Source organism: Physella acuta, unplaced genomic scaffold (genome assembly GCF_028476545.2).
Source record: "Physella acuta isolate Inbredline_101_S28 unplaced genomic scaffold, ASM2847654v3 ptg000205l, whole genome shotgun sequence".
NCBI classification, from domain to species: Eukaryota; Metazoa; Mollusca; class Gastropoda; family Physidae; genus Physella; species Physella acuta.
This window is the reverse complement of record NW_026731724.1, coordinates 559038-631126: the sequence shown is the minus strand read 5'-3', so window position 1 is coordinate 631126 and position 72089 is coordinate 559038. Positions and strand designations below refer to the sequence as shown.

The 72089-nt window shown below is 39.9% G+C and overlaps 1 protein-coding gene across 1 annotated transcript; it reads left to right on the top strand.

Moving 5' to 3' along the window:
* Positions 1 to 26892: 26892 nt before the first annotated feature.
* Positions 26893 to 53408, top strand: LOC131937265 (uncharacterized). Its single transcript, XM_059294552.1, has 30 exons — positions 26893 to 27135; positions 28709 to 28836; positions 29089 to 29186; positions 30622 to 30700; positions 31154 to 31342; positions 32758 to 32856; positions 33017 to 33167; positions 33869 to 34017; positions 35502 to 35690; positions 35866 to 35964; positions 36470 to 36620; positions 36790 to 36914; positions 37949 to 38137; positions 39634 to 39784; positions 40046 to 40176; positions 40378 to 40566; positions 42268 to 42363; positions 42720 to 42870; positions 43433 to 43557; positions 43874 to 44107; positions 45011 to 45106; positions 45282 to 45435; positions 45911 to 46033; positions 47181 to 47296; positions 49610 to 49696; positions 49869 to 49940; positions 50114 to 50213; positions 50454 to 50663; positions 51673 to 51755; positions 52993 to 53408. Exons 1-30 carry the CDS (start codon positions 26913 to 26915, stop codon positions 53098 to 53100), a joined length of 4095 nt encoding a protein of 1364 aa, XP_059150535.1. The 5' UTR covers positions 26893 to 26912; the 3' UTR covers positions 53101 to 53408.
* The last annotated feature ends 18681 nt before the right edge of the window (positions 53409 to 72089 follow it).

Genomic DNA, 72089 nt, shown 5'->3' with positions numbered 1-72089 from the left:
CCCCAGCACTAGTCCACCCCCAGCACTAGTCCACCCCCAGCACTAGTCCACCCCAGCACTAGTCCACCCCCAGCACTAGTCCACCCCCAGCACTAGTCCACCCCAGCACTCCCCCCAGCACTAGTCCACCCCACCACTAGTCCACCCCACCACTAGTCCACCCCAGCACTAGTCCACCCCCAACAAAATTCCACCCCCAGCACTAGTCCACCCCCAACAAAATTCCACCCCCCCCAGCACTAGTCCTCCCCCACCACTAGTCCAAACCAGCACTAGTCCACCCCCAACAAAATTCCACCCCCCAGCACTAGTCCAGCCCCAACAAAATTCCACCACCCAGCACTAGTCCTCCCCCAGCACTAGTCCACCCCCAGCACTCCCCCCAGCACTAGTCCACCCCAGCACTAGTCCACCCTAGCACTAGTCCACCCCAGCACTAGTCCACCCCCAGCACTAGTCCACCCCCAGCACTAGTCCACCCCCAGAACTAGTCCACCCCCAGCACTAGTCCACCCCCCAGCACTAGTCCACCCCACCACTAGTCCACCCCACCACTAGTCCACCCCCAGCACTAGTCCACCCCAGCACTAGTCCACCCCCAGCACTAGTCCACCCTAGCACTAGTCCACCCCAGCACTAGTCCACCCCCAGCACTAGTCCACCCCCAGAACTAGTCCACCCCCAGCACTAGTCCACCCCAGCACTAGTCCACCCCAGCACTAGTCCACCCCCAGCACTAGTCCACCCCCCAGCACTAGTCCACCCCACCACTAGTCCACCCCACCACTAGTCCACCCCAGCACTAGTCCACCCCCAGCACTAGTCCACCCTAGCACTAGTCCACCCCCAGCACTAGTCCACCCCAGCACTAGTCCACCCCCAGCACTATTCCCCCCCCCCCCAGCACTAGTCCACCCCAGCACTCCCCCCAGCACTAGTCCACCCCCAGCACTAGTCCACCCCAGCACTCCCCCCAGCACTAGTCCACCCCCAGTACTAGTCCACCCCAGCACTAGTCCACCCTAGCACTAGTCCACCCCCAGCACTAGTCCACCCCCAGCACTAGTCCACCCCCAGCACTAGTCCACCCCAGCACTAGTCCACCCCCAGCACTAGTCACCCCTATCAAAATTTCACCCCCCCAGCACTAGTCCACCCCCAGCACTAGTCACCCCTATCAAAATTTCACCCCCCAGCACTAGTCCACCCCCATCACTAGTCCACCCCAGCACTAGTCCACCCCCAGCACTAGTCACCCCTATCAAAATTTCACCCCCCCCCAGCACTAGTCCACCCCCAGCATTTGTCCACCCCAGCACTAGTCCACCCCCAGCATTTGTCCACCCTAGCACTAGTCCACCCGCAGCACTAGTCCACCCGCAGCACTAGTCCACCCTAGCACTAGACCACCCCAGCACTAGTCCACCCCCAGCACTAGTCCACCCCAGCACTAGTCCACCCCCAGCACTAGTCCACCCCAGCACTAGTCCACCCCCAGCACTATTCCCCCCCCCCCCCAGCACTAGTCCACCCCAGCACTAGTCCACCCCCAGCACTAGTCCACCCCCAGCACTATTCCCCCCCCCCCAGCACTAGTCCACCCCCAGCACTAGTCCACCCCCAGCACTAGTCCACCCCCAGAACTAGTCCACCCTAGCACTAGTCCACCCCCAGCATTTGTCCACCCCAGCACTAGTCCACCCCCAGCATTTGTCCAACCCAGCACTAGTCCACCCCAGCACTAGTCCACCCCCAGCACTAGTCCACCCCAGCAATAGTCTAACCCCAGCACTAGTCCACCCCCAGTACTAGTCCACCCCCAGCACTAGTCCACCCCAGCACTATTCCCCCCCCCCCCCAGCATTTGTCCACCCCCAGCACTAGTCCACTCCCAGCACTAGTCCACCCCCAGCACTAGTCCACCCCCAGCACTAGTCCACCCCAGCACTCCCCCCAGCACTAGTCCACCCCAGCACTAGTCCACCCCCAGCACTAGTCCACCCCCAGCACTAGTCCACCCCCAGCACTAGTCCACCCCCAGCACTAGTCCACCCCCAACAAAATTCCACCCCCCAGAACTAGTCCACCCCCAGCACTAGTCCACCCCCAGCACTAGTCCACCCCAGCACTATTCCCCCCCCCCAGCATTTGTCCACCCCCAGCACTAGTCCACCCCCAGCACTAGTCCACCCCCAGCACTAGTCCACCCCCAGCACTAGTCCACCCCAGCACTCCCCCCAGCACTAGTCCACCCCAGCACTAGTCCCCCCAGCACTAGTCCACCCCAGCACTAGTCCACCCCAGCACTAGTCCACCCCCAGCACTAGTCCACCCCCAACAAAATTCCACCCCCCAGAACTAGTCCACCCCAGCATTTGTCCACCCCAGCACTAGTCCACCCCAGCACTAGTCCACCCCCAACAAAATTCCACCCCCCAGAACTAGTCCACCTCAGCATTAGTCCACCCCAGCACTAGTCCACCCGAGCCTTTGTCCACCCCAGCATTTGTCCACCCCAGCACTAGTACACCCCATCACTAGTCCACCCCAGCACTAGTCCACCCCCAGCACTATTCCCCCCCCCCCAGCATTTGTCCACCCCAGCACTATTCCCCCCCCAGCATTTGTCCACCCCAGCACTAGTCCACCCCCAGCACTAGTCCATCCCAGCACTATTCCCCCCCCAGCACTAGTCCACCCCCAGCACTAGTCCACCCCAGCACTATTCTCCCCCCCCCCCGGCATTTGTCCACCCCAGCATTTGTCCACCCCAGCACTAGTCCACCCCCAGCACTATTCCCCCCCCCCCAGCATTTGTCCACCCCAGCACTAGTCCCCCCCCAGCACTAGTCCACCCCAGCATTTGTCCACCCCAGCACTAGTCCACCCCCAGCATTTGTCCACCCCAGCACTAGTCCACCCCCAGCACTAGTCCACCCCCAGCACTAGTCCACCCCCAGCACTAGTCCACCCCCAGCACTAGTCCACCCCAGCACTAGTCCACCCCCAACAAAATTCCACCCCCCAGAACTAGTCCACCCCCAGCACTAGTCCACCCCAGCACTAGTCCACCCCAGCACTAGTCCACCCCCAACAAAATTCCACCCCCCAGAACTAGTCCACCCCAGCACTAGTCCACCCCCAGCACTAGTCCACCCCAGCACTAGTCCACCCCCAGCACTAGTCCACCCCAGCACTCCCCCCAGCACTAGTCCACCCCAGCACTAGTCCACCCCCAGCACTAGTCACCCCTATCAAAATTTCACCCCCCCCCCCCAGCACTAGTCCACCCCAGCACTAGTCCACCCCCAGCACTAGTCACCCCTATCAAAATTTCACCCCCCCAGCACTAGTCCACCCCCAGCACTAGTCCACCCCCAGCACTAGTCCACCCCCAGCACTAGTCCACCCCCAGCATTAGTCCACCCTAGCACTAGACCACCCCAGCACTAGTCCACTCCCAGCACTAGTCCACCCCAGCACTAGTCCACCCCCAGCACTAGTCCACCCCAGCACTAGTCCACCCCCAGCACTATTCCCCCCCAGCACTAGTCCACCCCAGCACTAGTCCACCCCCAGCACTAGTTCAACCCCAGCACTATTCCCCCCCCCCAGCACTAGTCCACCCCCAGCACTAGTCCACCCCCAGCACTAGTCCACCCCCAGCACTAGTCCACCCTAGCACTAGTCCACCCCCAGCATTTGTCCACCCCAGCACTAGTCCACCCCCAGCATTTGTCCAACCCAGCACTAGTCCACCCCAGCACTAGTCCACCCCCAGCACTAGTCCACCCCAGCACTGGTCTAACCCCAGCACTAGTCCACCCCCAGTACTAGTCCACCCCCAGCACTAGTCCACCCCAGCACTATTCCCCCCCCCCCCCCCCAGCATTTGTCCACCCCCAGCACTAGTCCACTCCCAGCACTAGTCCACCCCCAGCACTAGTCCACCCCCAGCACTAGTCCACCCCAGCACTCCCCCCAGCACTAGTCCACCCCAGCACTAGTCCACCCCCAGCACTAGTCCACCCCCAGCACTAGTCCACCCCCAGCACTAGTCCACCCCCAGCACTAGTCCACCCCCAACAAAATTCCACCCCCCAGAACTAGTCCACCCCCAGCACTAGTCCACCCCCAGCACTAGTCCACCCCAGCACTATTCCCCCCCCCCCAGCATTTGTCCACCCCCAGCACTAGTCCACCCCCAGCACTAGTCCACCCCCAGCACTAGTCCACCCCCAGCACTAGTCCACCCCAGCACTCCCCCCAGCACTAGTCCACCCCAGCACTCCCCCCAGCACTAGTCCACCCCAGCACTAGTCCACCCCAGCACTAGTCCACCCCCAGAACTAGTCCACCCCCAGCACTAGTCCACCCCCAACAAAATTCCACCCCCCAGAACTAGTCCACCTCAGCATTAGTCCACCCCAGCACTAGTCCACCCCCAACAAAATTCCACCCCCCAGAACTAGTCCACCTCAGCATTAGTCCACCCCAGCACTAGTCCACCCCAGCCTTTGTCCACCCCAGCATTTGTCCACCCCAGCACTAGTCCACCCCAGCACTAGTCCACCCCCAACAAAATTCCACCCCCCAGAACTAGTCCACCTCAGCATTAGTCCACCCCAGCACTAGTCCACCCCAGCCTTTGTCCACCCCAGCATTTGTCCACCCCAGCACTAGTCCACCCCAGCACTAGTCCACCCCAGCACTAGTCCACCCCCAGCACTATTCCCCCCCCCCCAGCATTTGTCCACCCCAGCACTATTCCCCCCCCCCAGCATTTGTCCACCCCAGCACTAGTCCACCCCCAGCACTAGTCCACCCCAGCACTAGTCCACCCCCAGCACTAGTCCACCCCAGCACTATTCTCCCCCCCCCCAGCACTAGTCCACCCCCAGCACTAGTCCACCCCAGCACTATTCTCCCCCCCCCCAGCATTTGTCCACCCCAGCATTTGTCCACCCCAGCACTAGTCCACCCCCAGCACTATTCCCCCCCCCACCCAGCATTTGTCCACCCCAGCACTAGTCCACCCCCAGCACTAGTCCACCCCAGCATTTGTCCACCCCAGCACTAGTCCACCCCCAGCACTAGTCCACCCCAGCACTAGTCCACCCCCAGCACTAGTCCACCCCAGCACTAGTCCACCCCAGCACTAGTCCACCCCCAACAAAATTCCACCCCCCAGAACTAGTCCACCCCAGCACTAGTCCACCCCCAGCACTAGTCCACCCCAGCACTAGTCCACCCCCAGCACTAGTCCACCCCAGCACTAGTCCACCCCCAGCACTAGTCCACCCCAGCACTCCCCCCAGCACTAGTCCACCCCAGCACTAGTCCACCCCCAGCACTAGTCACCCCTATCAAAATTTCACCCCCCCAGCACTAGTCCACCCCAGCACTAGTCCACCCCCAGCACTAGTCACCCCTATCAAAATTTCACCCCCCCAGCACTAGTCCACCCCCAGCACTAGTCCACCCCCAGCACTAGTCCACCCCCAGCACTAGTCCACCCCCAGCATTAGTCCACCCCCAGCACTAGTCCACCCCCAGCACTAGTCCACCCCCAGCACTAGTCCACCCCCAGCACTAGTCCACCCCCAGCACTAGTCCACCCCCAGCACTAGTCCACCCCCAGCACTAGTCCACCCTCAGTCCACCCCCTGTACTAGTCCACCCCCCAGCACTAGTCTAACCCCACTCCCCACCCCCTCACACCCCCCAGAAATCCATGGGAGTGGTTGGCGACATGTCATACACCCCATTGTTTGCCTATGTAAGCCTTACCTCCCCCCCCCCATAATGTTTGTCTGTGTCTCACACCTAGCTGTTTTCCCATAGTCACACATGTACAGATCTAACCTGCCGAGTAAACTATTGTCAAATGTAATTTTTTACAAACACCGTCAACATTAATTGAATTCTAATCAAGTGCAATTTGTGTTCTAGAATTAAGAACACCAGACACTTCCTGTTTGAAATGTCCAGGAACAAGGTCTGTCCCATGCATATACGTGCACCGAATGCTCAACGTGTGTCTGTGTGACGGTGTGGCGAGCAGAGCTATCCAAACACTAGGTAAGGGGTCTATAACCAGGACTCAGTCTATAACCAGGACAGTCAGTCTATAACAATGACAGTCAGTCTATAACAAGGACAGTCAGTCTATAACCAGGACAGTCTATTACCAGGACAGTCAGTCTATATCCAGGACACTCAGTCTATAACAATGACAGTCAGCCTATAACCAGGACAGTCTATTACCAGGACAGTCAGTCTATAATCAGGACAGTCAGTCTATAACCAGGACAGTCTATTACCAGGACAGTCAGTCTATAACCAGGACAGTCAGTCTATAACCAGGACAGTCAGTCTATAATCAGGACAGTTTATAACCAGGACAGTCAGTCTATAACCAGGACAGTCAGTCTATAACCAGGACAGTCAGTCTATAACCAGGGCAGTTTATAACCAGGACAGTTTATAACCAGGACAGTCAGTCTATAACAATGACAGTCAGTCTCTAACCAGGACAGTCAGTCTAATACCAGGACAGTCTATAACCAGGACAGTCGGTCTATAACTAGGACAGTCAGTCAATAACAATGACAGCCGGTCTAAAACAATGACAGCCAGTCTATAACCAGGACAGTCTATAACCAGGACAGTCTATAACCAGGACAGTCAGTCTATAACCAGGACAGTCAGTCTATAACTAGGACAGCTCTATAACAATGAGAGTCAGTCTATAACCAGGACAGTTTTATAACCAGGACAGTCAGTCTATAACCAGGACAGTCGGTCTATAACCAGGACAGTCAGTCTATAACCAGGACAGTCAGTCTATAACCAGGACAGTCTATAACCAGGACAGTCTATAACCAGGACAGCCAGTCTATAACCAGGACAGTCAGTCTATAACCAGGACAGTCAGTCTATAACCAGGACAGTCAGTCTATAACAATGACAGTCAGTCTATAACAATGACAGCCAGTCTATAACTAGGACAGCTCTATAACAATGAGAGTCAGTCTATAACCAGGACAGTTTTATAACCAGGACAGTCAGTCTATAACCAGGACAGTCAGTCTATAACCAGGACAGTCAGTCTATAACCAGGACAATTCTATAACAATGACAGTCTGTCTATAACCAAGACACCAAAAGACGTGGCAAGAGAGATGAATATTAATACTAGAGTTAAAAGGAGACGTAGAATCACGCAAAGACGAAAGGGTTAATTATGTAATTAAATGTCTTGAGATTTTAATAGTACATCATTCCATAATCCCATTAATTTACTTTAGAAATAGAAAACATGTAACATTTAGCAAGATTAATTAAACTCAGTGAAATGGGGGAAATATTAATTAACTCATTTCATTTCTATAAGCTACTAAATGTGCTAATAATTCATTGGTCTATGCTTCCTGTTCCCATATTAAGGCCGACATTCTCCAACCCTTGGCTTTTGTTATTCTGTCCACCCAACTTTAATGGACGCTTGACAAAGTTCATGGGGGCTAGTGGGCATCTGGTGACATTCAGAGAATGGACATGACATCTGGTGACATTCAGAGAATGGACATGACATCTGGTGACATTCAGAGAATGGACATGACATCTGATGACATTCAGAGAATGGACAAGACATCTGATGACATTCAGAGAATGGACATGACATCTGGTGACATTCAGAGAATGGACATGACATCTGGTGACATTCAGAGAATGGACATGACATCTGATGACATTCAGAGAATGGACATGACATCTGATGACATTCAGAGAATGGACATGACATCTGGTAACATTCAGAAAATGGACATGACATCTGGTGACATTCAGAGAATTGACATGACATCTAGGGACATTCAGAGAATGAACATGACATCTAGGGACATTCAGAAAAAGTACACTGTCTTAGGAACATTCAATCTTTCTTAAAATGAAATAAAAAGGTACCAACTTTTGTGCCAGTAGACTGTGTCTGTACCACAGGAATGCTTCATGCAATCGCTTCATTGATACACACTTGTTAAAAACACGAAATATTCCAGTCTATTGCCAGAAACATAGGACCTCGTCAATAGTTCAGTTACATCAACTCAACGTTGCAATATATATGCCTGAGGAAAACGGTTTTGGTTGAGAATCGTAATAAGCTATATGTTAATCCATGTATGGAGTGGGGGGGGGGGGGGGGGAAATTATATACATCCAGCAGAAAAAAATATTTGAATACATATATACTTGTATATACACATACTTAAGTGTATATATATATATATATATATATATATATATATATATATATATATATATATGTATATATATATATGTACATATATTTTTACGGGGGGGGGGGGGTTGGCACCAAACCGGGTGACACCCGCCCTCGCTACGCCACTGCATATAGGACCTCATTAGATAATGTCTTCACCTTAGTATTTTAATTGTTACAACATGCTATACGTATTGAAGAGATTGTCATGGTCTCACCTTAAAGCACTAAGTTTAGAATGTCGATTTAGTGTACCTTTAGGCTCCATTTTTTTCTCGTTTTGATTTTCATAAATCTTTCCATTTGATCAGCTAATGTTTTCTAACTAGCCTCATGTTTTATGGATTAATAAAATCTATTAATCTATCTGTCTGTCCGTCTGACGTTGTCCATCTGTCCGTTGTCCGTCTGTCCGTTGTCCGTCTGTCCGTCCGTCCGTCCATCTGTCTGCCTGCCTGTCTGGTTTGCGGTCAAATCTTGTATCTCAAATTGACCTTTTCTTAATGCATTGATTTATTTTCACACTTTCCAGATAAGCTTATGACAACGCAAATTTATATGATTTATACTATCTAATTAGACATTTAATTAGTCATTCAAAACTACTTTTAAAGATTACTAGAATACCCGTCATCCGTTGGATAACTGTGGGTTTCGGGGGTCATCCATCAAAAAACATCACGTCTGTCACTCAGAGGCATAGCGACCCTTCCCGGCGCCCGGGGACAAAGTTTTCGATTTGAACCCCCCTCAAACTTTTGATGTGCACCCCCCCCCCCACTCAAACTTTCGATTTGAACCCCCCTCAACCTATCAATTTATTTTTCCAAACCATTTTGGCGCCCCAACATATGTCCCCCCCCCTTCCCCCCTCCGCCTCCCCACCCCCCCTTCCCCCCCCCCGCCTCCCCTCCCCACCCCCCGCCTCCCCACCCCCCGCCTCCCCTCCCCACCCCCCGCCTCCCCTCCCCACCCCCCGCCTCCCCTCCCCTACCGTCCCCCCCCCCCTCCTCGGTACGCTACTGCAGTGTCACTTATCGTCACAAAAAACAGACCCCACATTCAAATATATGTTTTTTATCTTTTAAAAACACCGAAAACACCGATTTCGGACTATCCCTTCATAAACTGACGTCACAGGTGACCTACTCAACTCTACTTCACCTGCCCAGTGTCCTGCCAAGTCTCAGACAACATGTTTTTATCGTTTAAAAAACAATTCCAGCCGAGCATGTATCTGACCACACTATCCTTTCATATGCTTAGGACAAAGAAACAGATGAACTCTACTTCACCTGCCCTGTATCTTGCCAAGTTCAGATAGGCAACGTTATCATTCACATCTAAAAAAAAAAATTGAAAAAAAAAATTTCATTGACATATTGGTCTAGAACCCGTGCCTCCTGCATGAGAGCTGACTACGCTACCATTTTAGCTATTTACTCGTGACGTCACAAGTGAATTTTTATACTATACTATGTGTCTCCTTATGCAACTTGATTTACGCGTATAGATTCTAGATCTAGATCTAAAAATAAGTCTAGTAGTACTAACTTTCAAATTAAATTTTATCTTAAATAAGCCAAACAAAGATTTATATAAAATAATTAAGGCCTGAAATAGATTCTAGATGTAGAATTTACATTGAATCTAGTGACCTACATCTAGGCTAGATCTAGATCTAGGCTAGATTCATAAATTTCCTTCGATAGCTGATCTTTAGATCTAGAGAAATTTATCGTAAAACTAAATGAAAAAGACAGTTGAAAATTGATATAAGTGTTGGAACGTAATAAATACAGCAAACGAACGTATTGTTAAAGTTATGACCGACAGAAAATTAGATTTAGAACGCGTTAAACTTTTGAATGGGAACACAATTTTCTTCAATAGACGCCGCCATTTTATTGTACTAAAGAGTAAACAAAAACCTGTGACGTCACTATTCCCACAAAGTTTAGTCAAGGTTTTAACATTTTAAAAAAAAATGGGTTATTCTGCGTAGGAATAAATCAATAAATTAATTAACGTCTTTAAATAAATTTGTGATCAACAGTCTGTCTGCATTAAAAAATTATTCTCTACCTGCATACCATTTTACAGCTTTCCAGATAGAGTCGAACATATCACAATTTTCGATCAGGCAAACAAATAAATATTCAAACATGTAAACAAACTTGACTTTTAGTAGTATACTAGAATACCCGTCATCCGTTGGATAACTGTGGGTTTCGGGGGTCATCCATCAAAAAACATCACGTCTGTCACTCAGAGGCATAGCGACCCTTCCTGGCGCCCGGGGACAAACTTTTCGATTTTAACCCCCCCTCCCAAGATTTCAATTTTCAACCCCCCCCCCCTCAAACTTTTGATGTGCACCCCCCCCCCCCACTCAAACTTTCGATTTGAACCCCCCCTCAACCTTTCAATTTATTTTTCCAAACCATTTTGGCGCCCCAACATATGTCCCCCCGCCCCCCCTTCCCCCCTCCACCTCCCTCCACCTCCCCTTCCCCCCCCCGCCTCCCCTCCCGCCCCCCCCCCCCCTCCTCGCTACGCTACTGCAGTGTCACTTATCGTCAAAAAAAAAAGACCCCACTTTCAAAAAATTGTTTTTTATCTTTTAAAAACACCGAAAACACCGATTTCGGACTATCCCTTCATATACTGACTTCATAGGTGACCTACTCAACTCTACTTCACCTGCCCAGTGTCCCGCCAAGTCTCAGACAACATGTTTTTATCGTTTAAAAAACGATTCCAGCCGAGCATGTCTCTGACCACACTATCCTTTCATATGCTTAGGACAAAGAAACAGACAAACTCTACTTCACCAGCCCTGTATCCTGCCAAGTTCAGATAGGCAACTTTATTATTCACATCTAAAAAAACAAATTGAAAAAAAAAAATCATTGACGAATTGGTCTAGAACCTGTGCCACCCACATGAGAGCCGACCTCACTACCAAGTTAGCTATTTACTCGTGACATTACAAGTGAAGTTTTATACTATACTTTGAGTCTCCTTACGCGCATAGATCTACATCTAACTCTAGTAGTAGTAACTTTCAAATTAAATTTTATCTTAAATTAGCCAAACAAAGATTTATATAAAATAAAGAAGGTCTGAAATTATCTAGATCTAGATAGAATTATCTAGATCTAGTCTAGATTCTACGACTCTTTTGCTTAAGTCTTCTTATGTTTAGTTTTTCTTGCTAGACCTAGAGTCTAGATCTAATCATTAGCTACGCTTATAGGCCCGGAGCGAGCATTTCAAAATTACCATATTCCAAACAAAGATTTATATAAAATAATAAAGGTCTAAAATAGTTTAGTATATAGAAAATCATTATTATCTAAATCTAGATAGAAAATTATCTATATTTTAGATCTACGACTGAGCTATATCTAGAGTTTACGTCTATAATTTTGCACACTTAGCGGTATAGAAGCCGCGTATGAATCTTAAGTTATGCAAATAGGCCCCGCATCCAGCATTTCCTAATTAGCATATTTCATAGCTATACAAAAAAAAGATTTATATAAAATAATAAAGGTCTAAAATAGTTTAGTATATAGAAACTCATTATTATCTAAATCTAGATAGAATTATCTATATTCTAGATCTACGACTGGTTTGCTAAAGTTTCGTTTTTTTTATTGTATTTATAACTAATAAATCTTGGATTTGACCTAGATTTTTAGATTCTAGATTCTAGATCTAGATCTATAAATAACTTTCCTTCGACAGCTGATCTTTAGACCTAGAGAAATTTATTGTAAAACTAAATGAAAAAGACAGTTGAAAATTGATATAAGTGTTGGAACGTAATAAATACAGCAAACGGACGTATTGTTAAAGTTAAAGCCGACAGAAAATTAGCTTTAGAACGCGTTAAACATTGGAATGGGAACACAATCTTCTTCGATAGGCCGCCATTATCGATGTAAAAAAAATAAACACATCATGTGACGTCACTGTTTCCGTCGAGTCTAGTGGCTTTTCAAATCTTTTTTAAAAAAATGGGTTCCTCTGCGTATGAATAAATCAATTAATTAATTAACGTCTTTAAATAAATTTGTGATCAACAGTCTGTCTGCATTAAAAAATTATTCTCTACCTGCATACTATTTTACAGCTTTCCAGATAGAGTCGAATATATCACAATTTTCGATCGGACAAACAAATAAATATTCAAACATGTAAACAAAGTTGAGTTTTAGTAGTATTAAGATAGATAGATTCTACTGAACACCAATAAGGGAGATAACACGATGCACTAATACGATTAGCCAGTCAATAGCGCTGATGTTCACGAATGTGTACACACAAAATGGAGCCGACTGTGTACATTGATAAGTTACAGTTCACTTTTGTCTAGAGTTCAAATTGCAGGCCAATGATTGGGTTTTAAAGCAAACTTTTTTTGTCGTGTGATATATCAAATCAAGAACACACTAATTGTTTTTTAATTCTTAAAATTCATAATTATTTAGACAAAATAACAATAGGCAATCTACTCTTCCTATTAATGTTGACCTACCATTCGAATGACGAATGACTATATTTTGAATATTTGCAAATAAAAGTATTAAAAAAAAATTGAAATTAAAAAAAAATAAATAAAAAAAATAAATAAAAAAAAGAAGGACTATATTTTGAATACAGTAAAAATAAGAAAATGAAACAAACTTTATTTTTTAAAGTAAAAACGTTAATAACAAATTACACAATTTACGATCAACAACTTTCATTATGGAAGAAACTGTTGTATTTTCTTATTACGACTGTCTTTAAAAGCTTGTTGTCATAAAGGTAAATTTTGAAAGTAAATTTTACGATTTGTCACCCCCCCCCCCTAAATTGTGTCTTCCGTTTTTTACCGCCCCCCCCCTCCGCCCCCCCGCACTCGCTTTGTGCCGCCACTGCTAATTGTATATATATTTAAGCTATCTTCTGCACACAACAGGGCTCCAGAAGGCACGATTTTCCCTATAATCTAATGGTGTCATTCCATAACGGTGTCACCTAGTCCACACACCACACCTTCCACTATCAACAACCTGTTAGACCTGTCTCCTCACAACCCCCAACACACCCAGCATGTACACAGATTCTCACCTTTGACCTTCATTCGACAAATGTACTGATTTTTTTTTTTTTAGATTCCACAGCTTTTCTCTATTTCCCTGTTGATTCTATCGTATGTTCCTTCCGTGTATTGAACAATGTCCCCTGTAATCAGCAGTAATGCTCCCCCAATTATAGACTCGTGTTTTCCTCATTACAATATTAATCAAGGCTAATTACACCAAGGTTTTGTTTTACCTAATGGCATGCTGTAATGTAGGAAGTGAATAACAGCCTTTAATTAAACAGATGACAATAGCAGAGGCAGTAGAGGAAGCTTTTTGCTTGATGAGGCTGATAGCATGCACTAAAACAAGCATTGTTTCAAATTGGTGATCATAACATCGTTAGAAACATTATAGCTTTATCATACAACATACACTTGAACTAAAACAAGCATTGTTTCAAATTGGTGATCATAACATCGTTAGAAACATTATATCTTTATCAGACAACATACACTTGAACTAAAACAAGCATTGTTTCAAATTGGTGATCATAACATCGTTAGAAACATTACAGCTTTATCAGACAACATATACTTGAACTAAAACAAACAATGTTTCAAATAGATTATCATAACATCGTTAGAAACATTATATCTTTATCAGACAACATACACTTGAACTAAAACAAGCATTGTTTCAAATTGGTGATCATAACATCGTTAGAAACATTACAGCTTTATCAGACAACATATACTTGAACTAAAACAAACAATGTTTCAAATAGATTATCATAACATCGTTAGAAACATTATATCTTTATCAGACAACATACACTTCAACTAAAACAAGCATTGTTTCAAATTGGTGATTATAACATCGTTAGAAACATTATAGCTTTATCAGACAACATACACTTTAACTAAAACAAGCGTTGTTTCAAATTGGTGATTATAACATCGTTAGAAACATTATAGCTTTATCAGACAACATACACTTCAACTAAAACAAGCAATGTTTCAAATTGGTGATTATAACATCATTAGAAACATTACATCTTTATCAGACAACATATACTTGAACTAAAGCAAGCATTGTTTCAAATAGATGATCATAACATCATTAGAAACATTATATCTTTATCAGACAACATACACTTTAACTAAAACAAGCGTTGTTTCAAATAGATGATCATAACATCATTAGAAACATGTTAGCTTTATCAGACAACATACACTTCAACTAAAACAAGCAATGTTTCAAATTGGTGATTATAGCATCGTTAGAAACATTTTAGATTCACCAGACAACATCTGCAAGTTTGGGTCAATGCAACTGGTATTGGCCTAATTAGTCAACTGTAAATAGTTTTGGTGGCATTTTACGAAAACACATTTTAAGACATAATAGACTATTATTTTTTATCATAATAGACTGTTTGAGACAGAATAGACTGTTTTCAGACAGACTTTTTGCATTCAAGATAAATGTATGTTAAATTCAAGTTTTTGGTAGATAAAAGCTGGGGTAACAGAGTTTAAGTCCCGATTGAGCTTTTGAATTCAGGGATTAATAGACTCCATTATTTGCTTCAATCTTCGTGTGGGCTGTTCTATTCAGGGATTAATAGACTCCATTATTGGCTCCAATCTACGTGTGGGCTGTTCTATTCGGGGATTTATAGACTCCGTTACTTGCTCCAATTTTCGTGTGGGCTGTTCTATTCAGTGATTTATAGTTTCCATTTTTTTTTAATTCAATCTTCGTGTGGGCTGTTCTATTCAGGGATTTATAGACTTCATAATTTTAGTCAATCTTCGGTAATCAGGTTTGTGCACTGGTAAAGATGTATTTACAACACATTTGTAAAAGATGTATTCGCTTGTGTGTATGTATGCGTGTGCTTGTTCGTGTGTGTGTGTGTGTGCATGTGCTTGTGTGTATGTGTGTGTGTGTGTGCGTGTGCGTGTGTGTTGACTAAAAACATCTGGGTTAGGCTGATATCAAATCTGGAACATTTGAATATTTTAGGGAAATATCATTTTGTAAGCGTCGTATTTCATAAGAGAAAACAAAATTGTGACTATATATATATATATATATATATATATATATATATATATATATATATATATATATATATATATATATATATATATATATATATATATATATTGTCACAAACGAGAATATCAAGAACAATTTAAAAAAAAGAAATTTGCTTTTTGGTTTATTAATGAACAAATGCAATGTGTAATTATGATATTTGTATTAGGTTGTGTCCAGAAATTACGTCACACAACATAGTGAGCTGTAATAGTAGAGAAAAAACGTTGGATGTACAATGTATCGAAAAGATTTCTATAGCTACCAATGCTTTTACCTTTTTTTTTTTGTAACTTATAAACTCCATTTGAAGTGAATTAAAATTAAACTAGTAAATCATTCATATTTTTCATTAAGCACATAGTAAAAGCGTATGTCTCTACGAACGTAGTTACTAAAGGTCTTTAGTAAAAGAAAATAATTATTTTAACAATGTATTTATTTTTACTTTCTAAATGCACGCATTGTTTGCTATTTGTTCCTTTGACATTATTTAAAAAGAAAATTTAAAAGTTTAAGTTTTAATGCAATTTTGATAGATGAAGACTCTACAAAAATATAATTCGATTTCATTTTAAAAAGAAACGAAACAATATCTTGAAAAACGTTATTTTTTAACACCGAGCGGTAAAGTCATTTCACTCTGACAACCATTACCAGACTTATCCCCCTTGTGCGCAGTTCTTAAATACTTCAACCCGTGGTTATTTTAACCAGTGACAAAGGCTGTTGATGAGTTGTTGTTTTTTTATTTCACCACTCTAAAATCCCTAACGCATGGCGTTAAATTAAATTGTAATTGAAATTTTTTTTACGTCTTTAAAATCCCAGCAACTTTAGGAATTAGCCGACATTTTCCTAGCAGTTTCATTGGAGGAGCGCCAGTTGACATCTAAGCTCATGAGATGACAAGTGACATATGAAAACTGGAGGACGAGAACTGACATCTTAAGCTGAAGAATGACAAACTGACTCTAGAAAACTAAAAAAGCCACAATTGAGATCTAAAACTGAAGAGCGACAATTGAGCTCAGAAGAGAGACAATCCATTCAAGATATTGATTATCGATTTGCCGCCTCATAACTACTGGTATGTCAAGCAGTTAACCGAATTAGGAATTAGATTGCGTTGAACGCGATTTAAAATTCAAAACGCCGCACAAATCGAAATCATTGAGTGTATTTAAAGGAAGAAAAAATATAATGGTATCTTTAGTCCTCAGTTGGTTGAGACTGTTTTTCATTTCAAGCAGAAAAGTTGTCGGTTCTACGATTTGTCATCTTTCGCGCCTGAAATAAGTCCCAAGACAGTTGAGCAAATCGATTCATACACAACAAGACGATTGTGGTCAAGGTATTTTAGATGTTCGCTAAGATTTCCCAAAGAGAGGTATTTCTCAGTTTTATATCTCTAAAATACGTGCGAATGGAATATAGTGGAATATATTAAGCCAGGGGTTCCCAACCCTGTGCCCGCGGGCGCCATGGCGCCCGCTGAACGATTCGTATGTGCCCGCCTCTTAATATTCGACAGAGACAGAATTTTTTTCATAAACATTATTTTAAAATATGATTTATTTTTATTCATTTGTTACAGTTTTAATTGTTTTTGACTGCCTAGGTTTATTAAATATGTTCGATACTTGTCCCAACTTGTCTAGCCAGACTGCACTATTTACGTTTTGTAAATACATTTCTCTGTGTCTATGCAATTGGAAAAAAAAAATGCCAAATAATTTTATTATTTTGAAACATTTTTGTTTATTATTTATTAATACATTATGACTATAAGAAAATAAATTATGGGAAAACGACAAGTTATGGAAGGAGTTTGTTGATTTAAAATATGTGGTGCCCGCCACCCTACCGATATTTTAGAATGTGCTCTAGAGTAAAAAAAAAAAAAAGGTTGGGAACCCCTGTATTAAGCCGAGACCAAAAAGGAGTTACTTGGATGTTTTTAAAAAGAGCTGACTATCAAATGTGATACCCATATGTATATCAGCAGATAGGCCAACTATATGTAAATTAACAGACATACTACCCATATGTAATCTAACTGCCAGACATACTACCCATATGTAATCTAACTGCCAGACATGCTACCCATATGTAATCTAACTGCCAGCCATGCTACCTATATGTCATCTAACTGCCAGACATGCTACCCATATGTAATCTAACTGCCAGACATGCTGCCCATATGTAATCTAACTGCCAACCATGTTACCCATATGTAATCTAACTACCAGACATGCTACCCATATGTAATCTAACTGCCAGCAAGGCTACCCATATGTAATCTAACTGCTAGCCATGCTACCCATATGTAATCTAACTGCCAGCAAGGCTACCCATATGTAATCTAACTGCTAGCCATGCTACCCATATGTAATCTAACTGCCAGCCATTCTACCCATATGTAATCTAACTGCCAGCCATTCTACCCATATGTAATCTAACTGTCAGCCATGCTACCCATATGTAATCTAACTGCCAACCATGCTACCCATATGTAATCTAACTGCCAGCCATGCTACCCATATGTAATCTAACTGCCAGACATGCTACCCATATGTAATCTAACTGCCAGCCATGCTAACCATATGTAATCTAACTGCCAGACATGCTACCCATATGTAATCTAACTGCCAGCCATGCTACCCATATGTAATCTAACTTCCAGACATGCTACCCATATGTAATCTAACTTCCAGACATGCTACCCATATTGCCAGACATACAAAACAAATCCGGCACGTCAAATGCCCCACACAATGGTGCCCTACGTTCCATGCCCCACACAATGGTGCCCTACGTTCCATGCCCCACACAATGGTGCCCTACTTCACGTCCCATGCCCCACACAATGGTGCCCTACTTCACGTTCCATGCCCCACACAATGGTGCCCTACTTCACGTTCCATGCCCCACACAATGGTGCCCTACTTCACGTTCCATGCCCCACACAATGGTGCCCTACGTTCCATGCCCCACACAATGGTGCCCTACTTCACGTCCCATGCCCCACACAATGGTGCCCTACTTCACGTTCCATGCCCCACACAATGGTGCCCTACGTCCCATGCCCCACACAATGGTGCCCTACTTCACGTTCCATGCCCCACACAATGGTGCCCTACGTCCCATGCCCCACACAATGGTGCCCTACGTTCCATGCCCCACACAATGGTGCCCTACGTCCCATGCCCCACACAATGGTGCCCTACGTCCCATGCCCCACACAATGGTGCCCTACGTTCCATGCCCCACACAATGGTGCCCTACTTCACGTTCCATGCCCCACACAATGGTGCCCTACGTCCCATGCCCCATACAATGGTGCCCTACGTTCCATGCCCCACACAATGGTGCCCTACGTTCCATGCCCCACACAATGGTGCCCTACGTCCCATGCCCCACACAATGGTGCCCTACGTTCCATGCCCCACACAATGGTGCCCTACGTCCCATGCCCCACACAATGGTGCCCTACGTCCCATGCCCCACACAATGGTGCCCTACGTTCCATGCCCCACACAATGGTGCCCTACTTCACGTTCCATGCCCCACACAATGGTGCCCTACGTCCCATGCCCCATACAATGGTGCCCTACGTTCCATGCCCCACACAATGGTGCCCTACGTTCCATGCCCCACACAATGGTGCCCTACGTCCCATGCCCCACACAATTGTGCCCTACGTTCCATGCCCCACACAATGGTGCCCTACGTTCCATGCCCCACACAATGGTGCCCTACTTCACGTTCCATGCCCCACACAATGGTGCCCTACGTCCCATCCCCCACACAATGGTGCCCTACGTTCCATGCCCCACACAATTGTGCCCTACGTTCCATGCCCCACACAATGGTGCCCTACTTCACGTCCCATGCCCCACACAATGGTGCCCTACGTCCCATGCCCCACACAATGGTGCCCTACTTCACGTTCCATGCCCCACACAATGGTGCCCTACGTTCCATGCCCCACACAATGGTGCCCTACGTTCCATGCCCCACACAATGGTGCCCTACGTTCCATGCCCCACACAATGGTGCCCTACTTCACGTCCCATGCCCCACACAATGGTGCCCTACTTCACGTTCCATGCCCCACACAATGGTGCCCTACGTTCCATGCCCCACACAATGGTGCCCTACTTCACGTCCCATGCCCCACACAATGGTGCCCTACGTTCCATGCCCCACACAATGGTGCCCTACGTTCCATGCCCCACACAATGGTGCACTACGTTCCATGCCCCACACAATGGTGCCCTACGTCCCATGCCCGACACAATGGTGCCCTATTTAAAATCTAGACCTCGATACGAGGGAGTTATCTCTTACATAACCGTGCTGCACTCCCTAGTGCGTCAATCAAACCTTAATGACATTCGATCTTTAATTAGAGCTTTCTTCTAATTAGTTGGCCTCTATATGTAGATGCCGATGTAAAGGAAGATAGGATTCTTTGCAAATGTTATTCTTTTAAAACCATATTCTAATAAAAATATATCAATGACAACAAACCAAAATTTGCCATGTCATCGTAGCCCCGCCTTCCTCGTGCCGACTGATAAAAAGTAAAAAAAAATGGGTCTGGTTATTTGAGATAAAAGTTTTTATTTATATTTAAAGTTAGCAAGTTGTGACGTCAAGGGACAAACGTCTGTGTTATCAGATAACTTGCCATTTATCATTCACCTGGCCAGTGGTTTATGAACATAGGTGGGCTAAGTGACTTCTCTAGGTAGGCTAGAGTACGGGGACGAACTAGGTCCAGTACTTGGTGGCGCTAGATATTTCACAGGACTGTTCCAGTGTATTTTCTCCATACTCATTTAGAGTGCAGTTGATAATTCGTTAGCCACAGAAAGTTTGATTAGGCGAAAGTGTCGTTGATAGTAGTGATAGCTAGATTTTATTTTTGTTTTAGCGTCGAATATTTCTGCGGTAAATGTTGGTGGGGTGTTTATAAAGGTTGGGTTAAATATGGCGTAAAAAGTACAACCTGGGGTAAGACGCCTACACTACAAATGTTAAGCTGAATATAAGGTGACATTTTCAGTTGCAAAACCATCGCAACAAATAAGAAAAAAACTGAGCAACTAAAATTATCTCTTGCTTTCATTCATTCGGGTATTGCTTATAACGGTACACGGAAGACGAAAAATAAATTGCGTTCTTATGTCGGTCAATGAAGATCTCGATATGTGTATGTATTAAAACAACATATCAATAAAAACAATAAAAGGGAAAAGATAATCTGAATGTATGAATTCTGAAGACGTTACATGATAGAATTGTTCGACTACCCTCACAAAATGCTTTAATTTAAATCAACAGGCTACTACTACTTCTGACCATTGAATGTTCTGTTTCATAAAACTTTTCAGGACGGTAAAACAAATGGCCCCTGGCTCCTAACCTCATGGAGCCCAGTAAGAATTTCATATGTATTCATGGTAATAAATCAGCCGTTTCGCTGCAAGGTCTTCGCAACAATACAAACACGTTTAAAGTACGAAGTATACTGATGATAGTGTACTTTTAGAGAGATATAACTCACCGCCGGATCTAACCGCGTTAATTGAACCAAGACTTAATGAATCCTTTTTAATTACCGCTTGCACTTTTGTTTAACCACAACGATACATTCATTCATCTAATTAACTGTCTTCGCTGTCTAAATCATTCAACCGACAGTATTGAATCGGCAATCAATTATTCTTTTATACCTTAATTTTTTTTTTTTTTTTTTTTTTTTTTTTTTTGTTGTTTTCTTTTTTTGGCTTACACTGAGTTAAATTCTCAATGACAAAAAGAGAAACCTGTCTCAATGGGAATTTAAGAAAGATGAAAAGGACAACAATGTCATTTCAACAATGGCTTTAGAACAGAAACGAATTGATACACACACACACACACATGCACACTCTAACACGCACATAAATATACATATATAAATTATATATATATATATATATATATATATATATATATATATATAACCTGGACATATCACACACAAACGCACAGACCAACAAACCAAAAAACAAACCTTTAGTACCAATAATAAATATGCACCCCTCTACGCTTTATCAATCTACTGATATGAAATGACAGACTAGATCTAGTTTCTAGTATTTAAACAGTTAGGTTTCCCCCACTTATACGAGCAGATACAAGATTATTTGCATCCATTGTGTTACAGAGAAATTAATACCATTAATTGTTTTCCTGACCAAACCTAAACCTCACGGCCTTGACTGTAGTGGCGAAAGGGTGCTTTTTCTCCAAAATCATAGTAGACAATATAATATCGGCAATATTAAATAGACATATATAATATTATATAGATAATATTTTGAAATAGCACCATAAGTACGACAATAAAAATGGACCAAACTAATTTTTACCAATCCATCAGTCGTATTATTGCACTTGTAATAAAAAGAGAGTTTGATCTTGAGAAAACATTCTTGATATCCCCCTTGTGTCCATATGATGTTTACAATTTCCTCCAACTATCCGCCAACCTCCCTGTGTAGTCTGTTATCATAGCAGACATCTTGTAGGACATGGTCGCCTGCTCACTTTCAATACAGTTTAGGTGAGAGCATCGCCCAGCCCATCTAGATGTAAATACATTACATCACTACCAATGACAGTTACAAACTGACCTGTTGACCTCATTTGACTGCGCATGCATGGGCCATCTCTCGCCCGAGTGCCACTACACATAACAGATCATATTTCGCCAAGTGAAACATTGGTTCATTATCGTATTTCAGTCACTTGCTTTCGTTTAAACCCGATTCCATCACGTGCCGGTTGATGACCCGTGAAACCGGCGTATGACTGCACGAGCGGCCACTAGATTGCCAGTCATCGCCGGCCGTACCTGGGTCCGCAATGGATAGCTAACCGGCGCGTAGGGAGCAGACGAGACTCCACTGTCGTAAAACAACGCTTTCTACTGCACCTGTGGGACCAAGTGTTGTAACATTAGCAGACAGGTTGTTCAGACAGGAAACTCGTGTGTACATGTGCAACTCTTAGGGGACGTCTTAAGCTCAACCTGGACTCAAGTTTATCACGATTACACTCAGAGGAACACTATGTAAGCTACGTGGATATACAAGTAAAATAAGTAATATCACTGTAAAAAGGCGCAATCGATATATATATATATATATATATATATATATATATATATATATATATATATATATATATATATATATATATATATATATATAAAATTTGTGTGAAACTGTCTAGCAATAATCATGTGCATGCGTTGATCAAACATTCAAATTTCTTAACCATTTTATGATTAAGTTCGATTTCATATCCGACAGGTGAGTTTTTAGTTTTTGGAGGCAGATAATTGTTTGGTTTTGGTTTTTATAGTAACATTGGACAGATTTTCCTCCAATTTAATTAAATATTACATGCTCAATGTGGCACGTTGACACCCTGCTCTATAGCATGCTTTTCTCTCTGGGCAGTGTTTCTTCCAGACTTTTTTCTCCGGGGGGGGGGGGGGGGGGGCACTTGACATTTTCGGGGGGGGGGGCGGTAGACTTTCTTCGGGGGGCGGACACTGTTAAAAGCATATATTTTCTATATAAATTATATAAATTTCATTTCGTTCGGGGGGGGGGGGCTTTGCCCCACCGAAGAGATGCCTGGAAGAAACTCTGTCTCTGGGTGTGCTTGCTTTAAAAAACTTTTATGTTCAATCAGGAAAATAAGCAAGGCAGCGGTTGTTTTATTTTCGTAGTTATCTCCCCTAGGTGGGTTGCTGTTCCTATCTATTTGGTCCTAGAACCGAATTCCCGTCGGATGATTGGTTTCAGCGCAACGTTGTATTTCTATTTTCAAGTATAAAGGCATGCGGCATAAATTAGGCCTTCTTTCAGTGTATTGATTGCTCGTGACATGTATTCATTCTTATCCCCCCCCCCCCCCCCGCCTCGCGTTGTTATCTACATTGTCTAAATGTATTAGATTTTTTTAATTAGAGAATGTTTTTGTGCATTGGGTCAGAAGACCAACATAAAAAGTAAATTGGTCAGCAGACCGAATTTTAAAAATAATTTTAAAATTACAATGACCCGTTACTTCTCATTTCAAATGTAAAAGTGCGGAAACCATTTTTTGTGTAGTAAAATAATTGCAGACTTTGTTTACAGCTATAATTTTATTGACAACTGAACGTGCTTGCCTGTAGTAGTAGTAGTTCTCTCTCCCCCCCCCCCCCCACACACACGTACTTCGATATGCCTATAGTTGTAAAGTCGTAGGGGCCTACGTCTTCATTTTTTTGTTGCATGCTAATTGTGTTATTTTTTTTTTTCGTTTAATAGCGGCCTTTTGGTCTGAATTTTAGAACCTCTGTTTGATAATTTCACATTACATGCGAGTGTTTTCATTGTGTTCCCAGCCAGAATATACTAACATTCATGGGCAGTGAGTGAGATAGCGATACATTGGGTAGTGAGTGAGATAGCAAAACTTTGGGCAGTGAGTGAGATAGCAAAACTTTGGGCAGTGAGTGAGATAGCAAAACTTTGGGTAGTGAGTGAGATAGCAAAACTTTGGGCAGTGAGTGAGATAGCAAAACTTTGGGCAGTGAGTGAGATAGCAAAACTTTGGGCAGTGAGTGAGATAGCAAAACTTTGGGTAGTGAGTGAGATAGCAAAACTTTGGGCAGTGAGTGAGATAGCAAAACTTTGGGTAGTGAGTGAGATAGCAAAACTTTGGGCAGTGAGTGAGATAGCAAAACTTTGGGTAGTGAGTGAGATAGCAAAACTTTGGGTAGTGAGTGAGATAGCAAAACTTTGGGCACTGAGTGAGAAAGCAAAACTTTGGGCACTGAGTGAGATAGCAAAACTTTGGGCAGTGAGTGAGATAGCAAAACTTTGGGCACTGGATAGCAAAACTTTGGGTAGTGAGTGAGATAGCAAAACTTTGGGCACTGAGTGAGAAAGCAAAACTTTGGGCACTGAGTGAGATAGCAAAACTTTGGGCAGTGAGTGAGATAGCAAAACTTTGGGCACTGGATAGCAAAACTTTGGGCAGTGAGTGAGATACCAAAACTTTGGGCACTGAGTGAGATAGCAAAACTTTGGGCAGTGAGTGAGATAGCAAAACTTTGGGTAGTGAGTGAGATAGCAAAACTTTGGGTAGTGAGTGAGATAGCAAAACTTTGGGCAGTGAGTGAGATAGCAAAACTTTGGGTAGTGAGTGAGATAGCAAAACTTTGGGCACTGAGTGAGAAAGCAAAACTTTGGGCACTGAGTGAGATAGCAAAACTTTGGGCAGTGAGTGAGATAGCAAAACTTTGGGCACTGAGTGAGATAGCAAAACTTTGGGCAGTGAGTGAGATAGCAAAACTTTGGGCACTGAGTGAGATAGCAAAACTTTGGGCAGTGAGTGAGATAGCAAAACTTTGGGCACTGAGTGAGATAGCAAAACTTTGGGCACTGAGTGAGATAGCAAAACTTTGGGCACTGAGTGAGATACCAAAACTTTGGGCACTGAATGAGATAGCAAAACTTTGGGCACTGAGAGAGATAGCAAAACTTTGGGCACTGAGTGAGATAGTAAAACAGTAGACAGTTTGAATGTCAAATAAATGTGTTTGTTGTAGACAGTTTGAATGTCAAATGTGTTTGTTGAAGATGGTTTGATTGCCAAATGTGTTCGTTGAAGATGGTTTGAGTATCAAACGTGTTTGTTGAAGATAGTTTGCTTGTTAAATGTGTTTGTTGATAAACAGGTAAAGGATAGCGGAGATTTGATTTTTTTAAGTGATGTAACACGTCTCTATATTACCAAACCTCATAAACCACAATAGAACGCCCTACAAACTTCGCGTTAAATAAAATGCCTTATAAAACGCCCTTATAATAGCTATTAATATCTAACAAACAGAAGCAACATGCTTATTATCTTTCATTATATCTATTGATATCCAGCAAACAGAAATAACATACTAATTATCTTTCATGATATCTACTGATATCCAACAAACAGAAGCAACATGCTAATTATCTATCATTATATCTATTGATATCCAGCACACAGAAGCAACATGCTAATTATCTATCATGGATCATAAGTTGTGCGACACGCGAGTCAAACATTAACACAAGCGCTGGGATGTTGAGCGCAATTTACTTCACATATTTACATAATTTATACAGGTGGAGTTTTAATATTTATATCCTGTAATAGCCGTTTGTGATGTTCGAATGTAAATGTCAGACTGTTACCCGTGAACTGCTTTTACTTATATTAAGATGGATTTTATATGGTTTATCTTGCGTAGTCCCGATGTTTGGCTTGTTTAGTCTCGATGTTTGGCTTGTTTGGATTGTTTTAGATGTTTGGATTGTTTAGTCTCAATGTTTGGATTGTTTAGTCTCAATGTTTGGATTGTTTAGTCCTGATGTTTGGATTGTTTAGTCTCGATGTTTGGATTGTTTAGTCCCGATGTTTGGATTGTTTAGTCCCGATGTTTGGTTTGTTTAGTCTCAATGTTTGGATTGTTTAGTCCCGATGTTTGGTTTGTTTAGTCTCAATGTTTGGATTGTTTAGTCCCGATGTTTGGTTTGTTTAGTCTCAATGTTTGGATTATTTAGTCCCGGTGTTTGGATTGTTTAGTCTCGGTGTTTAGATTGTTTGGTCGCGATGTTTGGTTGTTTAGTCCTGATGTTTGGATTGTTTAGTCTCGATGTTTAGCTTGTTTAGTCTCGATGTTTGGTTACTTTAGTCCCAATGTTTAGCTTGTTAAATCTCGATGTTTAGCTTGTATAGTCCCGATGTTTGGCTAGTTTAGTCTCGATGTTTGGTTACTTAGTCTCGATGTTTGTCTTGTTTAGTCGCGATGTTTGATTGCTTAGTTGTTTCATTTTTTATTATAAAAATATAAACATTCCACTCATGGCGGTGAGTCATGTGCCATGACATAGAGCAATTACAAATTAAGCCTATATTGTATTTGTCTTATCTCTTTATGCATGCTATTGTGTTTCGATGAATTCACCCATTTGCTAGTTAATGATGCGTGACTTGATTCATGTTGCAATTTCGTAGTTCACCCGTAACAGTCAAATACGACACATAAAATCTATCACAAGAGACCATTTGTGGATTTTAAAATTATATTATGAGTCGACCTCGAATGTATATTCATAACTCATTTACCTGAATATTCAGGTAGTAAAGACAGTTTTTATTCGTTAGTGCCAGTGACGTCACAAGAGTGAGGGTCGCTTGATGTGGTGACCTGAGGCGTCACCTGCATCTTGGTCTATACATTTTTTTAAAATTATGTAGCAAGCATAAACATACTAACATACAACCTTAAAATGTTGTATTTTATTTTGTCTACAGATATGTGCACCAGACGACCATTTCAAATGACGCCCTACAGGACAGCACGTGTTCCCGCGAGGGTTTCTTTCATTGTCGTCATCTGTGCTGTTTTAACCAACACCGCTTTTGGATATAGCGGTGGCGCCCCTGGTACTGCATGCAACTCTATGCTCCCCAACCACCATGGCTCCACACCAGCGTCAGGCCCTGCTCCCTTCCAGCTGATTTTAAGTAAATCAACGTACTCGCCTGGGGAAGTGATCGAAGGTTAAACAAAAAACTTTGCTACACATTCTATTTCTTTAGACACATACACACATAAACTCGCCCGTATACATACGAAATAACCGGTCAAAATATTTGCCTGGTAAAAATGTATAGGCCTACACTGTAAGCCTATAATAGAGATCACGAACAACAAAGGCACACAGTAATTACATATATTAAACATATATTTTCTGTAGACCTATTTGTTTAGTTTGTCCAATTAGTATTTTTAGGACTATTTTCTTTTTTTAGTTCAATGTGTTACAGTAACTTACTGAAAAATGTTTACGCGCAATGAAAAGAAAAGAGAATGCTAATTTTTGTGACACAATAACGATAACTATTTGGGTTTCAAAACTTTATACGAGTAATAAGACTTATTATGGATCTCTACAATACCAGGTCAAATAAATGTAATGAATGTTTGGTGTTTCAAGCCGATGAAGATTTCGATGATGAACAATTTAGATTGTGTATGTGTACATACAAATGAAGTTCCACAATATCTAAGTAATGTTCTAGATCTAGACCTAGGCATAAATAAAAAACGATAACTATAAATTATAGTACAATTAATAGAACCGTAAGTATTAGATCTAGTAAGTAAACAATAACAAAGTAGGCCAACTCTGCTAAATTATCTCAGCCGCGGGTTGTTAGAGTAGCGTCCCATTCATTAAATTTTTGTATCATAAAATAGTTAAAAGTTCATAAGTTATTTAAAAATTAGAATAATAAAGATCAAAGAAGGAACAGGCTCAACTTTAAATATACAATCACAAAGGAAAAGAGGCGGTGTTTCATAATGTAGGCTATAGCGTATTCTGAGCAAATGCAAAGTGAGAAATTCCACACCTGTACAGTACTACTTCAGTAATAATTTAATACAGACTCAGACTGTCACTAGATTTCTAGATCTAGATCTAGAAATCTAGATCTAGAATTCTAGTATCTAATACACACACATGCCACATAGATTTAGATCTAGATCTACCCCCAACAATGCCCAACATGACGCAATGACATGGAGTCATTGACAGCCCCTGTCTAGTGTCTTATCAATCTAGTCAAATCTAGTGTCTTCTCTAAAATTACAGGAATACAAATCAAGCATTTTAAAAAAAATCTTTCCATTCTGAATCAAAATTAATTATTATCTAGATCTATCTATACCATTCTATACAGGCCTATGTTTATATGTTCTAGGCCTTTATATAGGCCTGTATGTGACCTGCAGAGTTTCTTCCAGGGCAGAGCTGAGTATGATTGCTGACAATTCTGACAGTACAGCTATACACTCTTTGAAAGTTGATGTGAGAGGCTGTTAGTCAGCTATTATGTTATTTTCATGTAATAGTAATAGCCTATCAGGTCTAGTAATTTAGTCATTGCAGTAAAGCAGGCTATTTTATTTAACACTGACCATTATTGAACAATGTAATGCCTTTAAGAATAAAACATACATTGCTGGTTTGTAAATTAGAAGTATAGTTCTTTAAATACACTAACAAACATAAGAAAGTAGGTATGCTATTACTTTAAAATTAAATTAACAAACTTGGCTCTTTGACAGGATCACTCTCTGGCACACAGGGTTCCACGTTCAAGGGGTTTCTCATCTCTGCCAGAACATCTACAGGCAGTGACAGTATAGGGACATTTAGTCATGACGCCACAAACCATATTATTTGCAATAGTACAGTAAGTTGCTTGTCTTGGTTCTTTCGATAATTAAAAAAAAAAACTATTGATAGTTTTTATATTTCGAAACATGAGAAAAGTTTTCGATGATAAATAGCCTGTAATTTTATTGTTTAAATTTTTTTTTAATGCATAATTAATATGTAAGTGTCTTATTAATTATAAACCTTTTTAAAAGTTTATTTCTATAAACTATGGAACCCAGCTTTAAGTTTTCAAACTATTGGCCATTTGCTTGTTCATCTTTTTTAGACTGGTAATGCATTAACACACAGCAATACTGATGTCAAATCCTCAGTCAAGTTTAACTGGACGGCGCCTTCAACTTTGTATGGCGATTTGGTTTTTAAGTAAGATTCTATTTAATGTTTTCAAAATTTTTAAAGTGATTTTACAAACACATTACACCATAGAGCAGCAGGGAAAAGCTTTGAAGCACACAATTTGTTACCCCAACATTTTAATTCCATAACCAAATTCTAGTCCATAGGGAATTTCTGTGTCCAGCTAGCTGTGATGGGTATGTGGTCAGGAAAATATAAAGGCTGTCAGACACATTATTCTTTCAATACCGAAATCATAAAAACATGTGAACTCTACTTCATCTGTCTCATTTATAATGCTCACACTATAGATTTTTTACCCTGTTGAGTCTAAAATGTTTTGTTTTGTTTTTTCTGTCATAACATTATTAATGAAATAAGTAAAAGATAATTTTTTAGTTGCCTCAGTAAAAACAATCTTTTAACTGCTCTCAAAATAAGAACATGAACATACATAAAACATAATCTTTAGCTTATAATGTTAGTAGTGTCCTAGAAATATTTTCAATACTAACACTTTTATTAATATATACAAAGAAAAGTTATGTTTTATAGGACATTAAGAGGGAAGCTATTACAACATTTATCACGCCTATTGGAATTGTAAAATTGTCAATATTGAAGTTTTAAAAACATTAGTTTGAAGCAGATCATTAGCTTTCAAAATATCAACTTGTAATGGTTATTATCTGCCCTGTATTTGTGTCCATCTTGGCTTTAAACATTTGTAAACATCCTTCATTCATTTCACAAATAGCTACCACCTAGTCATTTTCCTTGTTTTGTATTTAGTAATCTTTTAATGCATTATTTTTAATGACTCATTTAATATCAAATTAAATTAAAAACTAAATATTTCATGTTTGTCATTAAAGATAAACTAACATATACCAAACTAACATATAACCAATATTTTTGAAGTGGGTAAGGAGTTTGGCATCGTCGGGCCAGTAAAGCTCATGATTGCTAAACCAAAAAGTCCCGACTTTAAACTCATGGGCAGATGAGGCTCAATAGCAGAGTACAGCAACCCATCTATTTGAGAAAATTCCAAAATCAAACAACTACTGCCTTGTAGTTTATTCTTGGGTGGACCAAGGCAATGGAAGCAAATCCTAAAAGAAAAGCAGGCTGAAACTTGAGTAAATGGCTTATATTGTGCACATCAGGTTGACACATTACACTTCATTGTGTTGGAGGAAATCCCATCCAACATTAAAACTAAGAATGAAAAAGAATAAAAAACAAGTGGATGAAAATTGAGTCTCTTAATTTTTACACATGGTGCCAAAATTGTAAAAATATTTATATTTTTTCAACCAAAAACTTTGCCTTGTGTAAGTCTTATTTCATTGCCATCTTTATGTCATTCATTGTCACTTTAATTAGTTAAAAAAAATCAATGTAACCCTACTAATCTTCAAATATGAAGTATAAAATTGTGTGTATTGCTGTATTATAGGGCTACAGTAGTGAGGGATGGCATGAAAGATTACTTCACAAATGTCGTCTCAGCTCCCATCAAACCAGCAGTACCCCAGGTGAGTTGTCCACATTGGTAGTTTTAATTCTTTAAAATTGCTTTCATGTACTACTACTTTGTCTTATTTTCTTTCTCTCACTGATATAATAATAGCAGACATAAAAAAATAATATTGAGAAAGAAACACAACAGTTTAACTTCATTCTTAAGCTTTTGGCTGTTAACAGCAAGTGTTTTTTAAGATGATAATTTTTGTTGTTGTTGAAAAGCATAATAATAATTCATTTAGAAAAAAAATGAACCAGTAAGAAACAAATTAAAATCTCATAGTAATCTGCTAAATTAATTATAGTGGTTATCTTGTTTTTATAATTTTACTAATACTTTCTTTTGTTTTTAAGTGTTCATTTACCCTGTTGATTTAAAGTGTTCATTTATATAAAACTTATCACAAAAAGAATTGCTGGTTGCTGTGTTAATCTTTAATTGAAAGAATTATCTTTTTATTCAGGTTGGGAAATTTTTTCGTGATTCTGACTGTGGTATTTCAAAAGGTTGCTATAGCAACTGTGCAAACAATGAATGTGATTGGGAGATGTCTTGGAATGATACAGGAGACAACTACACCATCACACTCAAGGCTTTTTTCACCTCAGATAATAAATATGTGTCTCTAGGCTTCAGCAATACTTCTAATATGGTAATACAGCAATGTTTATTATTTTTTTTTCTTTCATTCCAGTTATTGTAACCAATGCCCTAAATTGTTGAATACATTAATCAAGTAGAACACTGCTAGACTGTTAATCTAGCACTAGACAACTCTAACATTCCTACCAGCTAAGCAGTATAAAGTACAAATATAAGTGACAAATAAATTGTCTATCAGTGATTAATTGTAATAAGTAATAAAACAGATAGTGTTAGTCACCTCACAAGTTAAAGACAGTTAAAAATATTTGTAACTGTCTTTAACTTGTGAGGTAACTAACACTATCTGTTTTATTACTTATTGTATTAACCTCACTGCAGGTACCATTTGTGATTAATTGTAACATTTTATCAAGTATTTTTTAGTGATTATGCTAAAAACATTGCAGCATCTATATATATAATTCTCTTCTGGGAGACGCTAGAAAACAAGCTGTAAGCGCGCTCCCTACCACCCCACCCGTACATGGTCTGGTGAGCTGTGGTTCACGCTAAATGTTTACAATCATAGAGCGGGTTTAGTGACGGCTATTAGGGGGAGATAATTTAGTCTGAAACTATTTTAAACTTAGGGGAGGTAACTAAGAGGAGGCCGCTTTCACGGGGGGGGGGGGGGTGGATGGGTGTAGGGTAGGGGTTGGGGGAAAGGAGAGTGGGGGTAGTATCGTTCTTAACGACCTGCTGATAGTGTTTTAAAGCTAATATTTTCAGTGGCAGCATTGGTATTGTCGAATTCACAAATTATGAATTACTGAAAAGTAGAAAATAAAACAACTAAATAGCGGCGTATGATATGCCGCGGGTCGGCTCGTTAACTATAATTAAACTCACAGCTTTGAAAACTTGATTGCTTTATATTTATATCTTAGTGCCTTAATAGGTCACTTGTTGCATTATTTAAAATATAAAAGAAATGACAAAAAATAAAAAAATGATACTGATATCAACCATCAATCTTGTGTTGATTAGTTGTATTAACTTGATATCCACCATCAATCTTGTGTGAATTAGTTATATAAACTTGATATCAACCATCAATCTTGTGTTGATTAGTTGTATTAACTTGATATTAACCATCAATCTTGTGTTGATTAGTTGTATTAACTTGATGTCCACCATCAATCTTGTGTTGATTAGTTATATAAACTTGATATCAACCACCAATCTTGTGTTGATTAGTTGTATTAACTTGATATTAACCATCAATCTTGTGTTGATTAGTTGTATTAACTTGATGTCCACCATCAATCTTGTGTTGATTAGTTATATAAACTTGATATCAACCACCAATCTTGTGTTGATTAGTTGTATAAACTTGATATCAACCATCAATCTTGTGTTGATTAGTTGTATTAACCCCTTGATATCAGTCATCAGTCTTGTGTTGTATTAACCCCTCCCCAGGCCCCAGCTTCAGTATTTTCCTGTGTGACTTTCAATGGGACAACCAGTGTAGAAGTTGGCTACACAACAGGAAGACATGGGTACACTCCTTTTGCAGATGTAAGTAACAATTAAATTGTTAATAGTTAATATTAATTTTTTGAAACACAGTTGAACATTATATATTTGTCTATTGTAAAAAATCATAAATATTATTTGTATTGAATGATTGCCAACATTTAATTTTAAAGATGCTCACAATTATCATGCTTTGTTTCAGCCCTCTCAAGAGATAGATGGCCTTGTATCATCCTACAAAGATGGAGTACTACAGTGCACATTCAGCAGACAGAAGTTGAGTACTGACCTGCACCTCTTCAACCTTACAGAGCCCTGGTATCTTATCACTGCTATAGGAGATGCTGCACCTAGTGGGTTTTCTCTTTACAAAACAGTGTTGCTGTTTTATCAATGTTATATTATTTTTGTAGTCTAATTTTGTATGGTTTAATTTGATTTTTAAAAATGTTTAATGATTTTAATGTGTATTTTATGCAAAGATTCAATATCAACTTAATAGAAGTATTAAATCCATTTTGGAGATCAGTATACATAGAACAAAAAGGCATCCATTTTTATTGGGTTATTTACATTTAAAAGTTATTTTGCGCTTTCTTTATATTTAATTTTTTAGACAATAAGTTTTATAAACTTTGTAAAGGGAAGCTAATATATTTTATATTGTAAATACTGCTGAAAAATGAAAATAGTTTTAGAAATACTTAACAAAATCAAAAATATTTTCCCTCCCTCCACTCTGGTTTACATGAAAATTTAATGGATCTCTGTTCAGACAATGCAGAATCCAAACTCTTCATAATTTTGAATTTTTTTTTTTACAAAACTTTTGAAAACATCAACTAATAAGTATATTAATAAGGATGATTGTAACAGAATTTTTTTTCCAAAAGCCTCAGAGTTTTGAAAATTAGCTAAAAATAGCAGTGTTTTTTTCAGATTTCCATGACAGCCAAAAGTATTATTATTAATTTTATGCATTTCTCCATAACGTCTTGATTGTTTTATTTTATAAACCCAGTCATAATCTCAGTCGTGTTGTCTTAACCAACAGATATAAAAAGACATTCCATCACAAATCGCTACAAAACTGCCACCAAAATTGACTTGGCATCAAGGACGGTAGATGAGTTCTTCCCAGGAACAACTTCACCCCCTCAGACAACCACTGCTTCAACAGTGGCAACGACAACACCAAAAGTGGTAGAGGAATTTTTCTCAATAATACATCCTTTTAGCATTTATTATGGCATTGTCATTTGTCATTACTTAGGAAATTTCACAAACATTTTCATCCCTCATTGTTAAACATATTACCTCTTACCTGTAATTACAAATAACTGATTTTATAAAATACAAATTATATCTTAGTCACCAGCTAACACTTTATAAAATACAATTATATCTTAGTCACCAGCCTAACACTTTATAAAATACAATTATATCTTAGTCACCAGCCTAACACGTTATAAAATACAATTATATCTTAGTCACCAGCTAACACTTTATAAAATACAATTATATCTTAGTCACCAGCCTAACACTTTATAAAATACAATTATATCTTAGTCACCAGCTAACACTTTATAAAATACAATTATATCTTAGTCACCAGCCTAACACGTTATAAAATACAATTATATCTTAGTCACCAGCTAACACTTTATAAAAATACAATTATATCTTAGTCACCAGCCTAACACTTTATAAAATACAATTATATCTTAGTCACCAGCCTAACACTTTATAAAATACAATTATATCTTAGTCACCAGCTAACACTTTATAAAATACAATTATATCTTAGTCACCAGTATAACACTTTATAAAATACAATTATATCTTAGTCACCAGCCTAACACTTTATAAAATACAATTATATCTTAGTCACCAGCCTAACACTTTATAAAATACAATTATATCTTAGTCACCAGCCTAACACTTTATAAAATACAATTATATCTTAGTCACCAGCCTAACACTTTATAAAATACAATTATATCTTAGTCACCAGCCAAACACTTTATAAAATACAATTATATCTTAGTCACCAGCTAACACTTTATAAAATACAATTATATCTTAGTCACCAGCCTAACACTTTATAAAATACAATTATATCTTAGTCACCAGCTAACACTTTATAAAATACAATTATATCTTAGTCACCAGCTAACACTTTATAAAATACAATTATATCTTAGTCACCAGCCTAACACTTTATAAAATACAATTATATCTTAGTCACTAGTTTACACCAGGAATCCCTGATAAACAACTGGAAACTAGTCTGTAAAGAGAGAATTAATGATTCTATCATTTGCCATTCACAAAACAGTTCTTACATCTTGTTTGAAAAATGTAAACACGAAATCATCCATCCATACATTTATCTATCTTTTGGCAAAGAACTAAAACAATCTAGCATTATTTTTTAAATGCCATTTATTACATTAAAATATTTACAATGAGATAAAAATAACTTACGTGTGAATTATTATCTTTTTACATTTTGTAAATTACTAAAAATTTCTGACCTTTTTAATCAGTAGGTAGCAAAATGCTTATTTTACTATTATATTCTTTTGTTTCTAAATGAAATTAATGTTGATGTATATTAAAACTCATCATAGAAGAAACTCTGTGCCATTAGGATCCTAAACTAAAGAAATTATCCTTGCCTGCAGGGTGGAAAATTTGCTAATGATCCTGAGTGTGGTGTGTCCAAAGGTTGCTATAGCAACTGTGCAAACAATGAATGTGATTGGGAAATGTCTTGGAAAGATACAGGAGACAACTACACCATCACACTCAAGGCTTTTTTCACCTCAGATAATAAATATGTATCTCTTGGCTTCAGCAATTTATCCATGATGGTAAGATACTTCATTATATAATTGGTAAATAGTTGTAAACCTTACACTTGATAATTATAAAAATTGAAAAATATATCCTAGTTTAGATACAAGTCTTACTAAGTAGGCTACTAGGCCTACATCTCTAACACTTATCTAATTGCACCATAGAATCAATAACATCATCTCTCACCAGGCCCCAGCTTCAGTGTTTTCCTGTCTGACTTTCAATGGAACAACCAGTGTAGAAGTTGGCTACACAACAGTAAGACATGGGTACCAGTCAATGCCCAAGGTAAGGGAAAGCTTTGAATGTTTTATGATTGACTTAATTTAACAGCTAAGTCAATTTAATATCAAGTAGATATGACAGACTCACAATACCATTAATACAGAAGACATTTCGGGCATTTTTAACAATTACCTGCATTAACTATTTGAATCTGGATGTCATATTATTTAACTAAAAAATAGTCCTGTGTCGTCAACAAATGCTCCAAAATTTAGATAAAAATCAAGTCCTAAAATAAACTTTTCTTTAAGCCTGCATACAGCATGTAAATTAGAGAGTGTTTTTTAGTCATGACAAACATAACAGTTAATTGTTGGTTCTAGCAGTTTATATCAGTTTATACTTTATTCTAAAACTTATTAAAAAAATTCTATCCTCAAATCTATTCTGTATGAATAGTATAGTTGATTCTGTAAATTTTTATGGGTAAAACCATCATAAATAAGTCAAGCAGGCCTATTACGTTTTGCCCAAATGTAATACATAATTTTCTTTAATTTTTGTTCAGCCATCTCAAGAGATAGGTGACCTTGCATCATCCTACAAAGATGGAGTGCTACAGTGCACATTCAGCAGACAGAAGTTGAGTACTGACCTGCACCTCTTCAACCTTACAGAGCCCTGGTATCTTATCACAGCTATAGGAGATGCTAGACCTGGTGAGTTGAAATGTTTAGTTTTAATACAAGTTTTATTTACATTTTTTATGGACAATACCATAAATTTTGTTTAAAATGGTGGCAACCACAGAATAACAAAATCTATTACACTACAAGACTTCTACATTTGCTAATCACATAAAAGCTAATTAATTTTTAATATGTTCAGAGCTTGTTAGACATACAAATCGCTACAAAACTGATGTGCGGGTTGAGCTCACAAATAAGACATCCATACAACTCAACCCTATCACCACAACTTTAGCCCCTCAAACCACAAGCTCAGGACCAGTGGTAGGTCTTATATTGTTGTTTACTCTTCTCTAAGTTAGCTTTTTATTTTTCTTACATTTCTTTTTTTTTTTAGACAATAGTTAAAGTTTTTATCATTGATTAAATAATTTTCTAAATACAAATATTAAAGCCTATTTCAAATAAGTTTAAAAATTTTATAATAAATAGCAGAAAATTATTTGAACTATTTTTCTATTTTTGATTACCATTTAATGTTAAACCACTTAGAATTTTTTTAATTTGATTGAAATCATTACTACTATTATAAAAAAACCATAAGTAAAGGACAGTATATTTTCATATTTTCAATTGACTTTGAATGTAAACTTATGATGAAATCTTTAAGATTGATTAAAATCATTACTAATGTTAAAAAAATAATCAAGTAAAAGACAGTGTATTTAACTGTCATAAAATGTGCTTAATTGACTTTGAATGTAAACTTATGATGAAATCTTTAAGATTGATTAAAATCATTACTAATGTTATAAAAAAAATCAAGTAAAAGACAGTTATTAACTATCAGAAAATGTGCTCAATTGACTTTGAATGTAAACTTATGATGAAATCTTTCAGATTGATTAAAATCATTACTAATGTGATAAAAATAATCAAGTAAAACACAGTGTATTTAACTATCAGAAAATGTGCTCAATTGACTTTGAATGTAAACTTATGAAATCTTTCAGATTGATTAAAATCATTACTAATGTTATAAAAAATAATCAAGTAAAAGACAGTGTATTTAACTATAAGAAAATGTGCTCAATTGACTTTGAATGTAAACTTATGATGAAATCTTTAAGATTGATTAAAATCATTACTAATGTTATAAAAAATAATCAAGTAAAAGACAGTGTATTTAACTATCAGAAAATGTGCTCAATTGACTTTGAATGTAAACTTATGAAATCTTTCAGATTGATTAAAATCATTACTAATGTTATAAAAAATAATCAAGTAAAAGACAGTGTATTTAACTATAAGAAAATGTGCTCAATTGACTTTGAATGTAAACTTATGAAATCTTTCAGATTGCTGGCTTTACAAAAGACCCAGAGTGTGGCCAATCAAAAGGCTGCTGGAGTGACTGTAGGGGTTCACAGTGTAGCTGGGAGCTGTCCTGGAAGGATGCAGGCAGCAGTTACAGGATCACAATCAGAGCTGTTGTTTCTAATGGGGACCAGTGGCTGGCACTGGGTTTCAACAATCAGCCAGGCATGGTGAGTTTTGGCTGAAATATTGGGTTTTAACAATCAGCCAGCCATGGTGAGTTTTGGCTGAAATATTGGGTTTTAACAATCAGCCAGCCATGGTGAGTTTTGGCTGAAATATTGGGTTTTAACAATCAGCCAGGCATGGTGAGTTTTGGCTGAAATATTGGGTTTTAACAATCAGCCAGCCATGGTGAGTTTTGGCTGAAATATTGGGTTTTAACAATCAGCCAGCCATGGTGAGTTTTGGCTGAAATATTGGGTTTTAACAATCAGCCAGCCATGGTGAGTTTTGGCTGAAATATTGGGTTTTAACAATCAGCCAGCCATGGTGAGTTTTGGCTGAAATATTGGGTTTTAACAATCAGCCAGCCATGGTGAGTTTTGGCTGAAATATTGGGTTTTAACAATCAGCCAGCCATGGTGAGTTTTGGCTGAAATATTGGGTTTTAACAATCAGCCAGCCATGGTGAGTTTTGGCTGAAATATTGTTTACACATCATATGTAACGTAGTCTCATACATTATTTATATTTGTACTTAAAATAATAGTTTCTGACCTGAGAGTCAAGTGTATAGGTGAAGTAGAGTAAGCTGTATTACATGTGAAGGGATCGTACAAACAGAACCCAGCAATCTTTACTTCCCATTAGAAGTACTCATATCAAAGTCACGTCTAAAACCTTGAGCTGCCACAGCTATACATTGTTATTGATGATTCTTTTTTTAGGAAGTAGCTAGTAAATTTTACCTGCATGATTTGTTTTTATTTAACAAATGATAAAATATTTTGACTAATCTTTTTACCCCGAAATCTTTATTGTGGTCAATATTAAATAAGTCCTTTGACATTAATATGGATTTATATAATTTATTAGCTTCAATATTTACAACATCAATTTAAAAATGTATTAATATTGTACAAAATGTTGATAGAAATGTTAACTGCTGTCTGTTTGAACTTACAAGTTAAAAATGTATAAATATTATACAAAATGTTGATAGAAATGTTAACTGCTGTCTGTTTGAACTTATAAAAATTATGTTTTAGTCTCCAGCCAGTGTTGTGTCTTGTGTAGCTCGTGGTGGAACTGTCAGCATTGTGTCATCTTATAACGAAGGCTATGGGAACACACCACTAACTAATGTAAATATCCCTTTTAATACAGCCGCTAATTTTAAGATTGGATGAAGCAACTATTTTTGTTAATTTTAAAAGATAATTAAAAGTAACTAATATTCAACTATGTACATTATCTTACCAGCATCTAACTTTCTGATGTTAAACATTGTTTGGTATCTTTGGTCCTTTTGTATCTGGAGCTTGTTCAATGTGTAAAACTGAAAACAGAATTATTTGTTGTAAGGTTTAATTAGCACTAAGATCATAGCTCAACTCTTTAGCTTGATCAAATAGAAAAACACCCTCAGACTGGTGAGTGTTTAGCACCAATATCATAACTCAAATCTGTAACACTATCAAATATAAACATCAAATATCCCCAGACTGTTGAGGGTATCAGTGATCAGAACAAGACACTTGTGGGAGGTCTCCTCTCTTGTACCTTCCTGCGAGTGAAAGAAAGTAGCAACCCACAGATTTATAACCTTACTCAGCCTTGGTACCTCATCACTGCTAAAGGCCCTTTAAATGCAGGTGATTTTATTTTAACCACATTCTCTTTGTAATTAATGTTGATATACAAAATGTATAGATGTTAAGTGGGCAAAATAATTTAAAACATACTAAAATTTAGGAAAATTGATAAAATCTTTACTTCACTTTAAATTAAATTCTAATCTAGTAAAATAATTGCATTGCTTCATATTAGCCTAAGTAATCAAATTTAAAAATAAAAAACCTTTATATAAACATGTTGGCATGCTTCAAATAGAAAATAATATTTCAATATTTCAGATGGAACACTGCATATACATTCAAAGCGCTACAAAACAGCGGACAAAATCAACCTGGCCAATGCATTGACAGATTTGTCATTTGATGGATCGGTCAACACACAACCAACTACAACCATCCCGCCCACACCAGTACATTTTATAAAACTTTCTTTTTTTAAATCAATCTAATGTTTAATTAAATATACTTTCATATTTAGTAAAACTAATGCAAAATATAAGAAATAATTATTTTTTTTAAATGTGGAAAAGCTTTGTTTATATCCTAATTTCTCAACTGAAGTTTGCAAGTTTATTTTCCATGTTTATAATTTAAATACAAATTGTTCACAGGAAAATACTTTCAACAAAGACAACCAGTGTGGAAAAACAAAAGGTTGCTATAGCAACTGTGCTGTAAACAAATGCAGCTGGGAAATGTCATGGCAGGAGGAGGGAGATGACTACAGAATAGTTCTCAAATCTTATTTCTCTGGGGACAACAAATATGTGGCCCTTGGCTTCAATGAACAGCCAGCCATGGTAAGTTTTATGGTGGACCATAATTAAATCTACATTAATTTCTTACAGCCATGGTAAGTTTTATGGTGGACCATAAATAAACCTACATTAATTTCTTACAGCCATGGTAAGTTTTATGGTGGACCATAAATAAACCTACATTAATTTCTTACAGCAATGGTAAGTTTTATGGTGGACCATAAATAAACCTACATTAATTTCTTACAGCAATGGTAAGTTTTATGGTGGACCATAAATAAACCTACATTAATTTCTTACAGCCATGGTAAGTTTTATGGTGGACCATAAATAAACCTACATTAATTTCTTACAGCAATGGTAAGTTTTATGGTGGACCATAAATAAACCTACATTAATTTCTTACAGCCATGGTAAGTTTTATGGTGGACCATAAATAAACCTACATTAATTTCTTACAGCAATGGTAAGTTTTATGGTGGACCATAAATAAACCTACATTAATTTCTTACAGCCATGGTAAGTTTTATGGTGGACCATAAATAAACCTACATTAATTTCTTACAGCAATGGTAAGTTTTATGGTGGACCATAATTAAATCTACATTAATTTCTTACAGCCATGGTAAGTTTTATGGTGGACCATAAATAAACCTACATTAATTTCTTACAGCAGTGGTAAGTTTTATGGTGGACCATAAATAAACCTACATTAATTTCTTACAGCCATGGTACGTTTTATGGTGGACCATAAATAAACCTACATTAATTTCTTACAGCCATGGTAAGTTTTATGGTGGACCATAAATAAACCTACATTAATTTCTTACAGCCATGGTAAGTTTTATGGTGGACCATAAATAAACCTACATTAATTTCTTACAGCAATGGTAAGTTTTATGGTGGACCATAAATAAACCTACATTAATTTCTTACAGCCATGGTAAGTTTTATGGTGGACCATAAATAAACCTACATTAATTTCTTACAGCAATGGTAAGTTTTATGGTGGACCATAAATAAACCTACATTAATTTCTTACAGCCATGGTAAGTTTTATGGTGGACCATAAATAAACCTACATTAATTTCTTACAGCCATGGTAAGTTTTATGGTGGACCATAAATAAACCTACATTAATTTCTTACAGCCATGGTAAGTTTTATGGTGGACCATAAATAAACCTACATTAATTTCTTACAGCCATGGTAAGTTTTATGGTGGACCATAAATAAACCTACATTAATTTCTTACAGCCATGGTAAGTTTTATGGTGGACCATAAATAAACCTACATTAATTTCTTACAGCCATGGTAAGTTTTATGGTGGACCATAAATAAACCTACATTAATTTCTTACAGCCATGGTAAGTTTTATGGTGGACCATAAATAAACCTACATTAATTTCTTACAGCCATGGTAAGTTTTATGGTGGACCATAAATAAACCTACATTAATTTCTTACAGCCATGGTAAGTTTTATGGTGGACCATAAATAAACCTACATTAATTTCTTGAATCAATGATCAGTGTAAGTCTATGTATCTCTTGGTTGTTTATTTTCATCATTTACTTTAGTGATTTAGATCTAGTAAATTAGCTATAATACTTTAATGTCAACATGTGAATATGATAGGTGCACTGTGAAACAAATGTCAACATTTATGCATGTTTTCTTCCTGTGTGTTGAATATGACTTTCTGTAGGAGTAAGCTTCTATTAATAGCCCTTATGTTGTGCAGGGTGATGCAAGTGTTGTGTCATGTGTGACACATAATGGTGCTGTGACTGCAGTTAAATCCCACACTGTTGGATACAGCAATATCCCACTACAAAATGTAGGTTCTTTTGTACTCACACTTTATATGAGCAATTATACTTTATTAAATGTTACATTGTTTTGATACTATTAACTTTTATACAACCAGTAAAGCTTTTCTAAACATTACATTATTTAGATACTTTTACCCTTTATACAACCTGTAATGCTTTACTAAACATTACATTATTTAGATACTTTTACCCTTTATACAACCTGTAATGCTTAACTAAACATTACATTATTTTGATACTATAATATAACCCTTTATACAACCAGATATGCTTTATGTACTTTACTACCACATGCTAGAAAAGATTCACATCATTAAACACAATTTAATCTAAAAATATGTGATCATCCACATATGGCTAGCCTACTGAGGGTGTATCCAATCCACAAAACTCTTTTCAAGATGGCATTTTACAGTGTTCTTTCCTCCTGAGAAAGGAGAGCAGCAATGAAAAATTTCAAAACCTGACAGGAGAGTTTTATCTGATCACAGCTAGAGGAGACACAAATGCTGGTAAGTCTGTCATTAACTTCCATATTTGACCAGCTCCAAATTTTTGCTTGTAACATAACTAATTAATAGAAGTTAAGACTGTAGAATTAAAATGTATGTCCCAATGTTAAAGAAATGTTACTTGTAGTATTTAGTTTTCCTTAAACACAGCACTGCAGATTGGCTTGGAAAAACACAGAGGCGTAGCAGCCCTTCCCGGAGCCCTGGGACAAACTTTCGATTTGCACCTTGCACCCCCCGTCGAACTTTTCATTTGCACCCCCCCCCCCCTCAAACTTTCTATTTGCCCCCCCCCCCCCCCCCCCCCCCCCGTCGAACTTTTCATTTGCACCCCCCTCTCAAACTTTCAATTTGTTTTTCCAACCCATTTTGGCGCCCCCCCCCCTAAGGTCGGCGCCCGGGGACATATGTCCCCCCGCCCCCCCCCTCGCTATGCCTCTGGAAAAACATTACGTATTCAGTTAATCAACATCTGTCCATGTGTAACAGCAAAATGACACATACAATAATTATTTTTTGTTAATTAAAAAAAAAATTGCATAAAAGATTTCTCTGTTCTCAGATGGGTCTCTAAAAAAACATGACAACTCCAACCGCTACAAGACATCAGACAAGGTCAACTTGACCAGCACAAGTACTGACGTCACATTTGGTGGTGTGGTGGCTCCAACCACACCATCCCCACCTGTAAGTAATGGTCAGCAACTTTCTCTGTCATTAGCTGGATGTTCTATACTGTTGATATTATGGACTTTATATTGGTGGAGGATGTAGGTTTAAAATATGGTTAGCAGTATAATCTTTTCAACAGGATCTATGTCACTGTCTTTCATTATATAGTACTAGTTCAACATGCTGTATGCCACTGTGTCTCATTTTATATTGCTAGAATAGATCATTCTGTAAAATATGGTTTGACAAAATTAAATATTCTAACTCTTTAAGTATTTTGTTTATTAGAACTGACACACACTGTATGTATTTTATAATTCTTCAACTAAAGGCAGGAAAGTTTAGAAAGGACCCAGACTGCGGTAGCAAGAAAGGTTGCTATAGCAACTGTAAAAATGATGAATGCGACCTGCTTCTTGGCTGGGCCCCTTTAAGCCGTGGGTCTGAGACAGCTTCTAGATCTAAAGTGGCCAGTACTAACATGTTTGAGATCACTCTCAAGTCTAAAGTGGCCAGCACTGGCAACCATTACATCGCCATTGGTTTCAGTAATGCTGCTAAAATGGTAAGTTGAAATGTAATAACTAATTTATTTATTATATGAGAATCCTCAATAATCAAATACATCCCAACGTAATTTGTCTCCCTTAAATAAGTTAAGCCCTGACAGTGAAAGGGGAAGTAAAGTGGAGTTTGTCTGTTTCTTTGCCCTTGGCATATGAAGGGATAACATGGTCAGCACTATGCCCAGCTGCCTTTACTTTACCTAACGCTAACTAGGTGAACTCTGTGACGTTTGACCGATTTCAACCTGGATTTGAACTCAAGACTTTTGGGTTAGCAGTTTAGCTCTCTACTGCATGGCCAACCTGTCCCACCTCCCTTATCATACTTGCACAGTGGGGTCGGCGTGGTTGAGTCGGTAAAAGCTCATGGTTGCTAAGCCGAAAAGTCTCGAGTTCGAACCCTCGGGTTGATGAGGCTCGTTAGCTGGGGACAGCCACTCTTCTAGGAGAGACAACTTCTAAATCAAACAACTGCTGACTTGTGGTTAGTTCTTGGTTGGACAGAGGCTATAGAAGCTAATCCAAAAAGAAAAGCAGGCTGAAGTCGGAGTCAATGGCCTCAATGGCGCATAACCAGTTGACACGTATCCTTAATTGTGATGGAAGCATGGTCGAGTCGGCAAAAAGCTCATGGTTGATAAATTCGAAAAAAAAAGTCTCGAGTTCAAACCCTCTGACAGATAAGGCTCGATCCCTCCCAACACTAAAAATTAAGAACGAAGAAGAAGAAAGATACTTGCACAATTATATACTTGTTCTTGTACTTGTACCATCTAACACCATCTATCCTATGATCTAACACCATCTCTCCCACCATCTAACACCATCTATCCTATGATCTAACACCATCTGTCCAACCATCTAACACCATCTCTCCTACCATCTAACACCATCTGTACCAGGATGTAGCCAGTGTCCTCGCTTGTACAGTCTACAATGGTAATGTTGATGCCTACCAGTCAACTAACCCAGGTCAATACAACCTGCCTTTACCAAATGTAAGTCTCATTGATTACTCTCTTCATCCAAGTAAGGCCTGGCATTTATTTCATCAAACCTCAGCTATCTGCACTTTAATTTTATAAATAAACCTAATGGAATTTTTAAAAATATCTATAATAATGTTATGATAATTTTTGGAGTGTAGTTAGCTTAAAATGTTGTTTTCCTCAGCCTAAAGAAGGAATCACTGTCACCAAAGCCTCGTTTGTTGATGGATTGCTGGAGTGTATTGTGCACAGGGAAGCTTCATCTGCCAACAACTCAAAGATCTTTGACCTCAACCAACCTTGGCATCTCATCTCTGCTAGGGGTGCGGCATCTCCAGGTAGTTCTAGCAGTACAATACATGTCTTGCCGCTCCATTTGTTTGATAATGGTTAACTGAGCTTGAAGTAATGAACCATGTACAGTGGATCCACTGGCAGGGACAGTAGGGTGTTGGGGGAGGGGGCTAGAACCCTATTATTGGACCCAAAAATGAAAGGTTTCTCACATTAAGTTAATAGTGCACTCATGTTCAACAAAATGAACATGGCGGAGAGGATCTCATGATGTGGATTCAAAAGATTCATGTTATAAATGAGTTTAAATAGTTATGGATATTTTTGTTCATGTAAACTCTATATAGCTGCCTGTATATAGCTTTAGTGTCTATTTGTGTGGCAGGCCTATTCTAGGATTTAGTTTGGACTACTTTACATTTACTATCAGTCTACATAAGTGTCTTCTGTTATTAAGAGCATGTCAAGTATAAAACATAAAATCAATAAACAGGTAATTTTTTTTTCATTGCTTCTCAGGTGGGCATCTTAACCCGCATGATGGTATAAACAGGTACCTGACCCAGTCACAGATAGACTTTAAAGATACCAGTGTTGATATATCACTAGAAGACACAGAGTACCCACTTATTCAAGCCCACGGTGAGAAAAGACTTTGTTTACATTTGCCAATCATTTTATATGTATATACCAGGGATCGGCAACCTTTTGAGACAGTAGAGCCAAAAGCTACAATTTACAAAATTTCCCTGTTTCTAAAGAGCCACATTTTGTTTCCTATATTTGGTATTTGATATGTAAATAAATTTGATTTGTTATTTTAAAAAATAGCTTTAAATATGAAATATTTATTCATATAAAAAATATACATGTTTCGCCAGAGTAATAAGATTAGTAATCAAATAATATAACTTAAGGACTTTTCCAATCCACTTTAGAGGCTGTTAACTTTTTTTTCTATGTTACGGATAACACAGGCTCAGGAGGTGTCTCCCATTAGCCAGGCATGCCTTAACAAACTCCGTCTAAGGGGTCATCCATAAATGACGTCACGTTTTTTTAAAAAGGTTTTTACCTCCCCCCCTACCGTCCGTCACACATCGTCACAAAAAGCCAGACTCCCCCTAAAATGACGTCACACCTCAAAATTGCAGTTGAATTTTTTTTAAACATCGATATTTTTCCAAAATCTTGTCTGAACTCTGTCGAAATAGTGTATTTTAATAAATTCCTATTACAATTAATTAAAACAGTTTTCTAAAACGCGAAAAAACGTCTAAAATTCGTTTTTAACATTGCTTTTTTCAATGCAGAAGTGTGACAATTCACCATCTGAACCCTCCACCCATCACACACCGTCACAAAATTACTGACCCGCCCCCTCCCCCTTACGAGTGTGACATCATTTATGGACGACCCCTAACTGGCTTGGATATTGGTTTGATTACCGTGTATCGGTCACTTCTGTCCTTCAGTCCTCACCATGCTTATCTTCCACCCTACTGAATGCAGGGTAAACTAGTACCCCACCGTCCAGTATGCAGCTTGACCGTATCAAGCTAATAACTAAAAAAACCTGTGTCATTTAGGTGAAACTAATGATTACTGACAGATAGGTAAATAACACTCTGAATAAAATAACATCCCCCCATTTAACGATATTCGAAGAAGTCGGCACTTGGGCAGGTTGCCGACCCCTGGTATATACATTTTGTTTGCCTAAATATTGTTCAAAAATCTATTTTCTGAATAAATGCAAGTTATTTATTTGCTTTTTTATTGTTTCCAGGGTGCTTAATGGTGATTGCCTGGATGTTGTCTGCAAGTATTGGTATTGGCTTTGCCAGATTTCTCAAGCCTCTGTGGCCAGATAGTATGCCCTGTGGTGTCAAAGTGTGGTTTGCTGTAAGTTTTTAATTTTTAAATTTGAACCCTAGTTTGGGATTCCTATTTTTTTTTCACTTAGTATTTTGATACTCACAATTTTTTAAGATCTTTTAAGACCTAGATATTCTAACTCTTTTGTAAAGCCACAGCTGTCTGGTGCTTATAGTCCTGATAAAAAATATTTTCTCCTATGTATATCCACATAACTGTCATGGTGCTTACAATGTGTCACCTGTATAGATCAACATGTCATATAACTGTCATGTTGTCACCTGTATAGATCCACATGTCATGTTGCTTACATGTTGTCACCTGTATAGATCCACATGTCATGATGCTTACATGTTGTCACCTGTATAAATCCACATGTCATGATGCTTACATTGTGTCACCTGTATAGATCCACATGTCATGATGCTTACATTGTGTCACCTGTATAGATCCACATGTCATGATGCTTACATTGTGTCACCTGTATAGATCCACATATCATGGTGCTTACATTGTGTCACCTGTATAGATCCACATGATGCTTACATTGTGTCACCTGTATAGATCCACATGTCATGATGCTTACATGTTGTCACCTGTATAGATCCACATATCATGATGCTTACATTGTGTCACCTGTATAGATCCACATGTCATGTTGCTTACATGTTGTCACCTGTATAAATCCACATGTCATGATGCTTACATGTTGTCATCTGTATATATCCACATGTCATGATGCTTACATGTTGTCACCTGTATAGATCCACATGTCATGATGCTTACATTGTGTCACCTGTATAGATCCACATGTCATGACATTGTGTCACCTGTATAGATCCACATGTCATGATGCTTACATTGTGTCACCTGTATAGATCCACATGTCATGATGCTTACATTGTGTCACCTGTATAGATCCACATGTCATGATGCTTACATTGTGTCACCTGTATAAATCCACATGTCATGATGCTTACATGTTGTCACCTGTATAGATCCACATGTCATGATGCTTACATTGTATCACCTGTATAGATCCACATGTCATGATGCTTACATTGTGTCACCTGTATAGATCCACATATCATGATGCTTACATGTTGTCACCTGTATAGATCCACATGATGCTTACATTGTGTCACCTGTATAGATCCACATATCATGATGCTTACATTGTGTCACCTGTATAGATCCATATGTCATGACATTGTGTCACCTGTATAGATCCACATGATGCTTACATTGTGTCACCTGTATAGATCCACATGTCATGGTGCTTACATGTTGTCACCTGTATAGATCCACATGTCATGATGCTTACATTGTGTCACCTGTATAGATCCACATGTCATGACATTGTGTCACCTGTATAGATCCACATGTCATGATGCTTACATTGTGTCACCTGTATAGATCCACATGATGCTTACATTGTGTCACCTGTATAGATCCACATGTCATGGTGCTTACATTGTGTCACCTGTATAGATCCACATGATGCTTACATTGTGTCACCTGTATAGATCCACATGTCATGATGCTTACATTGTGTCACCTGTATAGATCCATATGTCATGACATTGTGTCACCTGTATAGATCCACATGTCATGATGCTTACATTGTGTCACCTGTATAGATCCACATGTCATGATGCTTACATTGTGTCACCTGTATAGATCCACATGTCATGATGCTTACATTGTGTCACCTGTATAGATCCACATGTCATGATGCTTACATTGTGTCACCTGTATAGATCCACATATCATGATGCTTACATGTTGTCACCTGTATAGGTTCACATGTCATGGTGCTTACATTGTGTCACCTGTATAGATCCACATGATGCTTACATTGTGTCACCTGTATAGATCCACATATCATGGTGCTTACATTGTGTCACCTGTATAGATCCACATGATGCTTACATTGTGTCACCTGTATAGATCCACATGATGCTTACATGTTGCCACCTGTATAGATCCACATGATGCTTACATTGTGTCACCTGTATAGATCCACATGTCATGATGCTTACATTGTGTCACCTGTATAAATCCACATGTCATGATGCTTACATGTTGTCACCTGTATAGATCCACATGTCATGATGCTTACATTGTGTCACCTGTATAGGTTCACATGTCATGATGCTTACATTGTGTCACCTGTATAGATCCACATGTCATGATGCTTACATTGTGTCACCTGTATAAATCCACATGTCATGATGCTTACATGTTGTCACCTGTATAGATCCACATGTCATGATGCTTACATTGTGTCACCTGTATAGATCCACATGTCATATAACTGTCATGTTGTCATCTGTATAGATCCACAGAGCTGCTATGGTACTGACATTCCTCTTGGGCTGTGCTGGTTTTGTCCTAATTTTTGTTGAAGTTAAAGACTACAGTCAGGTGAATTGACCTGTTTCAACCAATCATTTTATTTTAATTTTTAAATCTAGTTTTTTGTTTTTTAAAAATCATATAAAAATATAAAACTTGTATTATAATCTATGTTATCATTTATTATTTTTTATTTTAAAAGAAATTATTGAAAAATTAACAATAATTTTTTTTATTGTAGATTATAGGAGAAGATTATAAAAAGGCACATCCCATTCTTGGAATTATCACAACAAGCCTCTTAGTCATAAACGTGAGTACCTACATTCATTTCTAGAATTTAAATGTAAGAAATAAATTGTACTTAAAAATTTTGCCAAAGCCTTTATTTAGAGTATCCAATAAATGCACAAACATAGGAAGAAACATCATAATGCCTTTCATCTGAAATGTATAAATAGCATGTTGTATACATAATGTCTGCAGCCCTTCATGTCACTGTTACGTTGTGCACCAAACCATCCCAGAAGGCCAGTTTTTAATTATGCCCATTGGTTTGTGGGGATGTCCGCCCACATCTTAGCAGGTCATTAATTAGCTCATGTTTTACAATTTTAAATAACATGGTTAAAACTAGATTTTCCAATTAGTATAGCTTAAAAATATATTTTTTTTAAATACAATTTCATCATTGCTTGCAAGTATAGAACAGTTTTTTTATTACATGTAATTGTTTGACCTAATATTTAATATGTTATTCACTCCATTTATGTGACATATGTGTAGATGTGAATGCTGCCATAAAATGTCCGTCAATGTTTTCCAGCTGTAACAATCACAGTGGGGCTGTACCTGCCCAAAGCCCAGGTAGACAGCACACTTGGCCTCTACATTATGATAGCCTATGCCGCCTGGCATGTTGTCTTCTTTCTCATCATGTCACTTATAGATTACCTGGCCAATGCTGCAAAAAGTAAGGTCTATAAAAGTGATTTGCCCGGAATAACCGGAATCACCAAGAAATCCCATAAAAAAGGTATCCCTTACCTCCCTTTTTCCAGTAAAAACTAAACAAATATGGCTGCTTCTCTTGAGAATATTAATTTTTTTTATTTATTAGAAAAGTCTGACAACTCACTTTTAAAAGTAAAGATTTAAAGAGAAGTCATGTTTCTTTGGTTTTTATTTTTTTATTTTACTATTTTTATTTTTACTTTTATTGGCATCAGAATAAAGCACGCTAAAATTAAAAACCCTTCAATCTTACTATAACCAACTGTCCATCTCTTGAAGGCTGTATAGAATTACATTCAATTTTATCAATATTGACAATTTGTTAAACAAATGTTTTTTTTATAAGTGATATAATATTTTAGGTGCTTTATTCACTTTAGCTTGACATAATAATTGAATTATACATAACCAGATTAAACATTTTTATATTAAGATGCATAGTATACTGGGCCTGGCCCAAAGATTGAGGGCTTCTCTTGCTGCCCTGATCATAAAAATTTTCATTTCTAATTGTCACTTAATAACAAATTGAATTGTATTATACCGTTTTAATTATGTTTTAGATAAATAAGTATGCAAGCAACATTTATTGATTATTTTTTTTTTACATTTCTTTCTTTTGTATCTTACCTCATTCTTAAAAACACATTTTTTTAAATATTATTTTTCCCCCTTTTTTAAAAGTTTTAAGTCTACTGGCCATTATATTTTAAATCTTCAATGTTTAAAGTACTTATTGTTTTTCCCAGTTTTATTATTTTTTATTATTTATTTTCCTGTTTCAATTCTTTTCTAATTTGTAACAAGTCTGTTTTGTCTCTTCTTCATATATTTTAAACTGAAATACCGTAGACCAATCACATAGAACTACTATTTTGTTCATGAATTAAAGTATTTAACTTTTTTTTATCTATCCTTTTGATCATTACAATTACATTGTCTTGTAATTTATTTTGTCTATCACCAATGAATTTATCTGTTTACAAGTGTATTTTAAGTTCTAATCAAGCCAGATGTGTTTGTTGCTACAGGAAATGAATACAAGCTGAACTCATTGGACAATGCAGATGATCTGGCAGACTCAGTGGCACAAAGTTCAAGCAAAGATCCACCAGTAAGTGACTTTCTCTTTTGGCAAGGAATGCAAAGCTTTTATAACCTATGTATATATATATATATATATATATATATATATATATATATATATATATATATATATATAAGTCATGTATTTGTGTCTGTTTGTTTGTTTGTTTGTCTGTTTGTTTGTTTGTCCTTTATGCATTACTACACCGTTCATCTGATCGGCATGAAACTTTGCAAAGTTGTTGACCCTAACCCTGAGAAGGTATCTTAGGGAAAAAAAAATGTCAAGTTCGTAGAGGTGGCACCATGACAGGGCACGATTTAATTCTTCTCTATATAAGGTATATAAAAATAAAAGTCATAAGCGGTTTGACAAAGTTCATCCAATCACCATGAAACTTTGTGGAGTTGATTAGAACACTCTAGGGGAGGTTTCTGCAAAAAAATCTTTTTTTCAATTTCTCAAGGGCGATGCCCCGGAATGGTGCGATTTTTCTCTATATATGGTGTATAACAATAAAAGCCAGATGCGGTTCGGCAATGCTCATTCAAGTGCCATGAACCTTGGGGAGTAGATGAGAATACACCCCAGAAGATTTCTGCGAAAAAAATATAAAAATTTCTTATGGGTGGCACCGGGAGGGTGCAATTTTTGTCATTACACGGTTTATGTTAGCACTAAAATAGACTTGGTATCCATAAATCAGGCGTCCTGCATAGCGGGTAAGGGTTACTACTATATTTAGCAGTAAAACTGCAACAGGTGCAACAGCCGGCGCCCCATCGATTGCACGACCCAAAGCACCCGGGCTCCCCTGCCAGCACTATGGCGCCTACGTTCGTTTTAAAAAAAGGCTTTACTCTAACGACACAATGGGCAACACTAATCGTTTTATATATCAAATCAGGTGCATCCCCTGGAGCCCCTGCAGTGTTCAATTTGGTGCCCTGGGCTTTCCCGTGAGAGCAATGGCACCTTCATTTGTTTCAAACATTTCGATAGACTATGAAAAAGATGGGGCATTATTTTCATTCATCAAATTGAATCAGGCGCGTTCGCCGGCACCCTGACTTACTTGTCTCTTACTTTTTGTTACTTTATTATTTAGCTTAGTTTTTTTTTCTCTTTTGTTTTCAAATTAATAATTGCTAATTACAAAAAGTTAAAATCAATTATTATCAAGTCAAGATATGTTTGTGTTCAGCAGCATTAAAAAAGGACTCAATGACTGTTAAAACTACTACAACCTTTTTTTTTTCCACAGTACTCATTCGCCAAGAAAATATTAATGTTGTTTCATGTGGCTGTTCTGTGTGGGCTGACCATTGCCATCCTGTATCTTATCATCAAGAGAGACATTGAAAAGGACTAGACCTCACTACAAATACATCTCATGTAGGAGTATGAGAATCACCTTGAAGCTCAACATTTTAAACAATTATTTGACTGCTGAAATACTAACCCATGCCATCATCATCTTCTATCCCTGATGCTTTAATGGAGCTGTTGGTGTTTCCATGGTGATGTTGGTGTTTTCATGGTGATGTTGGTGTTTCCATGGTGATGTTGGTGTTTCCATGGTGATGTTGGTGTTTCCATGGTGATGTTGGTGTTTCCATGGTGATGTTGGTGTTTCCATGGTGATGTTGGTGTTTCCATGGTGATGTTGGTGTTTCCATGGTGATATATTGGTGTTTCCATGGTGATATATTGGTGTTTTCATGGTGATGTTGGTGTTTCCATGGTAATGTTGGTGTTTCCATGGTGATGTTGGTGTTTCCATGGTGATATATTGGTGTTTTCGTGCCTTGTTACACCATAGACCAATGTATTTTTTAGCTGTATCAAAGTTGCTTTAAAAAAAATAATTTTGTCACTTACAGTCATTTTGAGCTTTAAAATGCCAAGATCTAGTAGCATTTTGTGTAGGTATTTTTTGTGTATAATTGTTACCAATGTTACTTTAATTTGCCCTTAGCTCGAAGCAGCATTTGTTGTAAAATCATTTTTTGCGCCTTAAGGTTTTTTTATTATGCCTTAGACAGGAATATCCCATCAAGTATAAGTGCGAGTGTGAAAAAATGCATTGTTAAAACTTTTTAATATTTACTGACATTAAGTAAACAATTGAAACATAGCTAGCCAACGTTGTAGTTGTAACAAGTCATTGCAAGCTATTGATCAGGTTTTAAAGCAAATATGTTATGTATTTATTAAGACTCTTAATAAGAGTCAACAGAAAGAAGAAAATTAACTATGGTATTAACTGTTTTAAAAAGCTAAACATTGTCCTACTATTTAAAATTTTTAAATTTCTTATTTCTAAAAATCTGGACAATAAAACAAAAATAAAAAACTTAATGAAAGCAAGAAAGTAAAGCAGGCAATCTTTTAATAATAATAACATTAGTCCCTCATGAAATTTCTTACATATTATAGTGACCAACACATTTACTAAATAAAGAATTTTTTCTTTTTCTTTTTAGCTTGTTATATAAATTTTTTTAATATGTATTATTAAATTCTCTGTATGTTAAGTACGACTGGTGATCACAATAATTCATGCAATCAATCACCTTTGTATCATAAAATAAACCTGTAATTTTAAATGTGTGAAATACTTGTACAGATCAAATTTTACCTGGTATTTACACAGGCCAGACAGTGGGTCTAATATTAATATTAGACCAAACTACCTGCTTTTTTATATGTCACACAATGGGTCCAATATTTATATTAGAACCAATTTTACCTGCTTTTTTACATGACACAAAAATTGTATGAATATTAGACTCAAAGCATTGATGACATTTCTCTGTGTAGGTTCCATAGAACTTCTCACAGAAACCTAACCACATTCTTTAGTGTTGACATCTTCAATTTGTCAACTTCATCTTTGGTCAGTTGTTTTCTTTCAGTACTGTAGCATAAAACTGTTATCAAGTTATGCCCCTTTTCAAACCTTTCAACACATGGGGCAGGTGAAGTAGAGCTCACCTGTTTCACTGATCTCAGGATAAGAAGGAATAATGTGGTCAGGTATGCCCAGCCACCTTTACTTTCCTTAACCTGAGTCAGGTAAATATCAGAGCTGGGTGGACTCAGGGATGTTGAATGGACTTTAGCCCAGGATCTGAACTCAAGACTTTTGGGCTAGCAGACAAATGCTCTACCAATTCCACCACCCCATCACATAAAATTATATCATGTCATATATCAAATGAAAAATATTGTTTTAAAAATGATCTCTTTTTTCTTACGAATCTGTTCATTGTTTAGAAAGATGCCTTGAAGTATAAAATTTGTCACAATTTCTCTTTAAATTATTTCCTTGACTCTAATTTTGTTGTTGTCATTCTATGGTTATGTAAGATTCTGATAACATTCAGGTAATGTATGTGTATGGTGTATTGGTGGTGACATCAAAAGACTCGTAGGCCTACATATAACTATTGAAGGGAGGGGCTGCTCAGGGGAACTGAACTTATGAAAACTTTTGTTTGCACTTTTCATTCTGAAATTTATACTCTCTGTCCCACAGTTTTTGACATATGGTTGAACTTTTTTATGGACAATAAGATGTTTTACATATTAAACAATATATATAGCTCCTTTTGAAACAATGGCTTTGTTCCTAAAAATTAAGATGTTATATTTTTTTGATGCAGGCTGTTCTGTGGCTGATGATCCGTTTCTGCAATGGTAGTCTCTGACAGTTATTGCAGATCATTGCTAGTGCCATTTTTAAGAGATTTTTTTTCTTCTTCTCCTCTCAGTGCCTGCCTTTATTTCTTCAGCAACAAGGATGCCAGTCCACAATATTTGAACACACATAATTCTGATTTTATTTAAGTTTAGTAATAGAGAAAAATGTTGTATTTGATTAATTTAATGTGGACTCCTGTAGACAGAGAAAAAAATACCTTGTTTTCATTGTAGATGGTATAAAGTTGTGGATGGTATAAAGTTGTGGATGGTATAAACTTGTGGATGGTATAAACTTGTGGATGGTATAAACTTGTGGATGGTATAAACTTGTGGATGGTATAAACTTATGGATGGTATAAACTTGTGGATAGTATAAATAAATAACCTGATCTTTTTATTCCTATGAAAAATTCTAGAGAACTTTGTGAGTTGAAATGTACACTTTATGTAAAATAGATATTCTTCTGATTATTTTTCTTAGTGTAAATTATTTAGAAATGATAATGTACAACATGTAAACCAAAAAAGAGATTTAAATAATATTCTTATTTAATTTCTCGATATGCTTTGATTTCACTAAAATTTTAATAAAATGTATGATGCATGATCAAATGTAAAAATTAAATGAAATAGTTTTTGTTTATCCTTTATTTTTCATATTTATACCTGTAAGAATGATGTCATCGCTTTGATTTCATAATTATAAATTTAACAAGTGATTAAGTTTTATTTTTTACTTTTTTTTTAATACACATAAAATGTATGAAAAATATTTCAGCCTATTCTCCGCAGTTCTAATAACGTAAAGGAAACAATTGATGGCTGGTCTTCATTAGAAACACTTTAAAAACTTGGTGAGAAAAATTGGTCCTGTATTGGTTACATCTTGTGTATATCTCAGCCCAATATATATTTGTTACATCTTGCCCTTCACCCCCCCCCCCCCCACACACACACAAAAGAGGCCAAACATACATGTTTGCCATATCTCTGCCCACAAAGCCCAATATAACAAGACAAATATAACCGTGTACTAAAATATAACCAGGCACTAAGATATAACCAGGCACTAAGATATAACCAGGCACTAAGATATAACCAGGCACTAAGATATAACCAGGCACTAAGATATAACCAGACAGTAAGATATAACCAGACAGTAAGATATAACCAGACAGTAAGATATAACCAGACAGTAAGATATAACCAGACAGTAAGATATAACCAGGCACTAAGATATAACCAGGCACTAAAATATAACCATACAGTAAGATATAACCAGACAGTAAGATATAACCATACAGTAAGATATAACCATACAGTAAGATATAACCATACAGTAAGATATAACCAGACAGTAAGATATAACCAGGTACTAAGATATAACCAGGTACTAAGATATAACCAGACAGTAAGATATAACCAGGTACTAAGATATAACCAGACAGTAAGATATAACCAGACAGTAAGATATAACCAGACAGTAAGATATAACCAGACAGTAAGATATAACAAGACAGTAAGATATAACCATACAGTAAGATATAACCAGACAGTAAGATATAACCAGGCACTAAGATATAACCAGACAGTAAGATATAACCAGACACTAAGATATAACCAGACAGTAAGATATAACCAGGCACTAAGATATAACCAGACAGTAAGATATAACCAGACAGTAAGATATAACCAGTCAGTAAGATATAACCAGACAGTAAGATATAACCAGGCACTAAGATATAACCAGACAGTAAGATATAACCAGGTACTAAGATATAACCAGGTACTAAGATATAACCAGACAGTAAGATATAACAAGGTACTAAGATATAACCAGGTACTAAGATATAACCAGACAGTAAGATATAACCAGGTACTAAGATATAACCAGGTACTAAGATATAACCAGACAGTAAGATATAACCAGACAGTAAGATATAACCAGACAGTAAGATATAACCAGACAGTAAGATATAACCAGACAGTAAGATATAACCATACAGGTTGTCACGTGATGTCTGAATACAACTCACCTGGACCAGGGCTGGAGTAGGTTGGACCAGATCTGGGACATTTAAGACAAGGCAGGTCACCGTGGTCCTAGAATGGTGGTGTGTTTGTTATGGTATGACTGAGCAGAACTCACCTGGGCCAAGAATTAGGGTCAGACCTCGGTTATTTAGGGCAGGTGAGGTCACCGTAGTCCAACATTGTTGTTAAAGTCGTCAATGTACGACTGAGTAGAACTCACTAGGTTCAAAACTGAGGTTAGTTTGGGTCAAATCTGGGTCATTTGTGTCAACGCAGGTCACCCGGGTGCAACATTGTTGATAAAGCTGTTATGGTACGACTGAGTAGAACTCACCAAGACCAAAACTGTTCCAAGTTTGGGTCAGAACTGGGCAATTGAGGCCAAGACAGGTCATGTTGGTGCAATTTTGGTGTTAAGGAGGTCATATTGTGGCTGAGCAGAGCTCACAAATGTCAAGACTGTGGTTAGTATGGGTCAAATCTGGGTCATTTAAGGAAAGACAGGTCACTTGGGTGCACCATTGTTGTTGTTGGTGTAATGTTATGACTGAGCACAACTCACCTGGACCGTGAACGTAGAAAGTTCGGGTCAGATCTGGGTCATTGAGTCAAGGCAGGTCATGTTGGTGTTGCTGGTCACTTTGTCCTGACATAATACAACTCACTTGGACCTAGTCTGTAGACAGCTAGGGTCAACTTTATTGATATTTTACAAAGTCCGACTAGTAAGGTCAAGGCTGTATATAAATAAAGACTTTGTTTTGTTCGATATGAAAGCGAGAGTAAAAGTGAAAGGTGTAAGGATATGGCAGGGAGGTGTGGGGGTGGGGGTGAGAGGGAGGTGTGGGGTGGGGTGGGGGTGAGAGGGAGGTGTGGGGATGTGGGGGTGTAAGGGAGGTGTGGGGTAGTGTTTCAAGGCGAGGTGTGGGGGTGGGAGGGAGGTGTGGGGGGTAATGTTACAAGGCGAGGTGTGGGGTGGGATGGAGGTGTGGGGTGGGATGGAGGTGGGGGTGAGAGGGAGGTGGGGATGGGAGGGAGGTGGGGGGGGGGGGGGTAGTGTTACAAGGCGAGGTGTGGGGTGGGTGGGAGTTGTGGGGGTGGGAGGGAGGTGGGGGCGTAGTGTTACAAGGCGAGGTGTGAGGTGGGTGGGAAGTGTGGGGGATGGGAGGGAGGTGTGGGGGTGGGAGGGAGGTGTGGAGTGGGAGGGAGTTGTGGGGTGGGAGGGAGGGAGGCGTTCGGTTCGAGTGAGGTGTGGGGTTCGAGAGAAATATGGGGTAGTGTTATAAGGCGAGGTGTGGGGTGGGAGGGAGATGTGAGGAATAAGTTGATTTGTATGAAATGTAATGTCATGTGTCCTGGAATTGTATGTAAATCACGGGACCAACGGCAATAATAGTGCCTACAGCCAAGTAACGTTTGATTAAAATAAGCTAACGTTTTAAAAGAGAATGTTAGTAAATGGCATCAACGGTGGTGGACTCCCCTAAAGATCTTTTAAATATTTTATTTAGAAAATCATATGCATTGTTCTTATAAGTATTTCTTCCAGATTTTTTTCTCAGGGGGCACCTGATATTTTCGGGGGGGGGGGGGGGGGCGGACACTAGTAAAAGTGTATGTTAACTATATAAAATCCTTCTCGTTGAGGGGTGGGGGGTAGACTTTTTTCATGCAGAGCCCCCCCCCCCCCCCCCCCCACACACACACACGAAGAGATGCCTGGAAGAAACTTTAAATAGTTATGTTTCAGAAACGAGTAAGAAAAGTATGAGACTACAGATATAGTTAATCAAATTTGTCTTACTATCGCGAAAACCAAAGGTTCAAAATGTAAAATATCATGTCACTAGAAGCACGTAGTATATTAGGCTAAAAAATCTATATATATAATTCTCTTCTGGGAGCCGTTAGAAAACAAGCTGCAAGCGCGCCCCTTGCAGTCCCCTCTCTTCCTCTCTATCGCTACCACCCCCCCACCCCCACCCCCTCACATGGTCAGGTGAGTTGTAGTTCACGCTAGGCCTAAATGTTTACAAAACAATCGTAGAGTCGGGTTTGGTGACGGCTATTAGGGGCAGATAATTCAGTTTGAAAGTATTTTAAACTTAGAGGAGGTAACTAAGAGGAAGCTGCTTTCACGGGGGGGGGGGGGGGGGGGGGGGGGGGGGGGATGGGGGGTTTAGTGTTTTAAAGCAAATATTTTCAGTGGCAGCATTGGTACTGTCGAATTCACAAATTATGAATTACTGAAAAGTAGAAAAAAACAACTAAATAGCGGCGTATGATATGTAACGTTGAGTAAAAGTAATATAATGATTAGCCGAATTTACCCTAACCCATATAGTCGTTGATAGCTAGACAGCCACAAATAACAGTAAAAAAGTTCGGTCTACAGCATCTTCAATTTTAAAAAAAGATGCATGACTGCCTGCAATATATGACATTTATAACAAATAGTGGGGTAAAAAAAAAAGCCTTTAAAATCGAGAGGCAGGGTACACAATGTCCAAGCGCGATCAATTTTTCAATAAAGTACAATTTTAGATAGACTTGGCACATTCACACGGTAAATTAACAAGCCGTAGACTTACGGACATCTTGGAGAAGTTTGTCCTAATTATTATTTAGACCTAGTAATAGATGTTACCGAAAATATAAAATCCCTATATTACATTATTAGTAAATGAATTAGTAACTTTGCAGCATGTATTGAGAGGTGTACTAAATTTTGTGGACGTCCACAAAGGGGGTGATGGGGGGGGGGGGTGTCAAAAGTGGACGCGTGTAGATTGAGGGGGGGGGAGGTGGGGGGTCTAAAATCCAAAATTTTTGTGGACGTCATAAATGGATGACCCTCTAAAGATTATCCATACAGAATCTGATAAAATGGTTTATTAATAGTTTTTTTTTTCGTTACGAGATGCTGACAGGATAAGCTTATGGGGTGAAGTATGTGTTTTTTTTTACTCAATGGTTTCCTTAAAGTGTTATGTGGGCCTATAAGCTGGTTTACTTTTCAATATTCTAATATATTTTTTCCGATTGCTGAAATTAACTTTTTGGTGAAGAAAATTATATTTGTTTTCGTGTAGAGTAGTTTTTACCAAATAATTTATATCAGGAACTGTCTTTTGTTTTAATGTTCAGTTTTTACTCATGAATATTTTTAAAGAAGTTTATTTTTAAGTTTAGCTATTATCGACAATTTTTGTCTTTGCTATACTTAGAAATGAACCGGAATATTTCTATTGCAAATTAAAAAAAAAAGATTAAATTAAAAAATCATAAACATAACTTAGGCAGGCGGCAAATGTTGGCCCAGCTGTTGCATAGCTAATACCAGACGGCTGTTAATTGAGATGTTAACAAAGGCCTGATCACGTGATGCAGGACGCCAAACACAATCGCACCGTCTGTTAACAGCACACGGCGACACGCAGTGTGTATGTTAAGTTTATATTTGTACACATCAATATGTTAACACAATATTTGGACACATCATTTTGTTAACACAATATTTGGACACAGCATTTTGTTAACACAATATTTGGACACATCATTTTGTTAACACAATATTTGGACACATCATTTTGTTAACACAATATTTGGACACATCATTTTGTTAACACAGTATTAGGACACATCATTTTGTTAACACAATATTTGGACACACCATTTTGTTAACACAATATTTGGACACACCATTTTGTTAACACAATATTTGGACACACCATTTTGTTAACACAATATTTGGACACACCATTTTGTTAACACAATATTTGGACACACCATTTTGTTAACACAATATTTGGACACACAATTTTGTTAACACAATATTTGGACACATCATTTTGTTAACACAGTATTAGGACACATCATTTTGTTAACACAATATTTGGACACACCATTTTGTTAACACAATATTTGGACACACCATTTTGTTAACACAATATTTGGACACACCATTTTGTTAACACAATATTTGGACACACAATTTTGTTAACACAATATTTGGACACACAATTTTGTTAACACAATATTTGGACACACTATTTTTTTAACACTAATTTGGGGGGGGGGACACAATCTGGGTTGCACAATGTTGAAACACCACAGTGTTAACACAATACTTGGACACACAATTTTGTTAACACAATATTTGGACACACCATTTTGTTAACACAATATTTGGGCACACCATTTTGTTAACACAATACTTGGACACACCATTTTGTTAACACAATATTTGGACACACCATTTTGTTAACACAATATTTGGACACACAATTTTGTTAACACAATACTTGGACACACAATTTTGTTAACACAATATTTGGACACATCATTTTGTTAACACAATATTTGGGCACACCATTTTGTTAACACAATACTTGGACACACCATTTTGTTAACACAATATTTGGACACACCATTTTGTTAACACAATATTTGGACACACAATTTTGTTAACACAATACTTGGACACACAATTTTGTTAACACAATATTTGGACACACTATTTTTTTAACACTAATTTGGGGGGGGGGGACACAATCTGGGTTGCACAATGTTGAAACACCACAGTGTTAACACAATACTTGGACACACAATCGTTAGCACCATAATGAGACACATCGTCGTCTTAGCACCATAATCGGACACATCATCGTCTTAGCACCATAATGGTACATATCATCGTGAATATCTGAAACGCGATATGGGCTGTTTCTGATTATGTAAATTCTACTTCTCAAGAAGACAGTATGGACTGTTTCTGATTATCTAAGTCCTTGTTTCGCTATATTGTCACTGTGTCCTTCTGACGTTCTGTGAAACTGCCGAGATGGAGTGTAAAACTACAAACGTTGAAACTTGAAAGTTATAACACAGTGAAGCCCAATAGTAGAATAGTAGTTTGGTCGTTTAATACAAACATATCACTTCTATTAAATGTTTTTAAAAAATCACAGGTTGGACCTAGTACCTGGTCGGTAGGTTGGACCAAGAACCTGGTCGGTAGGTTGGACCAAGCAACTAGGTCGGTAGGTTGGACCTGAAACCTGGTCGGTAGGTTGGACCAAGTACCTGGTCGGTAGGTTGGACCAAGAACTCTAGCTGGTCGGTAGGTTGGACCAAGAACTCTAGCTGGTCGGTAGGTTGGACCAAGAACCTGGTCGGTAGGTTGGACCAAGAACCTGGTCGGTAGGTTGGACCAAGAACCTGGTCGGTAGGTTGGACCAAGAACCTGGTCGGTAGGTTGGACCAAGAACCTGGTCGGTAGGTTGGACCAAGAACCTGGTCGGTAGGTTGGACCAAGAACCTGGTCGGTAGGTTGGACCAAGAACCTGGTCGGTAGGTTGGACAAAGAACCTGGTCGGTAGGTTGGACCAAGAACCTGGTCGGTAGGTTGGACCAAGAACCTGGTCGGTAGGTTGGACCAAGAACCTGGTCGGTAGGTTGGACCAAGAACCTGGTCGGTAGGTTGGACCAAGAACCTGGTCGGTAGGTTGGACCAAGAACCTGGTCGGTAGGTTGGACCAAGAACCTGGTCGATAGGTTGGACCAAGAACCTGGTCGGTAGGTTGGACCAAGAACCTGGTCGGTAGGTTGGACCAAGAACCTGGTCGATAGGTTGGACCAAGAACCTGGTCGATAGGTTGGACCAAGAACCTGGTCGGTAGGTTGGACCAAGAACCTGGTCGGTAGGTTGGACCAAGCAACTAGGTCGGTAGGTTGAACCTGAAACCTGGTCGGTAGGTTGGACCAAGAACCTGGTCGGTAGGTTGGACCAAGAACCTGGTCGGTAGGTTGGACCAAGAACCTGGTCGGTAGGTTGGACCAAGAACCTGGTCGGTAGGTTGGACCAAGCAACTAGGTCGGTAGGTTGGACCAAGCAACTAGGTCGGTAGGTTGGACCAAGTACCTGGTCGGTAGGTTGGACCAAGTACCTGGTCGGTAGGTTGGACCTAGTACCTGGTCGGTAGGTTGGACCAAGAACTCTAGCTGGTCGGTAGGTTGGACCAAGAACTCTAGCTGGTCGGTAGGTTGGACCAAGAACCTGGACTGTAGGTTGGACCAAGAACCTGGTCGGTAGGTTGGACCAAGCAACTAGGTCGGTAGGTTGGACCTGAAACCTGGTCGGTAGGTTGGACACTGAACCTGGTCGGTAGGTTGGACCAAGAACCTGGTCGGTAGGTTGGACCAAGAACCTGGTCAGTAGGTTGGACAAAGAACCTGGTCGGTAGGTTGGACCAAGAACTCTAGCTGGTCGGTAGGTTGGACCAAGAACCTGGTCAGTAGGTTGGACCAAGAACCTGGTCGGTAGGTTGGACCAAGAACCTGGTCGGTAGGTTGGACCAATAACCTGGTCGGTAGGTTGGGCCAAGTACCTGGTCAGTAGGTTGGGCCAAGTACCTGGTCGGTAGGTTGGACCAAGTACCTGATCGGTAGGTTGGACCATAAACCTGGTTGGTAGGTTGGATCAAGAACCTGGTCGGTAGGTTGGACCAAGAACCTGGTCAGTAGGTTGGATCAAGAACCTGGTCAGTAGGTTGGGCCAAGTACCTGGTCAGTAGGTTGGGCCAAGTACCTGGTCGGTAGGTTGGACCAAGAACCTGGTCGGTAGGTTGGACCAAGTACCTGGTCGGTAGGTTGGACCAAGAACCTGGTCGGTAGGTTGGACCAAGCAACTAGGTCGGTAGGTTGAACCTGAAACCTGGTCGGTAGGTTGGACCAAGTACCTGGTCGGTAGGTTGGACCAAGAACCTGGTCGGTAGGTTGGACCAAGAACCTGGTCGGTAGGTTGGACCAAGCAACTAGGTCGGTAGGTGGGACCAAGAACCTGGTCGGTTGGTTGGACCAAGAACCTGGTCGGTAGGTTGGACCAAGAACCTGGTCGGTAGGTTGGACCAAGCAACTAGGTCGGTAGGTTGGACCAAGATCCTGGTCGGTAGGTTGGACCAAGAACCTGGTCGGTAGGTTGGACCAAGAACTCTAGCTGGTCGGTAGGTTGGACCAAGAACCTGGTAGGTAGGTTGGACCAAGTACCTGGTCAGTAGGTTGGACCAAGAAACTGGTCGGTAGGTTGGACCAAGAAACTGGTCGGTAGGTTGGACCAAGTACCTGGTCGGTAGGTTGGACCAAGTACCTGGTCGGTGGGTTGGACCAAGTACCTGGTCGGTAGGTTGGACCAAGAACCTGGTAGGTAGGTTGGACCAAGTACCTGGTCAGTAGGTTGGACCAATAACCTGGTCGATAGGTTGGACCAAGCACCTGGTCGGTAGGTTGGACCAAGAACCTGGTCAGTAGGTTGGACCAAAAACTCTAGCTGGTCGGTAGGTTGGACCATAAACCTGGTTGGTAGGTTGGATCAAGAACCTGGTCGGTAGGTTGGACCAAGAACCTGGTCAGTAGGTTGGACCAAGAACCTGGTCAGTAGGTTGGACCAAGAACCTGGTCGGTAGGTTGGACCAAGAACCTGGTCGGTAGGTTGGACCAATAACCTGGTCGGAAGGTTGGACCAAGAACTCTAGCTGGTCGGTAGGTTGGACCATAAACCTGGTTGGTAGGTTGGATCAAGAACCTGGTCGGTAGGTTGGACCAAGAACCTGGTCAGTAGGTTGGATCAAGAACCTGGTCAGTAGGTTGGACCAAGAACCTGGTCGGTAGGTTGGACCAAGAACCTGGTCAGTAGGTTGGACCAAGCAAATAGGTTGATAGGTTGGACCAAGAACCTGGTCGGTAGGTTGGACCAAGAACCTGTTCAGTAGGTTGGACCAAGCAAATAGGTCGATAGGTTGGACCAAGAACCTGGTCGGTAGGTTAGACCAAGAACCTGGTCGATAGGTTGGACCAAGAACCTGGTCGGTAGGTTGGACCAAGAACCTGGTCAGTAGGTTGGACCAAGAACTTGGTCAGTAGGTTGGACCAAGCAAATAGGTCGATAGGTTGGACCAAGAACCTGGTCGGTAGGTTGGACCAAGAACCTGGTCGGTAGGTTGGACCAAGAACCTGGTCGGTAGGTTGGACCAAGAACCTGGTCGGTAGGTTGGACCAAGAACCTGGTCGGTAGGTTGGACCAAGCAAATAGGTCGGTAGGTTGGACCAAGAACCTGGTCGGTAGGTTGGACCAAGAACCTGGTCGGTAGGTTGGACCAAGAACCTGGTCGGTAGGTTGGACCAAGAACCTGGTCGGTAGGTTGGACCAATAACCTGGTCGGTAGGTTGGACCAATAACCTGGTCGGTAGGTTGGACCAAGAACCTGGTCGGTAGGTTGGACCAAGAACCTGGTCGGTAGGTTGGACCAAGAACCTGGTCGGTAGGTTGGACCAAGAACCTGGTCGGTAGGTTGGACCAAGAACCTGGTCGGTAGGTTGGACCAAGAACCTGGTCGGTAGGTTGGACCAAGCAACTAGGTCGGTAGGTTGGACCAAGAACCTGGTCGGTAGGTTGGACCAAGAACCTGGTCGGTAGGTTGGACCAAGAACCTGGTCGGTAGGTTGGACCAAGAACCTGGTCGGTAGGTTGGACCAAGAACCTGGTCGGTAGGTTGGACCAAGAACCTGGTCGGTAGGTTGGACCAAGAACCTGGTCGGTAGGTTGGACCAAGCAACTAGGTCGGTAGTTTTGGCCGAAAAAGGATCTAAATATGTACTTTTTACAAGGGAAGAACTTAGTAACAACATTTTTGGTTAACAATTGGATGACCACCCATATGATATTTTGTTTGGTTAAAATAAATTCGTTGTAATTTCCATACGCTGTGACCCGATTAATTTAACAGCTGTAAACATGTTCTTCCACAAAATGTGTTTTAGGCATTTCGCCAGGACGGAAAGGGTGCCCCGCCCCGCCCCACCCAACCTCCCCCCCCCCTTCATTGAAAATAGAAATTATCAATTTAATTAGAAAATATATACTTTAAACAAAGTCCGCCCCCTCCCTAAATCTCTTGGAAGTTACGAGAGCAGACCCCCCCCCCTGCCGGGAGCGAAAGGTCTGCAAAGGATACTGTAAGACACGAAACTTATTTCCTATATTTTTGAGCAGTACTACTATTGCAACATTGTAACGAAGCAAACTTCAGTCACATGTGCATTCAAATGGCTAATACCTAGTGGCGTGCTATGCGGGGGTAGGATAAAAATCTTTCTGGCATAAGGGCATTCAACTGAAACGAAGCGACACACTTACTACACACTTACTCACACAGTGAGGTACATAATCAATAGTCACAATACAAATGCTGCACTCCCTCCACTCCTACCCCACCTCCCATGTGTGTCAAAAATTATCAAGCGCTATATTGCAATCAACTCAATAGAACATGTGACGCCAGGGCATCCCTCCACCTCCGTCCACCCCCCCCCCCACACACACACACCCTCCCCCCACACACCAGGATGCGGGTTAGGGTTTAGAGCTGTGGCTCATTACAACGACACCTGTGGCGTTTCAATTTGAGACGAATTATGCATGCGCTTTATGTTGGCTAATTTCGTTCTTTTGTCTCCACCAGTCAACTCGACGATTTAGCAGCAAGTCTGAACCCGAGTTTTCATTTTAAATTAAATTATTGATTGATAAAACTGCTAACAGCCGCTTAATGTCCCCGAAATTACTGGCCACTGATATTGTTTTTGGTTTGTTAATATTACGTTGTTTAATACGAGTGGGCTCAACACAGTATAGACAACTATACTCATCAGAGGGGGGGGGGGGGGCGTATCTGTAACGCTCTTATAGTAGTACAAGTATGTAGGTTCCCTTTCGAACATGACGGTGTATAGAAAGTGAAGTAGAGTTAGTCTGTTTCTGTGACCTCGGCATATGAAAGGATAGAGGGGTCAGCACTATGTCCAGCCACCTTTACTTTTCCTAACGTGAGTCAGGTACCCCATCAGAGCTAATTGGACTCAAGTTCGTTCTACGGATATGAATACGAACCTGGATTCAAACTCGACACCGTCGGGTTAGCAGTGGTTTGCGACCACGCCGTCACCATAGCTTTATATACTGCGTCATTCTCCCTCCAGTTGCTGTTGTTTTAGTTGGGTTTTTTTTTCCTAGACATGTATAGTATACATGTATAGTATACATGTATAGTATACATGTATAGTATACATGTATAGTATACATGTATAGTATACATGTATAGTATACATGTATAGTATACATGTATAATATATATGTCGCACGTGTAAACGCGGTGCGACGAATGTAAGCTTGTAGAGAATTTTCCAAAACTGGCCAATGTCGACCGGTCAATAATTTCGGCCATACTAACACTCATACACACACATACACACTCATACCCGTACACAAACGTTCACACACAAATTTTGTAGACTGACCGAGCGATAAAGTTATAGTCACATTTTATCGGGATGTGTGTATGTGAGGGGTGGGGATTGGGAAGGTGGGATAGTATACATAATGGGTATGTCAGGTCTTTAAAAATGATAAATAATTTTTATCGGATCGGGGGTTGGGTTCACGATTTTTAGATTTTGGCTGATATGTTAGTAAAAAAAGTTCGTATATTTTGGAAACTAACCAACGGTATAGATTTTTTTTTGCTACGGCAGCCTTATTGTCTGTCTGCCTCTTGGTCTGTCTGCCCCTTGGTCTGTCTGTCTCTTGGTCTGTCTGTCTCTTGGTCTGTCTGTCTCCTGGTCTGTCTGCCTCTTGGTCTGTCTGCCTCTTGGTCTGTCTGTCTCTTGGTCTGTCTGTCTCTTGGTCTGTCTGTCTCCTGCTCTGTCTGCCTCTTGGTCTGTCTGCCTCTTGGTCTGTCTGTCTCTTGGTCTGTCTGTCTCTTGGTCTGTCTGTCTCTTGGTCTGTCTGTCTCTTGGTGTGTCTGCCTCTTGGTCTGTCTCTTGGTCTGTCTGTCTCTTGGTCTGTCTGTCTCTTGGTCTGCCTCTTGGTCTGTCTGTCTCTTGGTCTGTCTCTTGGTCTGTCTCTTGGTCTGTCTGCCTCTTGGTCTGTCTGCCTTTTGGTCTGTCTGTCTCTTGGTCTGTCTCTTGGTCTGTCTGCCTCTTCGTCTGTCTGCCCCTTGGTCTGTCTGTCTCTTAGTCTGTCTACCTCTTGGTCTGTCTGTCTCTTGGTCTGTCTGTCTCTTGGTCTGTCTGTCTCTTGGTCTGTCTGTCTCTTGGTCTGACTGTCTCTTGGTCTGTCTCTTGGTCTGTCTCTTGGTCTGTCTGTCTCTTGGTCTGTCTGCCTCTTGGTCTGTCTGTCTCTTGGTCTGTCTGCCTCTTGGTCTGTCTCTTCGTCTGTCTGCCCCTTGGTCTGTCTGTCTCTTGGTCTGTCTGTCTCTTGGTCTGTCTGTCTCTTGGTCTGTCTCTTGGTCTGTCTGTCTCTTGGTCTGTCTGTCTCTTGGTCTGTCTGTCTCTTGGTCTGTCTGTCTCTTGGTGTGTCTGCCTCTTGGTCTGTCTCTTGGTTTGTCTGTCTCTTGGTCTGTCTGTCTCTTGGTCTGCCTCTTGGTCTGTCTGTCTCTTGGTCTGTCTCTTGGTCTGTCTCTTGGTCTGTCTGCCTCTTGGTCTGTCTGCCTTTTGGTCTGTCTGTCTCTTGGTCTGTCTCTTGGTCTGTCTGCCTCTTCGTCTGTCTGCCCCTTGGTCTGTCTGTCTCTTAGTTTGTCTACCTCTTGGTCTGTCTGTCTCTTGGTTTGTCTGTCTCTTGGTCTGTCTGTCTCTTGGTCTGTCTGTCTCTGGGTCTGACTGTCTCTTGGTCTGTCTCTTGGTCTGTCTCTTGGTCTGTCTGTCTCTTGGTCTGTCTGCCCCTTGGTCTGTCTGTCTCTTGGTCTGTCTGCCTCTTGGTCTGTCTCTTCGTCTGTCTGCCCCTTGGTCTGTCTGTCTCTTGGTCTGTCTACCTCTTGGTCTGTCTGTCTCTTCGTCTGTCTGTCTCTTGGTCTGTCTGTCTCTTGGTCTGTCTGTCTCTTGGTCCGACTGTCTCTTGGTCTGTCTCTTGGTCTGTCTCTTGGTCTGTCTGTCTCTTGGTCTGTCTGCCCCTTGGTCTGTCTGTCTCTTGGTCTGTCTGCCTCTTGGTCTGTCTCTTCGTCTGTCTGCCCCTTGGTCTGTCTGTCTCTTGGTCTGTCTGTCTCTTGGTCTGTCTGTCTCTTGGTCTGTATGTTGGTCTGTCTGTCTCTTGGTCTGTCTGTCTCTTGGTCTGTCTGCCTCTTGGCCTGTCTCTTGGTCTGTCTGTCTCTTGGTCTGTCTGTCTCTTGGTCTGTCTCTTGGTCTGTCTCTTGGTCTGTCTGCCTCTTCGTCTGTCTGCCCCTTGGTCTGTCTGTCTCTTAGTCTGTCTACCTCTTGGTCTGTCTGTCTCTTGGTCTGTCTGTCTCTTGGTCTGTCTGTCTCTTGGTCTGTCTGTCTCTGGGTCTGACTGTCTCTTGGTCTGTCTCTTGGTCTGTCTCTTGGTCTGTCTGTCTATTGGTCTGTCTGCCCCTTGGTCTGTCTGTCTCTTGGTCTGTCTGCCTCTTGGTCTGTCTTTTGGTCTGTCTGCCTCTTGGTCTGTCTCTTGGTCTGTCTCTTCGTCTGTCTGCCCCTTGGTCTGTCTGTCTCTTGGTCTGTCTGTCTCTTGGTCTGTCTGTCTCTTGGTCTGTCTCTTGGTCTGTCTGTCTCTTGGTTTGTTTGTCTCTTGGTCTGTCTGTCTCTTGGTCTGTCTGCCTCTTGGTCTGTCTGTCTCTTGGTCTGTCTGCCTCTTGGTCTGTCTGTCTCTTGGTTTGTCTCTTGGTCTGTCTGTCTCTTGGTCTGTCTGTCTCTTGGTCTCTCTGTCTCTTGGTCTGTCTGTCTCTTGGTCTGTCTGCCTCTTGGTCTGTCAGTCTCCTGGTCTGTCTGTCTCTTGGTCTGTCTGCCTCTTGGTCTGTCTGTCTCTTGGTCTGTCTGCCTCTTGGTCTGTCTGTCTCTTGGTCTGTCTGTCTCTTGGTCTGTCTGTCTCTGGGTCTGACTGTCTCTTGGTCTGTCTCTTGGTCTGTCTCTTGGTCTGTCTGTCTATTGGTCTGTCTGCCCCTTGGTCTGTCTGTCTCTTGGTCTGTCTGCCTCTTGGTCTGTCTTTTGGTCTGTCTGCCTCTTGGTCTGTCTCTTGGTCTGTCTCTTCGTCTGTCTGCCCCTTGGTCTGTCTGTCTCTTGGTCTGTCTGTCTCTTGGTCTGTCTGTCTCTTGGTCTGTCTCTTGGTCTGTCTGTCTCTTGGTCTGTTTGTCTCTTGGTCTGTCTGTCTCTTGGTCTGTCTGCCTCTTGGTCTGTCTGTCTCTTGGTCTGTCTGCCTCTTGGTCTGTCTGTCTCTTGGTTTGTCTCTTGGTCTGTCTGTCTCTTGGTCTGTCTGTCTCTTGGTCTCTCTGTCTCTTGGTCTGTCTGTCTCTTGGTCTGTCTGCCTCTTGGTCTGTCAGTCTCCTGGTCTGTCTGTCTCTTGGTCTGTCTGCCTCTTGGTCTGTCTGTCTCTTGGTCTGTCTGTCTCTTGGTCTGTCTGTCTCCTGCTCTGTCTGCCTCTTGGTCTGTCTGTCTCTTGGTCTGTCTGTCTCTTGGTCTGTCTGTCTCTTGGTCTGTCTGTCTCTTGGTGTGTCTGCCTCTTGGTCTGTCTCTTGGTCTGTCTGTCTCTTGGTCTGTCTGTCTCTTGTTCTGCCTCCTGGTCTGTCTGTCTCTTGGTCTGTCTGCCTCTTGGTCTGTCTCTTGGTCTGTCTGCCTCTTGGTCTGTTTGTCTCTTGGTCTGTCTGTCTCTTGGTCTGTCTGCCTCTTGGTCTGTCTGTCTCTTGGTCTGTCTGCCTCTTGGTCTGTCTGTCTCTTGGTCTGTCTCTTGGTCTGTCTGTCTCTTGGTCTGTCTGTCTCTTGGTCTGTCTCTTGGTCTGTCTCTTGGTCTATCTGTCTCTTGGTCTGTCTCTTGGTCTGTCTGCCTCTTGGTCTGTCTCTTGGTCTGTCTCTTCGTCTGTCTGTCTCTTGGTCTGTTTGTCTCTTGGTCTGTCTGTCTCTTGGTCTGTCTGTCTCTTGGTCTGTCTGTCTCTTGGTCTGTCTGTCTCTTGGTCTGTCTGCCTCTTGGTCTGTCTGTCTCTTGGTCTGTCTGTCTCTTGGTCTGTCTGCCTCTTGGTCTGTCTCTTGGTCTGTCTGTCTCTTGGTCTGTCTGCCCCTTGGTCTGTCTGTCTCTTTGTCTGTCTGCCTCTTGGTCTGTCTTTTGGTCTGTCTGCCTCTTGGTCTGTCTCTTGGTCTGTCTCTTCGTCTGTCTGCCCCTTGGTCTGTCTGTCTCTTGGTCTGTCTGTCTCTTGGTCTGTCTGTCTCTTGGTCTGTCTCTTGGTCTGTCTGCCTCTTGGTCTGTTTGTCTCTTGGTCTGTCTGTCTCTTGGTCTGTCTGCCTCTTGGTCTGTCTGTCTCTTGGTCTGTCTGCCTCTTGGTCTGTCTGTCTCTTGGTCTGTCTCTTGGTCTGTCTGTCTCTTGGTCTGTCTGTCTCTTGGTCTGTCTCTTGGTCTGTCTCTTGGTCTGTCTGTCTCTTGGTCTGTCTGTCTCTTGGTCTGTCTGCCTCTTGGTCTGTCTGTCTCTTGGTCTGTCTGTCTCTTGGTCTGTCTGTCTCTTGGTCTGTCTCTTGGTCTGTCTGTCTCTTGGTCTGTCTGTCTCTTGGTCTGTCTGTCTTTTGGTCTGTCTG

Bases quoted from the DNA above. Each gene is read 5' to 3' on its own strand.
- LOC131937265 (XM_059294552.1), top strand. From the start codon at position 26,913: ATGACGCCCTACAGGACAGCACGTGTTCCCGCGAGGGTTTCTTTCATT. The intron at 30,701-31,153 runs GTGAGTTGTCCA...CTTTTTATTCAG, and splicing joins TCAAACCAGCAGTACCCCAG to GTTGGGAAATTTTTTCGTGA. The intron at 32,857-33,016 runs GTAAGTAACAAT...GCTTTGTTTCAG, and splicing joins GGTACACTCCTTTTGCAGAT to CCCTCTCAAGAGATAGATGG.